Genomic DNA, 70412 nt, shown 5'->3' on the forward strand with positions numbered 1-70412 from the left:
TACCATGATCCATCGGTTCCTTGGTCAAGGCAACCGCTCCTTCATTATCACAGAAAATCTCCAAGGTCACCAATGAAGTTCTTCAGCCATATTGCCTCCTTCGACGCTTCGCTCGCTGCTATGTACTCTGATTCGCATGTTGAATCAGCTACTGTTTCCTGTTTGGAACTCTTCCAAGTCACTGCTCCTCCATTTAGGGTAAAGACCCAGCCCAATTGCGAACGATAGTTGTCCCTATCGGTTTGGAAGCTGGCATCACTGTACCCTCGCACCTTCAAGTCATCACTCCCTCCGAGGACTAAAAATCATTCCTTCGTCCTCCGAAGATACTTAAGGATATTCTTCACAGCACTCCAATGTGCTCTGCCAGGGTTCCCTTGATATCTACTAACCATGCTCAAAGCAAATGCTACATTAGGGCGAGTACAAGTCATAGCGTACATGATTGAGCCAACTACGGAAGCGTATGGAACTCGGCTCATTTCAGCTATCTCAGCTTCGGTACTCGGACTTTGAGTCTTACTCAATTTGGCATTGCTTTGTATCGGTAATTCTCCCTTCTTCGAGTTTTCCATACTAAAACGTTTTAGTACTTTCTCTAAGTAAGTGTTCTGACTAAGTCCAATTAGTCTCTTACTTCTTTCTCTTACTATCCTTATTCCCAAAATGTAAGAAGCTTCTCCGAGGTCCTTCATAGCGAAGCACTTCCCAAGCCAGGACTTAACCTTCTGCAAAGTCGGGATGTCGTTTCCTATGAGTAATATGTCATCGACATATAAAACTAGAAAGCTTACTATACTCCCATTGGCTTTGACATATACACACGACTCATCTTCGCTTCGTACAAATCCAAACTCTTTGACTTTCTCATCGAAGCAGAGATTCCATCTGCGAGATGCTTGCTTAAGTCCATAAATGGACTTCTCAAGCTTACACACTCTATTTGGATGCTTTGGATCCACAAACCCTTCTGGCTGAGCCATGTAAACATCCTCAGCCAACTTTCCATTAAGGAAAGCGGTCTTGACATCCATTTGCCAAATCTCATAATCATGAAATGTGGCAATCGCTAGCATCACTCTAATAGATTCTATCTTCGCAACTAGTGAGAAGGTCTCATCATAGTCAACTCCGGGAGTTTGAGTAAAGCCCTTCGCAACTAATCGCGCTTTATATGTGAGTACCTTTCCATCCACGTCGGTCTTCTTCTTGAAGATCCACTTACACCCAACGGTCTTACGTCCGGGCACATGATCAACCAAATTCCAAACTTGGTTATCATACATGGATTGGATCTCGCTATCCATTGCCTCTTTCCATTTCACAGACTCCGGGCCTGCCATGGCTTCCTTATAGCTATTAGGTTCATCAAGATTTATTAGTGTACCATCACTAATATACGTGTCCCCTTCGGTAGTAATATGAAAACCATAAAACTGGGGTTGAACTCTAACTCTATCGGAACGTCTAAGAGGTAAGGACTCGTCAATTGGTTCAACCGGAGTTTCCTCCTCGGGTTGAGTGCCAGCGGTAGAGGTTCCTTCATCTATCGACTCTTGAATCTCTTCAAGCTCGATTTGCCTCCCACTGTCCTCTTGGCCTATGAGTTCTCGCTCTCGGAAAAATCCTCTCCTCGCAACAAAGACAACATTGTCCTTCAATCTATAGAAGAGATATCCAAAGGATTTATGTGGGTAGCCGATGAAAATACATCACTCACTTCAAGGTTCAAGTTTGTCGTGAGTATCTCGTCTTACGAAAGCCTCGCAACCCCAAACCTTGATATGTGCCAACGAAGGAGCTTTCCCCGTCCACATCTCGTGAGGTGTTTTGGCAACCTTCTTAGTAGGGACTCGGTTAAGGATATGGGCGGCAGTCTCTAAGGCATACCCCCAAAAAGAGATTGGTAGTGAAGCACGACTCATCATAGAGCGAACCATATCCAATAAGGTTCGATTACGCCTTTCTGCCACACCATTCAACTGCGGTGTCCTAGGAGGCGTCAATTGTGAAACTATTCCACACTCCTTAAGATAATCGTGAAATTCAAGACTTAGGTACTCTCCTCCTCGATCGGATCGAAGCATCTTGATCTTCCTGCCCAATTGATTCTCCACTTCATTCTTAAACTCTTTGAACTTTTCAAAAGTTTCTGACTTTTGCTTGATTAAATAGATATACCCATATCTACTATAGTCATCGGTAAAAGTCACGTAGAAGTGGTTCCCATCCTTCGTGGTTGATCTAAACGGTCCACATACATCGGTATGTATTAGGTCCAATAAACCTTCACCCCTTTTGCACGTACCATCGAAGGGTGACTTAGTCATCTTTCCAAGCAAACAAGACTCGCACGTGTCATCTTCCCTAAGGTCGAATGACTCCAACACTCCATCCTTTTGGAGTTGGGCTATGCGTTTCTTGTTAACATGTCCAAGACGACTATGCCACAAGGATGCTTTATCCAAACTATTGGAAGAATCTATATTCAAAACATCATTTCCTAAGTTATCAACAATCATAACAGTTTCATAAATTCCATTACATGGCATAGCTTCAAAGTAAAAGACACCATTTAGATAAGCTAAAATAGAACCATTCTCATTATTAAAAGAAAATCTAAAACCTTGTCTATATAAACCATGAAATGAAATGATGTTTCTAGCCATTTCTGGCGAATAGCAACAATTGTTCAAATCTAAACATAAATTATTCCTAAGCACTAAAGAATACACTCCAATCTTGGTCACAGGTGACGATCTTCTATTCCCCATGATTAGATTGATTCTTCCTTGCTCCACATCCCTACTTCTTCTTAGTCCCTGCACATTAGAACAAATGTGGTAACCACAAACGGTATCAAGAACCCAAGAAATAGCATGACTAGAATTGTTAGATTTAATTGTGTATATACCTGCGAAAGATGGCTTGATCTTTCCTTCTTTGATGGCTTGCAGGTACTCTGGGCAGCTTCTCTTCCAATGTCCTATCTTGTGGCAGTGGTGGCACTCTGGCTCCTTAGGGTTAGGGCAGGGCTTAGCGGGATCAACTTTGGTCCCACTATAAGAGGCACCATCTCGGGCTTTCACCTTGCGTTGGTTCTTGGATGAAGCCTTCCTCTTCTTTCCCTTCCCTTGACCAATAGCCAAGACAGGAGCAGTGGGTGGATTGGGAGTTGTTACAACAGACTTGTCTTTGAAGTTGCTCTCAGCGACCCTCAAAAGACCTTGGAGCTTGCTTAGTGTGACCTCCTCTTTGTTCATGTGGTAGGCCATCCTAAATTGATTGTAGCTCGGAGGCAAAGAGTGAAGCACCATGTCGATTGCCAAGTCTTCCCCAAAGTCAACATTCAACTTGCGAAGACGATCGACATACCTTTGCATCTTTTGCAGGTGCACGGTAAGAGACTCTCCATGACCCATCTTAGCGGAAATCATGTTAGTGAAAATCTCATAACCCTCTTGTCTCGCGTTTTGGTGGTATCTCTCCAATAAGTCTTGGTGCATCTCGTATGGATACATGTCCTCATAGGACTTTTGGAATTCGGAGTTCATTGTGGCTATCATGATGCAGTGAACCTTCATTGCATCACGTTCATGAGTCTCAAAAGCACTCATTTCAGCCGGAGTAGCGATTTCTGGATTGATCTTCTCGAGCTTTTCATCAAGGACATACTCCTTGTCCTCGTAGCGAGCGATCGTGCGAATGTATCTTATCCATTCGCTAAAGTTCGTCCCATCGAAAGTGTCCTTTTGACAAAGGCTCATCAATGTGAAAGAACTATCAGCAGCGTTGTTTGTCTTAGACATCTACAAATAGAAAGGACAAAGATAGATTAGAATATGAATCCCTAATTATCACCCAATTAGAAAAATTAGGGCTAGGACCCAACAACAATATTTACATCTTAGAAAAGGGGTGTCGTAATCTAAATGCAAATAATTTGAAGGTAAGTGAATGACGATTCACTAATTCTCCATCATGAAAAACCTAACTCTAAGTTCTAAATGTATTAAGAATTCCTAGGTTCGGATGAGATTCATTGAAACTTTTCAATGGCATGTTTAAATCTCGATATGCCCCTCTCGTTTTTGACTGGGATACCGAGGATCACAAAGCGGGTGTGAATTACCATGCAAATTCACATGGTGCCTTCGTTGTAACGATCACCTATTCGATGTGCCGGTAAACCACACATGCTCCATCGAACTATGATAAACAACGAATCACCCTTTGCCACCTTCTCTTAGAACCAATTAGTGTGCCGGTAAACCACGCACGCTCCACTAACTTCTTAGCAAGGTGCAAAGTGTAATTTCATGGGATTGCATCAAATTCACTTTTCCTAAAGTAACTAAGATTGGGAAATTTTAGAAAACATGTAGTTACTTTGTATTTCTTATTATACTTTTAATGAGAGAATGAGGTTGCCCTATCCTACCCGTTCGGCTAACGACCCTCCACCGATCAAGCAAGCGGTGGGTGTGAGTGTACGCCCATTAAGCGCCATTTTATAGGCCACAACCTTATATCCACCTTATAGACCGGCTTCGTGAATGAGGCCTACTAACGGTAAGACTAGCATTTTAATTATACATATATATATATTTATTAAGCTTGTAATAATATAATAGTATAGGGTGTATTTTAAACATTTTAAAAATACTAGGGTTTTAATCTTCAATTAAAATTTTCGAAATTTAATGTCACTTAAATTAAAATTTTAATTATTAAAACTCTTGATTTAATAATTATCTTAAATTAAACTATTAATTTAAATTATCAAATCATAAGGGATTATCTAAATCTAAAAGATAATTACCATTTAAACATTTAAGTTATCCTAATCCCTTAAATCCCTCTATAAATTTCGAAAATAGGGATGGGATAATTCATGATCTTTAATTACCATATTTAACTATTAAAGGATAATTACAAGATATGGGATTATCCAAAACCCTAAAATTTAGGATCTTATCTTGGGGAAAGAGGCAAATCTCGAAATCTAAGGGTTTGCAAACCCTAGATTTCGAAATCTTGGATTGAAAGGAAAGGATTCAAAAACCCTTTCAAGATTTTCGCAAATTAGGGTTAGGAAACCCTAATCTCGAAATCTATGGCCTCCTAGGGTTTATTGGCTATAAACCCTAATTTGTCAAGTTCATACAATTGAATAAACTAATTGAAAACAAGTTAACCAAAGGCTCTGATACCACTGAGGGGTTTTATACAAACAATCCTAAGTGTGCATGCAACCCTAGTTTGGATCTATGTTTGCACTATTAGATACACAACCTTATGAACACAAGAATAAAACCCTAATGTGCATTGCTATTTTCGAAATTAACATACAAGATTGGATTACATAACTCTTGTTGTTATATTGCAATAACAACTTAAATCTTCAAATCCTAAGTCTTGAAAGCAAGCACCACAAGTGTAGTGCCTCTAATGGCTCACAAACACCACAAGCAATTGGAGAGGCTTAAGATAGAGGAGGGAGGAGATGGAATTCGTCCTTGGGACCTCTTAGGAGCATGTACACGAATTCTAAAGGCCTAGGGGTCTTTATATAGGGTTTAGATTAGAGTTTCAGTCATTATCCTTATCCAGTTGCTTGCCCACCAAGCAACCACAAGATAAGCCTTGAAAAACCCTTATCTACTTATCCTTGGACGATTTTAAGGATATCCCTATCCTTGAAATCGTCCATCCTTTAACAAGGATAAATATTTCCCTATCTTGCAACTATCTTATAATTACAATCCAGCCCCTCTAGTTTAATTAATTACACTTGATCACAAAATTAATTCCTAATTAATTATTGACCAATATTAATTAAACAAATATGATTTTTCCTTTAATATATTATTCTTATAACATATTAATAAATCACAATAACCTCTCTCTCTATTTAATTTCTCCAGTCAAGTTGCTTTGGTGAAGGCAACCCAAAAGGACCATGCACAACCGGGTCAAGTACTTACCAAATATGGTTACGGGCTTAGACACTAATCCAACATATATTAATCTTGTAATATTATATTAGTATAGGGTTGTATTTTAAACCTTTTAAAATCTAGGGTTTGACATTTAAATTGTCTAAATTAAAACTTTTAATCACAAAATATAAATTTCAAAACTTGAGGACAAGTTTTAAACATTTAAAACATGAAGGATCAAATAACAAATAATTTTAATTAACAATTAATTTCCTAATTATCTATATTTGATTTATTTAAGATTTCTTTCAAGATAATTACCAAAATAATCAAAATAATTAATTAATTATCATATAAGGAAATTAAATATTTTATTAGTTAATAAATATCTTTAATTAGATCAAGATTATAGTCATATATATCAAAAAATCGGATTAGGGTTGATCTAATATGATTAAGGTAAGTTTCCATAAGATAATCATGAAGAAATCCCGAATCTGGCAATTCCTGATGCTTGGACTCGCCGAGTGCACCAAGTGACTCGCCGAGTCCATGACTCAGAAACACAAAAATCGGATTTTTTCAGTTTAGTTTCAGAAAATTAAGCAACAATTTAATGAAAACCAAGCTAGGCTCTGATACCACTGATGGGTTTTTAGCCATAAGAACTTTCCTATGTGCGCATGCAAAACCCTAATGCTTGGATCTAGGCTTTCTAATCAAACATGCTTTGAATCCAAGACTTCTAATGACTATTTAGGTGTAATAACAATATTGAAACAGATCTAGAATCATACCTTTGAATTCCTTGTTGATATTGTTGTCTTGGAGCTTCTAGAGTCACAATTGTCACTCCTCTAATGGCTTACAAACACCAAATAACAAGGAGGATGATTTGGGAGAGAGGAGAGGGAAGGAAATCGGCCAGGGTTTCTATACTTTAGATGAAGTGTCGATTTCCCTTTGCCATAGGGTCTATTTATACTTGTAGACTCCTTAAGGGTTACAACCTAAACCCTAATTGGATAATCTTCTCTTAAGGCTATCCAAATCCATTCCTTAGATAAGCAATGGACGATTTAAGCTATCCTTTAGCTTCTAGAATCCATCCAATCCATATCTATATGGATTTACAATCTAAAGTTTAACTATCAAACAATTGACAGTTTATACCCTCTTATTTAATTAATCTCTTTAAGTCACCAAATTAATTCCAATTAATTCTATGACTTATATTAATCAAATAATAATGTATTATTCTTTATATTATTCTCATAATATACTAATAATATTTACTCTCTCTTAATAAATCATCCTATCAATTTGCTATGGTGAAGGCAACCCAAAAGGACCATGCACAACCGGGTCAAATACTTGCCTAATATAGTTGTAGCCTTAGACACTATTCCAACAGTACCGAACTCCCATTTGTTGGTGAGAGGTAGGGCAGAGAGTAATGGGGAGCACTGAGATAGTGCTTAAGACGACAGAGCAAATCAAGCAGGTTAGACAGAGATTGCTGACGGCCCAGAGTCGTCAGAAGAGTTAAGCATACCGGAGACGTTCCGAGCTAGAGTTCCAGGTCGGCAAACTTGTCCTCCTAAAGGTATCCCCATGGAAAGGGGTGATCTGATTCAGGAAGCAGAGCAAGTTGGGCCCAAGATACGTTGGTCCTTTCAGAGTGATTGCTCGAGTAGGTAAGGTAGCCTATCGGTTAGAGCTACCTGCATAGTTGAACCAGATTTATAACACCTTCCATGTATCCCAACTGAGGAAGTGCGTAGCCAACGAGATGAAAGTGGTCCCTTTAGAGAACATTCAGGTTGATGATCACCTGAACTACATTGAGAAGTCAGTGGCGATTTTGGATACGAAGGTGAAGGTCTTGAGGAATAAGGAGGTGCCCTTGGTTAAGGTTCAAGGGCAGCATCAGAAGGGATCTGAGTGGACTTTGGAGCCGGAATCCGGGATGCGTGAGCAGTACCCAAAGCTGTTTCCGAAGAATGACTTCGAGGGCGAAGTGTGATTCTAGTGGGGGAAAATTTTAACATCCCAAATCCCAGGTATAAATTTGAATTGTTTTATATTCATTTTGTCAGGGAAAATCGACGAGTTGGAGGCCTCAACTCGTTGAGTAGAGATCGAGATGGTCGCGTGGATTTTAGAATCAACTCGACAAGTTGGAGGACCCTAACTCAATGATTTGGAGCTGAGTGAGAAAACCCTAATTTTCAGCGTTTGCACCCTATTTAAAGGACCTTAAGCCCTTTATCCTGCCTCCCTCATCACCTTATCACCTTGAGACAAACCCTAATCGAGCTATCTTCCACTGTGTGAGAGAGAGTGAGGCTAAGAGGGTGTTTTGGTGCATTCTTTGAAGGAACTTAAGGAGTAAAAGGTTTGGAACAAGGAGTACTTAGATCCGACATCTATTCTGTTGTAGCACCCAACTAGAGGTAAAAGGCCATTACCTTGATCACTTGGTTGTTATATCTCTTCATTAGGGAGTTTATGGCCCTTTTAGCATTTCTTGAGTCATTAATGGTTTTGAGCTTACCATTGAAGCTAAGACTTCAGATTTGGAAATTTTTAGGTCAATTAGGCCTAAAGACTCAAGATTTATCAAGTTTTGGCCAACGTCCATGTCTTAAACCCTTTGTTGAGCTTTGTTTTGGCAAACTTAGCCCTAGATGTCATGCATGGACATAAAGCCTGCAGCTTTACGTGGTATTTCAACCTTAGGAGACTAGATCTAGAGTTTGAGGCTTTAGTCTCGCTTAAAAACGTCTTAATAAGAGAAAAGGATGAAGGAACTTGACAATTTGGTTAACCAACCCGATGAGTTGGTTATAGTTTTCCCTGATACCCTGGATGCTGAACGAACTCAAAGAGTTGGTGAGACAACTCGACGAGATGAGTTGGATTTTCCCAATTTTCTGAGAATCGGAGGAAATTGACGAGTCACATAGATGCACTCGACGAGTTGGCTTAAGATTAACTGTTGACTTGAGCTTTGACTTCCGTTGACTTTTAGGGTTTGGTCAAGTTGTGGATTCTGGAGACCATGGAGGGGTAAAATGGTCTTTCACCCTGTTCAAGAACTAGTAAAGGAGTTAGCTTAACATCTTTAGAGTTGTTATTATAAATTGTTAATCAGAGATGATCACCATATATGTAGACGGAGTCTAGACCGACCGTTGAGTACGAGACATACTTGTTTTACCTATGAGGTGAGTCTTCTCACTATACTTACGTGAGTGGTAACACTGTGTGATCGGAGGGTCTTGCCTGAGTTATTAACCGGAGGGTCTTATATGCTTATACTGAGTTATGTGATATATTATGCATTCTATCTTTGTAATTTATGTTGTATATTATTTTGTGCCTTATCGAGTAAGGACCAGAGCGTCCAAACCGAACTGTGAGACCGGAGGGTCCTCACTGAGATACAGGACTGGAGGGTCCAACCCGAGCTGTGAGCCCGGATGGTCCTCACTGAGACACATGACCGGAGGGTCCTTATTGAGATATAGCCATGAGAGACTAATTATTTGTGCATGGTATTTTGGGGAACTCACTAAGCTTTGTGCTTACAATGTTGTGTGACATGTGTTTCAGGTACATCTCAGGATAACGGGAAAGCGCCGCCTTGATTTTACACACCAGCTAGTCGATTGTATTTTTGACGATTCTGGGATAATGTCAAACAATTTAAGGTTTTGTGTTTGGAACAACTTATAATTTGGGTTTGAGAAATGTTAAACGATGTTTCCGTGTGGATTTAAAAATGAAAATTTTATTTGAAAATTTAGAACGTTACATAACTTTATGTTTTCATTGTCAATAATAGCATCCTACTTTATTTATTTTTATTTTTGTTATTTTACAATTTACATTGCTTTTTTACAAAAAATAACATTCTCAATAATAACATCCTACTTTATTTGTTTTTTTTACAATCCACATTGTTTTTTTTTTTTACAAAAATAGCATTCTCAATAATAACATCCTATTTTATTTGTTTTTTCAACAATAACACCATACTTATAGCAAATTCATAAATATACATAATAGCATTCTACTTATACCAAATACATATATTTTCATATATATATATATATATATATATATATATATATACATAATAGCATCCTACTTATACCAAATACACATACTTATATATATATATATATATATATATATATATATATATATATATATATATACATACATACATATACACACCACATATACAACAAATACACATGTACATAATAACATCCTATTTATACCAAATACACATACTTTCACGTATTACATAATTGTGTCAAATACACATACATTCTCAATATATATGTCAAATACACATTAGTATCCTACTTATAACAAAAATATATACTTTCACATACATAAATAATAGCATCCTACTTATACCAAATGCACAAATTTCACATAAAACACCAAATTCACATACATATATCAAATACACCCATATACCACATATACACAAAATACATATACATTCACATACATATTATACACACACACACACCAAATACATATTTTCATATATATCACCAAATTGAAATACATATATCAAATACACATATATTTTGCAATTAATCTTCAAAATCACAGTAAATAGAACCTGTGGTGGCCATAAATCAACAATTTGTGCAGTTGTGGTGGTAATCATCACCGGTGACAGCCATACCTGATGGTAGCGTCGGTGACAGTGGAGGAAAAATCAATTCTTAAACAATTTTTTTGCAATTAATCACGAATTCAAGTGGAAATCAACAATAAGAGGGAAATAAAATGAGAAATAAGGAAGGAAAACACGAACCTCGAGGGAAATCGACAACAATAGTGCTGGAATATTGTCAAAGTGGAATCGGAGATGTCAAAGTGGGGAGTTTTCGGTGTGTCTTCTAAACCCTAAAGGCATCGCCGGTATGTGTTCTAACCTTCATGAATAGTTGATTGAGCAAAAATCGTCGGAGAAAAAGATATTGAAATCAAACAGAAATGAAAGATAAAAGCAGAAAGACAAAGTGTTATCTACGTCAACCAATAGCGGCGATAATAAATAGTAGCGACAATAAGCAATAGTGGCAACTTCTATGGAAGGGACTTATGTTGCGTCTTTTTTTAGACTTGTAGTGGCGACTTTTTATCGTCGGTATTCAGTTTGTGCGAAAACAAGGCCCTAACCATTGGATTAGATACTCGATCCGTCGGTTGGGGTTACCAGAAGAGGATAACACGGATTCGGTTTTACATCAACAAAGGCTTTAGCAGCAACAAAGGCTTCTAGCAGCGACAAAGTATTGAGTCGCCACTAAAAACGTTGCCCTGCATTGATTTCTTGTAGTGTTAGTTTTAATTTAAAAAAAATAATAATTTTTAATTATTGAATATAAGCATGTCAAAGGTCTCCACGTCTAACCACTAATATCGCATTTTACACTCTTCGAAGTTGTTGCTTTCGAACAAAACTGTTAAAATAATCCTTTGACAGTCGACAGGCAACGACAATGACTGCTGACGGTTACATTCTCCCCTCCTTACGCACGGCTACGGCTCTTAGCTATCGGAGGTTGCAACTGTTATTGGAAGACGGATCAGAATTTATCTTGTTTCACTGTGATGTGCGTCTTTCTTTTTCCCTAGATTAGATTACTTGTGATTTTATTCCATAATCTCGTTATTTTTCGAAAATTTTCAATTCTAGTTTTTTAGTTTCAGATTTCTTAGTTCGACTTACTCTGATTCTCCTTCCATGCAATTTTATGTTTATCGAAACTCACCTACATATTTTTTAACTCTTCATTTCGTGTTTGTTTTGCTATTGTGTCTATGTTTGCATTACATATCTAGCATAAAGATGCTTTCCGTTTCTATTTTAAGTCAAACCTATGTTTTTAGCATATTGCATGTGTAGCCTGCAATATCGACTTTGATTTTCAGAATACGAAAAACCATTTAGGTTGATTTGGTATATCTATTACTTGGTATGTATTCATTAAAAGGTATGTTGATACGATGCATTTGTAGTTGTATGATTTGGATTCATTTACATTAAAACTAATTCTACAAAAACCCTACCAGTTTTTGTCTTATTTCATCGACCATTTCTGCAATTTATTATTCTCAGAAATGGCAGAAGTTGCAGAAATTGGAACTCCCATCCGATGTAACAGCGAATATTCTACACAGAATTGGTTTTGTTGACATACTTGAGAATGCCCAAAAAGTTTGCACTACTTGGCATAAAATCTGCAAAGACCCTGCAATGTGGAGAATCATTTTGCCAATGATGAGCTTCTTCAGTTTGTTGCTAATAGGTATGTAAGCATATTATTGTTATGTGGTGATCACTAGATGAAAATCCTTATCTTTTTATTGTTTTTGTTTCTTTAACAGATCAAGTCAACTTAGACGCCTTGAAATTGTATGTTGTAATCATGGAAGCTGGAGATGGAATGAAGCTTTGAAGAAATTTTCATTCTTGGAGGAACTTAATATCTACAGACAAAAAATTCCAAAAGAAGCTATTGAAACGGTTGGGCTTTGTTGCCCTATGTTAAGAACACTGAGAGTGAATCAAGAAGCGTGTAGGTTTTGGCCTTGGGATAGTGTTGAAAAGTCTCACACGATACGTAATGAGACAGCCATAGCTATTGGAGAAAACTTACCTGAGTTAAGGCACCTTGAACTTATTGAAAACTACATGTCGAATACTGGGTTGCAAGTCATTTTGGATGGTTGTTGTCATCTTCAATTTCTTGACTTGCGTCAGTGCTGGTATATTAATCTCAAAGGAGATTTTTTTCCTTTACAATGTTTAAGATTATTGTTATATTATTAATTACCTGTTAGCAAAGAATTGTCTTAAGTTAATAATAGTGTAAATGTTACATTAGAAGGTACTAACTGCGGTTGATGTGTTTTTTGAAGGTGTGGCTGTTGCGACCAAGAAATTTTCTTTCGTCTTTAATTAATAGTGGTGAATCATTTTTGTTTTATGCTCAAACTAGAGTATATCTAGTTTAAAGATGTTATGTTGGTTTCTGGAATTGTTATCTTTAATGGTGTTTCTAGTTGTTATCTTGAATTATGTTTCAAAATTCCGTATTTTTATTTGACTGGGAGTTTTTATGCATGGGACAAATAAAATAACATTCATCTTTGAAGGAATGGAATCATTGAAATCATTAACTGACGATGACAAAATACCCATCTACACAAAATACATATGTTAACGATTTGTTAAAACAATTATCCGGTTAAAACTTATATTTTACATTGTGGCAAATAGATACTGAGAAAAAAAAAAATTAAAAAAAAAAAACAATAATTATCAAATTAACATAAACAAATTAAACATCAATGCTTTTAAATTAATATCATAATAACCGAACCCAAGCATCTCTTTTCAAATTTCTCAAACGAAACCCAATATCCAAACTGATGGATTTGGATTTTGGATTTCCAATTACTACCGGTTTGGTTTTGTTTTATACCATGAAATCATTCTCAGACAAACTTAATCCTTGAGAACTCATTATATAGATGTTAAGATGGGTTGATCTTTGATCTTATATACATTGCCTAAGGATTAGGGATGAGAATTTGGTCCGAAAATCCGAACCGAACCGAATTAGACCGGAATAAGCAATTTGATTCAAGTTTTGGGGAATAAGCAATTTGATCCAAGTTTTGGGTATCTATATTATGCTTATTCAGTACACGGATTATTCGGTCAAGGTTATCCAAATAAAAGCTTATTCGGTTCTAAATATTCGAACCGAATAAGCATTTCTCGTCCCCCTTCTCTGATTGACAGAAACCGAAATCATGATCCACACGTTTGTCCTTGTCGTTCACAACAGGAAAAAAAACATGCGCTTGTTCTCGTCGTTTCAAAATCGACCAATCTTTTCAAATATTTCCAAAGTCAAAATCACTTCTGTCGATTATTCCTCTTGTTTTAGACTTTCAATAATCGATCTTCCTATTGTCTCTAATGATTCACGAATTCTTACGTTGTCTAGTAATGGAAAATTTGGCTCCAACTCAATAAACCCAAGTAAGAAATTAATTCTCATCATGTTAATATACTATGTAAATGCTATTATTTCAATGTGTTATTTTGTAATGTTAGTCTTTGAATGTTCTATGTCGATGTATAAAAGTATATTGTTATTCTATTATTCGGGTTATAGAATACTAATACGATTTATTCGGTTCTTTTCGATTATATTAAGTCCTTAATCATCTCATACATATTATTCGGGTAATAACCGAACCGAAAAGATTAATACTCAAACCGAACGCGTATTGGTTAATTGGTCCGGTTTTCGGTTCATGCAATTACCCTTATTCGGTTTTCGGGTTATTCAGATTCGGGTCGGCTCGGTCCGGTTCCGACCCGAATAACATACCTACTAAGAATGATGTGGGATATATATATATATATATATATATATATATATATATATATATATATATATATATATATATATATATATATATAACATCAAGGATAGGGAAGAATGTCCATTACTCATCCAAATCTGTGTTAATTAAATGTGAAGTTCCACTCTATTGCTTTCCGTTCCAAAAACTTAAATCCCTAAAAAAACAGCACCTGAAATTTGCAATGAGAAAAAGAAATGATTTGAATAAAAATAAATCGCCCACCGTGGGGCTCGAACCCACGACCACAAGGTTAAGAGCCTTGCGCTCTACCAACTGAGCTAGACGGGCTGATGTTTCTTTTGTTGTGATATTGCTACTTCACTAGATGACTTTGATCAGCTCGTTGGGTTTTGGGGTTGAAGCAAAATCTTCTTTTGGTATGTTTCAATTTGGTGGTGACGCATCGGAGCCGGAGGAAGATATGGAACTATGGGGATGGAGATGGACGATGTTCCTTGAATTGTCGGTCATCGTTGCCTTCGTTATTGGAGTAGGTTTAGTTCTAGCAATTGTTGTTGAAACCTTCAAAAGACGATTCAACCATGCGTATGTTCTTCTGTAACCCTAACTTTACCATGATATTCAAGTATGTTATGTGTCTATAGCCTTCTGATGTTTAATTTTCTTACTACAGTCATCTCGAAGCTCACCCGATCTTTGAAGATCCAAATTCTCTCAAACCGGTATCTTCTGTTCCATCTTTCATCTTGTATCATCATCTTATCTCTTATCATTATACGCACACTCTCCATCTTCTCAGAAATTAAATGTCGTGATACAGCTTATCCAGTTGATATTGTTGCGAAGAGTCAATTAACAATTCACCATAGTATGTGATTTTCAGAAGTAGGTAGTGTGTACCAACACTGTTACGACCATTTGTTGCAGGTGCGATGCCCTTATATTAACGATCCTGCAGAAAAGTATATTTCGTTAATCATTCCTGCCTTTAATGAAGAACATAGATTACCTGCAGCTCTTGATGAGACTATGAAGTGAGTAAATTCAAATCAATTTTGACATTTGTAGCATGATTCTTCATCTCTGATTACACGTATAACCATTGAGATCATAGCTGATAGTAAAAGACATACATTGCAATCTAGCTAAGTGGTTGTGACTTGTGAATATGGAACTGATTATAGTCTTGCATCTTTCATGTGTAGTTATCTTCAGCAACGTTCAAGAAAGGATCAGTCATTTTCATATGAGGTATTTTCTAACTCTTCTGGTGATTAACTTACACATTCAATAAAGTTCTCAACTTCCATGCATCATTTTGTGTGAATTTCACTCTGAACTGAAGTCAGCATTTGGTATTTTGAATTGAATGGATATCTTGAACAGGTAATAGTTGTTGATGATGGAAGTAAAGATGGAACAAAGAAAGTGGCATTTGATTTTGTGAGGAAATATAAAGTAGACAATGTAAGAGTTATTCTCCAAAGAAAGAATCAGGGCAAAGGAGAAGCTATAAGAAAAGTGAGTCAGATTTCTCATCACATTAAAGACCTCTTTATCCATCATGGCTCATAAGTCATATCCTTATAAACTGATCTAACCTCTTGGCTTATGCGAAAGCATTGTAAAAACAGGGAATGCTACATTCAAGGGGACAACTACTTCTCATGCTGGATGCTGATGGAGCAACCAAAGTTGATGACTTAGAAAAGCTTGAAACACAGGTTGGTGTCATTCTTTCTCTACTAAGTAAAAAAGAAACAACCATAAACATAAAAAACAACAACACATTAAAGATTTTCCATTTAGATTCTTGCAGTTGCAAAAATGAAAGGTGTGGAAGCTAATGGTTTAAGTGAAGGAATTGGAGATATCCCAATTGTGGCATTTGGTTCACGTGCTCATCTAGAGAAAAAAGCTTTAGCCACAGTTACTACTTCTTCATTATTCTTTTAATTTGATTATTTATCTTTCTTTTTCACTAATTAAATCACTTTATGTTATAGAGGAAGTGGTATCGTAACTTTTTGATGAAAGGTTTTCATCTTGTGGTCCTCTTAGCTGCGGGTCCCGGAGTTCGTGATACACAGGTGATTTTTCTAATTCATAATTTCCAATTAATAGGTTAACTAAGGGTCTGTTTGATATGCCTCTTACTGGGTCAGTCAGAATGTGGTCTGACTCTGACTGTGATTCAGACAGTTTGATACCACAACCAGAAGCCTCTGATTTGGTCTTAGACATAACCCATGCTGACTCAGTCAGACTCTGACTACTTTGACTCAGTCAGACTCTGACTACTTTGACTCAGACCTCTACTCAGTCAGAAGGACCTTCACTCAGTCACATATGACTCAATCAACAACTATTTATGATATGAACCTTTCAATATATGGCAGTGTGGCTTTAAGATGTTCACTAGAGCTGCCGCAAGGAAGCTTTTCACCAATATCCGTTTAAAAAGGTAACAAAAAAAGGCCATTACTATTTATGTTATTTTTTAATGCAATATTTTTCCATTTTGTAACATGGTTTTATAAATTAACATTGGTTTATAATTTTTATATAGATGGTGCTTCGATGTGGAATTGGTGTACTTATGTAAATCTTTCAAAATCCCCATAAGTGAAATATCAGTAAATTGGTCTGAAATCCCGGGGTCAAAGATCACTCCATTGAGCATTCTTAACATGTTGTGGGAGCTTATTCTTATGTCTTTGGGGTATAGAATTGGTATATGGAAAATATAAGCACCCGAACATCTTGATCCGAAAAAGATGTTTATCTTAACAGTAAGGATGTCAAAATTCATCTGTCTCCACATTTTGGGGATACTGTAATTTACCTCTCTCATGTTGGTTGTGGGACCCGTATGACTGTATGGTAGTTGTTGTGGGAGAGTTTTGAAAATGAGGTGGAAGAGTTATATCATATATGCATGACTTGTGCATAAAGTATGCATTTTTTACTAGATAATGAATTTTCTTTTATGTAATTGTTTATTAACAAACCGATAAATGTCGCGGTGTCAATATGAAAATATTATAGTTGTAAAAAGTTTATTTTAGGAAACATAAAAATTGACCAAAAACATACACTTGTACCTAAAAGACAAGTACAAATAGCCAAAAATCTAACATCATCATGTATGCTTTTTGAATGTTGAATGCCTCAAAACCTAACATTAATTCGTAGTTTCTTTGGTTTAAACTTGATATTTGTCGTTCTCATTAGATGACCCAAATCCACTTTGGGTTTGTGATAATGGAGTGGTTACAAGTTCTTGTTAATTTAGTCATATTCAACTCAAGTAATTGTTTATTAACTAAATAATTAGTTATAATCCATATAGAAAATGGTATTTATGCAAACAATACAAGACTAACAAGCATGAAAAAGAAATCGGAAAAAACGAATATGGCTTCTTCTTCTTCTTCTTTCCATGAACTCAAAAAACAAGCTTCTGTTTTCTTGAAAGAGAAGATCAAAACTGCAAGATTGGTGCTAACAGATGTTACACCTGCACAACTGTAAGCATGTTTTGTTTATATGAACAAACAATTTTTTTTTTTTGGTTTTCATTTTGAGTGGAAATTTTTTATGTTTGAACATGAAGATTGACCGAAGAAGCAACAGATGAAGATTCATGGCCATCGGACACGCGCACCATGGGATTGATATCGCGTGCGGCTTTTGAAGTCGATGAATATTGGAGAATTGTTGATGTTCTCCATAAAAGGTGTTAAATTTATAGGTTTTATTGAGTTAAAATGATTGATTTTTTTCTTTAAAATTTGGAAATATTGATGCGTGTTTTAGGTTGTGGAAGTTTGATAAAGAGAATTGGAGAGGGTCTTACAAGGCTCTTGTTTTATTGGAGCACTTGCTAACTCATGGTCCAGAGAGAGTTTCAGAAGAATTTCAATGTGATAAAGAGGTTATTAAGGAGATGAGTATTTTTCAACATGTTGATGAAAAAAGGTATGCAAATTAATTAGTTTTCAACCATTGGATTTGCGTTTTTGTTGGAAACATATTAAAGACGTCTTAGTCTATTAAGTTCATAGAGCTTGATCTAATACATTATCATGGGACAAAATTATAGATTCAATTGGGGATTAAGGGTAAGAGAGAAATCAGGAAGGATTTTGAAACTACTTGAAGAAGATCGGTCTTTTTTGAAACAAGAGAGGAGTAAAGCCCGCGAGCTTACAAGTGGGATCAAAGGTTTTGGTAGTTTTACTCAAAGAAGTATCGAGAAAAGATTGGGAGAATCAAGATCACAAATATATTTTAGATGTAATTTCAACAATGATGGAGATGAAGGAAACAAGGATTTAAACTATCGAAATCGTGATGTGGGTGATGATGATGAACATCAAGATAGAGCCTCTCTACTTTCTACTTATGTATAAAAATAAAAAAGGATTAAGGATCGATGAAGTGAGGATAAAAAATAGTTTAATAGATAGAAAAAGTTGCATATTTAGCATACTCTTTGTAAAAATACCAATAGAATAGTAAATAATAAACGAACATCTTTGTTTTTTAATATTTATACGATTACTTCACACGAAAAACTAAAATACATGTTTTAAAGTCATTATCCTTGTGCTTCTAATGTTTGTATGAAGGTTTAAGAAGTGAAGAAACAATATAAGAGAAATTTCAAGATTCACATAAACGTTGATGTTAAGAGTTTAAGATGTTTGATTTTAGAATGTCAAAGAAGCATGATAAAGGCATCCACCATCTCCCTTCAAATTCCAACATATAGGATTGGATCTGTTGAGAGCAGTTGTAAAGATTAAATAATAAATAATTAAGCAAACTACACGTTGACATATCTTCTAAGTTACAAGGCTACACAACAATATATAAAAAAAATGCCATCATCTCATTAAATCTTAAAGCAAAATCCAACACTTAATTCATTAAATCACCCGGAATATTACCATTTCATCATCGAATCCTATATCCATGTCACAATCATGGTATCTTACTGATGTGGATATTCAAGATCTTTTAGAAGCATTCATGGAGAAATGGGAGCATGACAAACAAGGCGGAATGAAGCGCAACTTAAAATGTGCATAACTTTTAATCGGTTAGAAGTTTAGAGACCCACAAGGGCTCTCAACAAACAACCGAATGTAGTTTGCCCAAGGTCTTCGGCAAAAACAGGCCTCCTTAATATTAGTTTTTCAATTTCCTATTTTGTTTTATTCATTTTTATGACAAAATATTTTTTTTCCGTAATTTCATGTTTTTCCATGTTTATTTAGGAAGTTAAATAGCAGAAATTGATGTCATATTTAATTTTTAGAACTTTGACCAAACCTGCTAAATTTAGCCTCCCTACATATTGGAAGTGATCCGTATACAATGATTTTTCTCCGTACACAACAATGTATCCTTTGTAAAGTTATACGATACAACATTTTAAAACATTTTAAAAGCACACATTATAGGGTTCTTATAAGCTTTTATAGGTATTGTGGACATTAATAAATTATTTTCCTTTTGAGATTTTCTTGTTCTTGCTTTCATTGCAGTCACTTATTGTCATTTTGCAAAATAGCCTTGAACTACATAACTTATTTTTAGATTTTCAATTCCTTGGCTCCTTGCTCGAACGTCCCATATTAACAATATGTTGGATATAAGGATTTCGGAATAACAATCATTCTTTGATATTTCTTGCATAGTGGCTATTATACTTTTCGCAATCAATAATTCGCCCTTTATAGCCTGGTGTACATAAAAAGTGGGATAATCCAAAAAATATGATTTGGATTACAGGCCTAATAAAAAATCATAAACACATAATGCATTGTGATGTTATGTGCTCTTAAGAGACATAAAGATTGTTAATTATCAATTTCGTATATCTGAATTATCAACCCTTTCCCTAGAACATTTATATTTCATTTATATAATGAAGAAAAGTGGTTAAAATCAGTTGCAGCCAAAATTGGCGCCAAAAAAGATAGTGTATATAACCGATGTCTACATCACCATAATGTTATCAGTAGGTTTTTGTTGGGAAAATACATGTCCGGAGTCATTCCTGATATATAAATTTGTTTAGGTTTTGGAGCGTTTCCCCTTAGAACCCTGGACTTAGGGGAGCTACCTTCAGACCCCCGTATCTCCGACTTCAAATTTAACATTCTGGATGCACCCCCGCACCTCCAATCTCAGATAGTAAATTGAACTCGGTTTGTTTCGACAATAATAATAATTATACTAAAGTATGTTGATAACACTAAAATTACCAACACAATATGATATAGATTGTAAAATGAGATTAAAATAAAAGAAATTGATAAAATATGCAAACAAACATAAAGGAACAACCAAACCCACAAATATATTCCATGAATACTGATCCTGCTACTATTATCATATATGGTTATAGTAAAAAAATCTAGCTCTTATAGAGTTACTGAGCAAGAAATTAGTTGATATGCGATTTTAAATTATATAATTTGTCGACTTTTCATTTTAAGACTTTGATTTTTCGAAGTGGATGACTGATAGAACTATTTATTCTTGATTGATGTGAGGATTAGGGTGTTCAAAAGTATATGGTATCTGTTCCGAAATTTGATTCAAAATTATCTAGATTTTTTTATTCGGATTTTAATATTGATTTTAGACATTTTCGGATATTTTAGATATCTCCTATCCGAATTTTTTTATTTATTAAATCTATCAATAATAATTAGAGGTGGCAAAAATTGACACGGCGCACGAACCCGACATAAAATAAACGGGTTTGGGTAAGATATTTCAACCCGTTTAAATAAACGGGTTGACACGACATGACACGAAAATTAAATGGGTAAGGTTAGGGTTGAGAATTTCAACTCGAATATGACTCGAAAATGACCCGTTTATTTATATGCAAGTATTTTGAATTATTTAAATAAACTAGAGAGATACAAAATCAAAACCATAAGTAAAAGAAAACATTCGAATTAAAATGTTTTGTAATGTTGAAATGACTTAGCCATCTAGATCAAGACTTCATTTCAATTTTTCATTCTCTCTCAAACTACCCAGTCTCTTTCACCACTCTCGCATCCTCATGACCTTTGTCATCCGCCTCTCCAATTCTCACTCTTTTAATTTTGTCATCTGAACTTGCTATGACTTCAACTATTCTGCCTCCAAAGTTTTAGCTTTTCCTTTCTGCCTACCTAACTCCTACTCTTTCAACATGCTTAATCTTTTAACCTCACATGACACGACATATTTCGAGCTATAGCCCTAACCCGAAACCCGACACGAACTCGACACGAAAATAAATAGGTTGACACGACACGACACGTTAATTAAATGGGTCGGGTTAGGGTCAAGCACTTTCAACCCGTTTAATGTTTCGACACGATACGAACCCTACACGGCACGACATGATTGCCGCATCTAATAATAACCATTGCTTTATGTGTTTCATTTTACACTTCCTCGATAATCGATACCTATAATCATTGTCGTATAAGACTTTTTGTTGCATTGTCTAAATGATTTTTTTCTGGGCATCTTTTCTTTTCATCTTATATAAGATATGAAAGCATCGTAATATTAATTTGTTCCCAGCTAATTTTTTGATAATTTATTTGCAAAGTTAATCATGATGTTAATTTCACAAATGATCATTTGGTTTTTATTTTTTTTTCCATAAAATAGTCCTTATGAAACATTCTATGCCTGAATGATCCCTTTGGACGAAACCTTACATTCAAATAGTCCTTAGATGTCCATTTGATAGATCAATTAACATGGCCCATATACCTTGCAGACGAGGAATTTTCGTTATTTCTGTAACACCCGCACTTTTCGTTAGATATTTCATGAATATACCCTCATTTACGTTATCGAATTAATGTAAACTAGTAAAAATCTATGCACTATGTTGTAGGTTTGAAACAGTTTAGTGTGTCGGGAAACTATAACATGCAAGTTTATTATTGATGATTTGTTTTTTTTTTTTTTTGCTAATTGTTGGTTGTTTTGTAAAATTTTGGGGCTAAAACGACAAAAAAAAAAAAAGGAGAATTTATTAATTTAGGGACTAAAATTGTCAAAACGGGAAAAGAAATATGATCAAAAGCGGATGACTAAGCAAATTGAGGTAAAAAAAAAACGGAAAAGACGGATGAGTCAGCCACGTAGTCAAAAGTTGTCCTTACCATGCAAAAAATTAAAAAAAAAAACATGTTTTTAGACATCTCCTAAGAATAATAGCAATCTATTAAATTATCCCAACTCTGTAGTAGTAGCTCTAAATTCTGATCTTCAAACCATGTCTCCAAAGTCCATTTCTCATGATCAGATTTAACTCACCTTGCTCAAACTTCCTTCTTTCTCTTAGCTCCTTTAATAATATCAAAATGTGATCATCACAACATGTATTAAGAGTCTACGAATAGGAACTTATAAAACACTGGAGTTAGATAATGGATGTACCTGAAGTCGAGTCATTCAAATCGACTTCACTATCTCTGAAATCCTTTAGGTGTTTTCGGCAGCTTCACAATCAATGTCCTTTCAATCGGCAATAGAAATAAATGGACTCTTTGGGGTTAACACATGGAATGATCCCAGAACTAGTCTTTCTCTTTACCATTCGATCAAGCAATTTGATCTTGGACGACCCATTTCCAATGGAAAGAGAAATCTTTTCTGGATCACTATTGTCACCACTGTCAATATCCATGGAAACCTTAGGAATAGGCCCAATAATAATTTTTACTCTAGATGTACTCTTAAGCATTTCTGCTTCAGGAACAATCAACATTCGGGTCATATTAATTAGGGTCACATCGAGATTCCTCATATGGAAGCTTTTAACAAACTAACCACATGAATTAAGAAGCAAGAGGAAAACAAATCAATAGCTTTCTTGTCACACCCCCAAACCAGAACGGCGAAAACGTCCAGGGGTGGATGACGTCATGTGTAGTATCACAACAGTTGTATTATAACAAGCATAGTAAACACAACCAAACATTGAATACATATAGGAAGAAGGTTTACATTGTCTTAGTACAGAGTTTTGATTCTTAGCAAAAAGTAAAGTAGATAGGTGTGACTCTGCGCGCCGACTTCTCCAAAAGTCCTGGAAGTACCTGTCTACTAATTCCTTAGGAATACAAGCAGTTTTTGAAAGAATATCAGCATAAAGCTGGTGAGTTCATAAGCATTTAGTTTTGGTGGAGAAATGTTTCTTTAATCCTTTTGAAAAGTGTTCCTCAAGAAAATCCTATATTTTCTTATGAAAAGTGTGTTTGAAAAACCCATTCATTCCATGATTTCTTGGTTCATACTAGTTATGTATAAGCCAATGCCAGATAGACAGTTAATTATGTGGATTTGCCCTAAAACCCACAACCAAACAAGGAACAGGGAACAATGCAGAAACCACACATTCCACAGTCTATCATGTATTCTTCATATATGACTCAGATGTATAAACTAAGGAATCATGGAAATCAATAATGCAAGCTTGTTAGTTACATGTAAAAACAATCTGTTTATGAGGAGCCGAGTTATCCTGGGAAAATCCTATATTTTCCCTGAAAGTTGATGGTTGGTTATGTTGGATTAGTGTCTAAGTCCATAACTATTTTGGTATGTACTTGACCAGATGGTGCATGGTCCTTTTGGGTTGCCTTCACCAAAGCAACTTGATTGGAGAAATAAATAGAGAGAGAGAGAGGTTATTATGATTTATTAATATGTTATAAGAATAATATATTAAAGGAGAAATCATATTTGTTTAATTAATATTGGTCAATAATTAATTAAGAATTAATTTTGTGATCAAGTGTAATTAATTAAACTAGAGGGGCTGAATTGTAATTATGTGATAGCTACAAAATAAGGTAAGGATTATCTTAAATATAGGGTGAACGAATTTAAGGAGATAATGCCTTAGAATTCGAATAGGATAAGGGTTTCTAAGACTTATCTTATGGTTGCTTGGTGGGCAAGCAACTAAATAAGGATAAGGACTAAAACCCTAATCTTTACACCTATATAAACCCCCTAAGGCTCATGAATTCGTCCAAGCCTTCCCAAGAAGTCCTAAGGACGAATTCCTATCTCTCTCCTCTCTCTTTATACCTTCTCCATTTGCCCTTGGTGTTTGTAAGCCATTAGAGGAGTGACACTTGTGACTCTAAGCCTTCCAAAGTCAATTCAAGGAGGAATTGGATTGTTATTGCTATATAACAATCAAGGTAATATCTTAAACCTAATTATATGTTAATATTGATTTCCATATGCTAGAATTAGGGTTTATAGTCTTGGATTCAAAGCATGTACAATAGAGAAACCTAGATCCAAGCATTAGGGTTTGTATGAGCACATAAGATGTCTTATGACCAAAACCCATCAGTAGTATCAGAGCCTTGATTGGTTTCTATTGTATTGATGCTTGATGTAACTGAAAAACGTGTTTTGGCCTCATTGTTCGACCTGACTCGGCGAGTCACTCTTGGACTCGGCGAGTCAGCCCTACTCGGTGAGTTCCAGAGGGTGACTCGGCAAGTCGGTGCGTCAGACAGAGGTATATTCGGGATTTCTTGCTGTTTTTGCTTATGGATAGTTACCTTATCATGTTAGATCAATATTAATCTGATTATATGATATATTTGACTATAATTTTGATCAAATTGAAGATATTTATCAATTAATAAGATAATTGTTTCCTTATGTGATAATTGATTAATTATTTTGAATAAATTGATAAATTGTTTTGCAAGAAATCATTAAATAAATCAAATATGGATAATTATATGGTTAAATGTTAATTTGAATTATTTTTTATTTGATCCTTGTTGTTATGAAATGTTTCATATTTTTCCCCTTTAGGTTTTATAGTTTAAATTTGAACCCAAAAGTTTTGTTGTTTTGAAATTTAAATAGTTGAAACCCTAATGTTTTGAAAAAGGTTTCAAAACTTGCCCTCAATTTTTGGAATTTAAATTTTGATTAAATGGTTTAATTTTGATGTATATTTAAATTCTAAACCCTAATGTGTTGAAATGTTTCAAAACTTGCCCTCAAGTTTTGGAATTTAAAAGTTGATTAAAAGTTTAATTAGGAATGTTAAATTCTAAAACTCTAGTATAGTTTTGAAAAAGTTCAAATCACACCCTTATGGTTTTCTTAATTAATTAAGGTGTATAATTAAAAGAAGTTTAATAAATCCATAAAAGTTTAGGTTTACAATTTAATTGAATTAAAAGTATAATTGTTAAATTAGACCACCTAGTATTTTGAAAGTATAAAATACACCCTATACTATATATAACATTAAAAGTCTAACATTATATATATGCATGAGTAAAAGTCAGTCTTACCGTTAGTAGGACTCATTCACGAAGCTAGTCTATAAGGGGTGTTTAAGGAAATTGCCTATAAAATGGCGATTGAATGGGTATCCACTCTTACCCACCGCACTCTTGACTGGTGGAGGGTCGTTAGCCGAACGGGTAGGATAGGACGAAACCTTCCATTATAAGTATAATAAAGTAACTAAATGTTTTCATAAAATTCCCAATCTTAGTTACTTAGGCAAAAGTGAATTGATGCAATTCCATGAAATTACACTTTGTGCCCTTGCGAAGACGTTAGTGGAGCGTGTGTGGTTTACCGGCACACTAATTGGTTCTAAGCAAAGGTAGCAAAGGGTGACTTAATGTTTGTCATAGTTTGGTGGAGCGTGTGTGGTTTACCGGCACATCGAATAGGTGACTGTAACATGTGAGGGCACCATGTAAGTTTTCATGGTTATTCACACCCACTTTGTGATCCTCGACATCCCAGTCACAAACAAGAGGGGCATATCGAGATTTAAACATGCCATTGAAAGTTCAATAAATCTCAAAGGATCTAGGAGTTTTCATAGATTTAAAACTTAAATTTCTTTTTCGTTTTTCGTGGTGGAAATTAGTGAATCGTCATTCACTTACCTTCAAATATTCTTCAATTAGGGTTACGGCATCCCTCTCCCGAGTTGTAGAATATTGTGTTGGGTCCTAGCCTTAGTATCTCATTTGGGTGATTTACTAAGGACTCAATCAATCAACTAACTTGAATTCGTTTTCTCCCGTTTTGTAGATGTCAAAGTTTGACAACTATGATCTTCTCAAATCCCGTGGAACAAGCATTCCACATGAAGATGATATTCCACGATTCGATCGAGGAACAAGAGATCATGCTTCACTTCCTCCTCCTCCTCCAATTATTCTCCCTAACCCACAAGTTCAAAGGCTTGAAAATTTCAAGATCACTCAAGCCCTTTTGTCAAGTAAACATAAAGAAGGAAAGCCGGTGTGTGCCCACGTTCTAGGAATGAAATCACACATTGATAGGTTGATAATGTTGGGTGTGTCATTCCCAGATGAGTTGGATGTAAATTGGGTTTTGCAGTCACTTCCTAAATCATATAATGAGTTCAAAAGAAAGTATTATATGATGGATCATGACGACAACCTCATTGACCTAACTTACATGCTCATTGCTGCTGAATCAGAAATGATTTGGCAAAGCAATGGAGCGTATTTGTTGGGAAAGTCAACCGACCATGCTTCCGAGGACGTTCTAGGAGAACCGACCTGCGTTTGTTGCCAAAAGAAAGGGCGTTGGATACAAGTCTGCCCAAAGAGCCTGAAGAGTCCAGAAGATGGGAGAGTCAAGGTGTATGGCTGCGCTTCAGGTAAAATCCACTATCTAACTCCGTTAAGTTCCTATTCATTGATTCTTAATACATAATGTGATAAGATTGCATTTGAATGTTTTGCAGGATCGGTGAAAAGAAAGGAAGTTTGGTGAAAGAGCAAGATGAATCTAATCACAAGGAATGGATCTTGATCACATGGACTTGAAGATTAGATTTTGAGCTTAGATAGTTATGATAGAGTTGTTAGAAATTTTCCTTTTGAAATACATAGTTTTCAATGGATTTTGCAAGGACAAATGTTTTTCCACTGCTTTTATAAATAAAATAAATTTTCGTTTGACTGATTTATTTGTTTATTTCCTTGCAATGAAATCGTTATGAAAATTGGTGTTTGCATATTTCTACAACGAATGGATAAGATTCTTAATTATGTTAATAGTGGAAATGTCAAGAATCTACCAGATAGGGAACATTTCTCATCGCCCAAGTTTTAATTGGAGAGAAACTTGGAATCATGCAACGTGGATGCACGATGAATGAGAAATTTCGTATTTGGAAATTAGACTAATTCATTGACAAAGAGTCAAGTGAAGGACTAGGAGATCGAGTACACAAAGTTATGTGTTGATCAAAGTCCACCATAAGAGTAACAAAGATATTCGTCATGATTTACTAAAAGTGTAACAACGCAAATTTTCAAACAAATTTTTTTTTTTCATTTTAAAAATATATTTATTTCCATTCAAAACAAGGCATAAATAGTTTAAGTATTTTGTCAAATACAAATAGTCAAAATCCCAAGATCATAAAAGCATTCTTCAGTGTGTATCGATCACGCCGGCGCCTTCCCACGGTCCTCGCTAGTACCTGAAATACATGCACAACAACTGTAAGCATAAATGCTTAGTGAGTTCCCCAATATACAACTTACGCACATACACCTTTCCAGGCCCTGACCTTCCGATCCATGTGTCTCAGGGGACTTCCGTCCCTGCTGGGTAAACCTTCCGGTCCTACCCACGCCGACCTTCCGGTCCATCACACAATATATTGCCTTCCGGCCCATAACATATTGCCTTCCGGCCCATAATATAATCGCCTTCCGGCCCATAACATACATAGCACATATAACAAGCAGCTTACCACATATAGCATACATATCACATATCATAGCTGACCTTCCGGTCATACAGTCAAACCCTTCCGGGTACAGTATAGTGAGAAGACTCACCTCGCGAATGCTGAAAGCTAGCAAATCCTGAATCACTCGTGCACAATCCGACGAGCTACAACCTCCCTATAACATCACATATCCCTCATTAACACTTATATCTTCTAAGTGTGACTATCCCTAAGAAGTCAGACTTAGGTCAACTCTGGTCAACGGTCAACGGTCAACGGTCAACGGTCAACTCGACCGGACTCGGCGAGTGCCATGGCGACTCGGCGAGTCTAGACGTCCTCCCCAACTTCCCTTGATCTTCCCTTTCTACTCGTCGAGTATCCCTCTTGGCTCGACGAGATCCTTGTGGAAGAATCGCGGGGCCACCCCGACTCCACTCGTCGAGTCTGAAGAACAGCTCGACGAGGTCCAGTCAATCTCCAATCTACTCGCCGAGTCTATTCATCGGACTCGGCGAGTCCATGCCATGCAGTCGATCAAACCGCTTCCTGAGATAAGTTTTGTCCTGAATACACAAGCATGGGACCTTCTGGGCCTCTAAAGGTCCTAATACAAGGTCATATTCGATTGGGTAACAAGGTAATAATCCATCTAATCATCAAATGGGTTCCATAAACCCTAGATCCATGCACACATCAAAATAACAGAAATGATCCGAAATGTTACCTGGATAACGCACCCTCTGTGCCCCCAAACCTCAGAACCCGAATCCCTTGCAGTTCCTTTAGCCAAACTCTTCTCCCCTTGCACCACAACTTCTTCAAGTCACCAATGGTCTTCAATTTTGCTCTAGATGCCCACAGCCGCTTAGGGTTCTTCTCAATCGACTAAAAGACGAACAATGACGGCATATAATGCGTTATATACGACCCAAACCTGAACGGTTAGGATTTTCGCTAAACAGCGTAGACTCGCCGAGTCCATATCCGGACTCGTCGAGTCCAGTCGCGACCCGCGACCAAGTCTGCGGTCCTACTCGACGAGTCTAGGCTCCAACTCGCCGAGTCCCCTCTTAACTCACCCCAAAAACATAATTTAACAATACCTGAGATTCCGGGCTGTTACAACTCTCCCCCACTTGGATTAGACTTCGCCCTCGAAGTCTCACTCTGAAAATAGTTCCGGATGCTGCTCCCGCATCTCACGTTCCGGCTCCCAAGTCATTTCCGACCCCTTACGGTGTTGCCACTAAACCAACACCAGAGGTACTTCCTTGTTCCTCAGCACCTTGATCTTCTGATCCCTGATGGCCACCGGTCTCTCGGCATAATTCAGGCTCGCATCCACCTGAATATCCTCCAATGGAACCACTGCCGACTCATCGGCTATGCACTTCCTCAATTGCGACACATGAAAAGTGTCGTGAATCTGACCCAACTCCGCTGGCAACTCCAACCGATAGGCTACCCGGCCTATCCTTGCAATCACACGAAATGGCCCAATATACCGGGGTCCCAACTTTCCCCTCTTCCTGAATCGAATCACTCCTTTCCAGGGAGAGACCTTCAGGAGAACGAAGTCGTCGACCTGAAATTCAAGCTCGGATCGGCGCCTGTCTGCATAACTCTTCTGTCGGCTTTGGGCAATCAATAACCTCTGTCTAACTTGCTGAATCTGTTCTGACGTCTGGAGCACGATCTCCGTGCTGCCCATCACTCTCTGACCCACCTCTCCCCAGCAAATGGGGGTCCGACACCTCCTACCATACAACAGCTCAAACGGTGGCATACCAATGCTCGAATGATGGCTGTTGTTGTAGGAAAACTCTGCTAAGGGTAAATATGCATCCCAGCTACCCCCGAAGTCTAACACACACGCTCGAAGCATGTCCTCCAGTGTCTGAATCGTCCGCTCGCTCTGACCGTCTGTTTGGGGATGGTATGCGGTACTAAAATGCAATTTAGTACCCAACTCCTCATGAAATTTCTTCCAGAACCTGGAAGTGAAACGCACATCACGGTCTGAAACAATCGAGATCGGTACCCCATGCCGAGATATCACCTCTCTCACATATATCTCCGCCAACTTCTCCGCTGAAGAACTCTCACTGATGGCAAGGAAGTGTGCACTCTTCGTCAACCTATCCACAATCACCCAAATTGCATCAACTCCCCTGGCAGTCCTCGGCAATTTGGTGATGAAATCCATAGTGATTTGTTCCCACTTCCACTCGGGAATCTCCAATGGCTGTAACTTGCCATGCGGTCTCTGGTGCTCGGTCTTAACCCTACGACAGGTCAAGCACCTCTCAACGAACCATGCGACGTCCCTCTTCATACAGGGCCACCAATACTCCTTCCTCAAATCCAAATACATCTTCGTAGCACCGGGATGGATCGAGAATTTCGATCTATGAGCCTCTTCCATCAAAGTAATACGCGTACCGCCCACGAACGGTACCCAAATCCGACCCTGAAACGTCATAAGCCCTCGTCCATCCTTAACGAACTCTGAAATTAACCCCACGACCCGCTCTTTCTTCTGCATTTCTGATCGCACCACTTCGGCATGTGCCCCACGAATAACATCCAATACTGGAGTCATCACAGTTAGTCTCAAACATACATCTCGCAATGGAGTGCTCTCCGCCCTACGGCTCAATGCATCGGCTACCACATTCGCCTTGCCTGGGTGGTACAGGATCTCACAATCATAATCCTTGACCACATCCAACCACCTCCTCTGACGCATATTTAGGTTGGGCTGATCCATCAAATACTTCAAACTCTTATGGTCCGTGTATATCGTACATCGAACCCCATACAAGTAGTGACGCCAAATCTTGAGAGCGAACACTACTGCCCCCAACTCTAAATCATGCGTGGGGTATCTCGCCTCATGAGGCTTCAGCTGCCTCGACGCATAAGCTATCACATGACCCCTCTGCATCAACACTGCACCCAGTCCCGAAATCGATGCGTCGCAATATACCACAAAATCTTCCATCCCTTCAGGGAGAGCTAATACCGGGGCTTCGCACAACCTCTGGCGAAGTGTCTCAAAGGAGGTCTGCTGCTCGGGCCCCCATGAGAATGCAACACCCTTCCGGGTCAATCTGGTGAGTGGCACTGCGATCTTGGAGAAATCCTTGATGAATCTCCGATAATACCCTGCCAACCCAAGGAAGCTCCTGATCTCAGAAGGTGACTTCGGCACCTCCCAACTCATCACCGCCTCAACCTTGGCCGGATCGACTAATATCCCTTTCTGATTGACAACATGTCCTAGAAATTGGACCTCCCGCAGCCAGAAGTCACATTTGGAGAACTTTGCATAAAGCTTCTCCGACCTCAATACCTCGAGGACCTCCCTCAAATGCTCCTCATGCTGCTCTCTAGATCTAGAATACACCAGAATGTCGTCGATAAATACAATCACTGACCGATCCAACATCGGTCTGCATACCCTATTCATGAGATCCATGAACACAGCCGGGGCATTGGTGAGCCCGAAAGGCATCACCACAAACTCATAATGCCCATAACGCGTCCTAAACGCTGTCTTCTGGACATCCCCATCCCGTACTCTCACCTGATGGTACCCTGACCTCAGATCGATCTTGGAAAACCAAGACGCTCCCTGCAACTGATCGAATAAATCATCGATCCTCGATAACGGGTAACGGTTCTTGACCGTCAACTTGTTCAACTCCCGGTAATCAATACACATCCGGTGTGAACCATCCTTCTTCTTGACGAACAGAATAGGTGCTCCCCACGGCGAGCTGCTCGGCCGAATGAATCCCTTCCCCAGCAACTCCTGGAGCTGCGAGGACAACTCTTGCATCTCTGGAGGTGCAAGAAGATAAGGCACCTTAGCAATAGGCGCGGCCCCCGGAACCAGATCGATACCAAACTCTACTTGCCTCACAGGAGGTACTCCCGGCAGCTCCTCGGGGAAAACATCTGGAAACTCGCGCACCACAGGGACCTCCTCAACTGATTTCGGTCTCTCGGAAACCTCCCGCGTATCCATCACATACGCCACAAAACCCTTACAGCCCTGCTGTAGACACTGCCTCGCCCTAGCGGCCGAACAAAAAGCTGATCCCGAACGGGTACCCTCGCCGTACACCGAAAGAACTCCCCCACTATGGTCTCGTATAGTCACCAACTGACGCTCACAGTCGATGACAGCGCCGAATCGGCTCAACCAGTCCATGCCCACGATGACACAGACATCACCCATCGCAATAGGAATCAGGTCAATCGGGAATTCAACCCCGAAAATCTCTAGTACACATCCCCGAAGAACCTCCGTGGCACAAATCACTTTCTCGTCAGCTATAGAAACTCTCAAAGGTCAACTCAACGACTCACGACTAACGCTGATATGCTGACTAAAGGCTAAGGACACAAAGGACCTACTCGCACCCGAGTCAAATAACACTAAGGCAGGCACAGAGTTCACAAGGAAAGTACCTACGCATATAATAACATAAGCATAACATCTCGACATTTAAAATAAATACATGAATTACAACATACCTGCCACGACATCGGGCGCAGCGCGAACCTCCTCCGCAGTCAGCTGAAAGGCTCTTCCCCGAGCCCTCGGGGCCTCGGCCTTCACCGGTCGAGTCGCAGTAGCTCCGGCAGCAGGTGCAGATCCCTGAAGAAGCTGAGGGCACTCGGCCTTCCTATGGCCTGTCTGGTTGCAATGAAAGCAAACCGTAAATCCCTTGGGACACTCCCTAGCAATGTGCCCCTCCTTGCCACACTTGTAGCAAGCACCAGATCGACACGCCCCCTCATGACCCTTGCCGCACTTTCCGCAAGTGCGGCCCTTCGAACCTCCTTTGCTCGCATCGGCGGACTTTATCCGCTTGGCTGTCGGCTGGAACTGAGCCGGTCGCCGGTTCACCCGCTGAGACTCGGCCTCCTCCCTGGCCTGGGTCTCCAACTCGATCTCGCGCTTCCTGGCATTCGCCTGAAGCTCAGCAAAAGTATGGTAAGTGGAGTTTGACACAAACTCCCAGATATCTCTCCTCAACACTCCCAAGTACCGGCTCATCCGAGCCTGATCAGTGGATACCAGCTCGGGGCAGAACATCGCCCTCTCATGAAACTTCCGCGTGATCACAGCAACAGAATCAGTACCCTGCTTGAGGGTTAAGAACTCCTGTACCAATCGTTCCCTCTCCACCGGAGGAACGTACTCATCCCTGAACATGGCAGTAAACCCCTCCCATGTCACTGATGTAGTCTCTGCTAAAGTGAAGTTCGCCGTCACGAACTTCCACCAGTCTTTCGCTCCCAGACGGAGCTGGTTCAATGCGAACCGTACCCTCAAGTGCTCCGGGCATGAACAAGTGTAGAAGCACCCCTCTATATCCGCGATCCACCTCATCGCAGCAATCGGATCCTGCGTCCATTCGAACTCCGGTGGCTTCGTGTTGCTGAACTCTCGGAACAGCAACGAGTCACCCCCCTGTGGCCTAGCAGCGACCACAGCTGCGGTAGCTGCAGCGGTTGCAGCCTCAGTCAATGCGGCGTACCGCTCATCAAACGTCTCCATCAGGGTGGTCTTAATAGACCCAAACATCTCCAGGATCTCAGCCCGGATCGCCGCCGCTACCTCCTCGTGAATCATCTGACGAATCTCCTCGTCACTCACACCGCTCGAACTCGCTCCGTGGCGTGGTCTAACCATGATGTCTCTGAAATACAACATAAATCTATCAGAGACTCCATCGAGTATAATCGTACTCGATAACGCAACCCTACTCAGTCTCCGATATCCAAGGATTCTTACTTGGGCCTCCCACTGACCCGGTGTCTTCGGTAGTACGGGCCCAATACTACCGACCACACCGCATCAGCAGTCATCCCAAATCTTCCTCCCCAAACTCCGGATAGTGAGTACTCTACTTCTGATATGCACTATCTACTCGCGTACTAGCAACGCATCTCATATAGGCAAACTTCCTTAGACTAAGGCATCACAAATCAGGCCACTCTAGTCCTATCATGAATACCTAGTCTTCTAGCATGCATAACAATTCATATCATATAATATTGTAAGGTATTTTGGGGATCTTTACCGTTCGGGCGCTGACTGATCGTACACACTGCTTCTTTCTTGCTTACCACAAAACCATTTACAAAAGTTTATGCCTTTATTTAAAAAGTTTTCCTCAAATCCTCGGTTTGAGTTCAGCTACTCCCGAAGGTGCACCCGAATCTCTCAAACCAAGGCTCTGATACCAATTGTAACAACGCAAATTTTCAAACAATTTTTTTTTTCATTTTAAAAATATATTTATTTCCATTCAAAACAAGGCATAAATAGTTTAAGTATTCTGTCAAATACAAATAGTCAAAATCCCAAGATCATAAAAGCATTCTTCAGTGTGTATCGATCACGCCGGCGCCTTCCCACGGTCCTCGCTAGTACCTGAAATACATGCACAACAACTGTAAGCATAAATGCTTAGTGAGTTCCCCAATATACAACTTACGCACATACGCCTTTCCAGGCCCTGACCTTCCGGTCCATGTGTCTCAGGGGACTTCCGTCCCTGCTGGGTAAACCTTCCGGTCCTACCCACGCCGACCTTCCGGTCCATCACACAATATATTGCCTTCCGGCCCATAACATATTGCCTTCCGGCCCATAATATAATCGCCTTCCGGCCCATAACATACATAGCACATATAACAAGCAGCTTACCACATATAGCATACATATCACATATCATAGCTGACCTTCCGGTCATACAGTCAAACCCTTCCGGGTACAGTATAGTGAGAAGACTCACCTCGCGAATGCTGAAAGCTAGCAAATCCTGAATCACTCGTGCACAATCCGACGAGCTACAACCTCCCTATAACATCACATATCCCTCATTAACACTTATATCTTCTAAGTGTGACTATCCCTAAGAAGTCAGACTTAGGTCAACTCTGGTCAACGGTCAACGGTCAACAGTCAACGGTCAACTCGACCGGACTCGGCGAGTGCCATGGCGACTCGGCGAGTCTAGACGTCCTCCCCAACTTCCCTTGATGTTCCCTTTCTACTCGTCGAGTATCCCTCTTGGCTCGACGAGATCCTTGTGGAAGAATCACGGGGCCACCCCGACTCCACTCGTCGAGTCTGAAGAACAGCTCGACGAGTTCCAGTCAATCTCCAATCTACTCGCCGAGTTTGTTCATCGGACTCGGCGAGTCCATGCCATGCAGTCGATCAAACCGCTTCCTGAGATAAGTTTTGTCCTGAATACACAAGCATGGGACCTTCTGGGCCTCTAAAGGTCCTAATACAAGGTCATATTCGATTGGGTAACAAGGTAATAATCCATCTAATCATCAAATGGGTTCCATAAACCCTAGATCCATGCACACATCAAAATAACAGAAATGATCCGAAATGTTACCTGGATAACGCACCCTCTGTGCCCCCAAACCTCAGAACCCGAATCCCTTGCAGTTCCTTTAGCCAAACTCTTCTCCCCTTGCACCACAACTTCTTCAAGTCACCAATGGTCTTCAATTTTGCTCTAGATGCCCACAGCCGCTTAGGGTTCTTCTCAATCGACTAAAAGACGAACAATGACGGCATATAATGCGTTATATACGACCCAAACCTGAACGGTTGGGGTTTTCGCTAAACAGCGTAGACTCGCCGAGTCCATATCCGGACTCGTCGAGTCCAGTCGCGAACCCGCGACCAAGTCTGCAGTCCTACTCGGCGAGTCTAGGCTCCAACTCGCCGAGTCCCCTCTTAACTCACCCCAAAAACATAATTTAACAATACCTGAGATTCCGGGCTGTTACAAAAAGTCTGGTAAATATGATTATATTTATAAGATTAAGTGTAATTCTGAATTGATTAAAGGGTTTAGATCAATAGCAGAACGAGTAACAAGAATCAAGTAGGCAGAAAGATAAAAGTTTCTCCGTTCTAAGAAGAAGGGAGAGTAGCTTTTATGCTTTATGATAGGTCTTAATGATTAAGAACCATATCTCAATTGATCCTCTAAGTGAGTCTTGGTACAATTGTATGTCCAAGAAGAGGAATCAAGAATTGAAGAAATGGTTAAATCAAAAAGTCAATCATACTTCGTTCCAAAACAAGTCTTAAAGTTAAGATTGTGACATTGAGTGAAAAAGTATTAAGAAGGTTTATAACATTCATTAAATGTGGAAATTTGTGATGTCTTGGATAAGACAAAGACCAACTAGGACCAATTTATGAAGTGTTTTGGTAAAAGCTACACTAACTCTTGAATATTTGTTTGTCAAGAAATGTTTTGACAAGAGAATCGTATATGTCAAGGAGTCAGTGGGAGTCTTAATGGTCTTGAAAGGTTTCAAGAACAAATAAAATAAACCTTATTGATCATCACTAGCACACGAGTTAAGGTTTACAACCTATCGTGATGACATTATTTTGATTCTGTGCCAATCCAATCGAGTTAATTATGCATGAGAGTTCTATGACTTCTCATTTTGAACGCATAAAAGGCAAAGCACCTTAATCAATGAAAGGTACATTGATAGGAAATGGTGAGCTGCTTAACTACTTGGAAGACATGGTGGGCAGCTGTGCTACCATAAGGCAAGAAATCAAGATTGAGAAAGTTCGGTCCATATGAGTTTGAATTTGTTGTAAACTTTGGTTTTAACAAATTCACATGGATAGGAACAAATACACCGCTCAAATCTAAGTGTCATAAGATTTCCTCCTTCATGAAAATGATTGTGAGGAAATGCTTTCACTAAGAAAGATTTTAAGAAGATAGTGATTGTAAAATTGCATTCTCGAATTCAATTATGGTTACGGTATCCCTTTCCATAATTTGAATTGTGAGGTTTGGCAATTAGTCTTAAGTGTTTAGAAACACATATGAACTATCGAAGGCAAAGGTGTATAAGTTCAAGAAGCCTTGATAAAAGATTATCAAAGCACTAAGTATTAGAAACATGGACTTAAGAAATTCAATAGGTATTGTTTTTTCTGAAAGTTAAAATGTTTATGAATACATGTCAAAGCTAGTGGGAGCATAAGTGTTATGTTTTATAATAATCATCATGATAGTGGGAGCATAAATGTTATGATTGTATGATTATTAAGGCACGTATTGCAAGTTGGCAATATTAATTATAGAAAACAAAAGTTATACCTTGCAGAGTAGTAAGGGTTGTAAGGTTGTTTTCCTATAATTAAGGGAGAGAATATTATGCTTCATTTCAAATCTAAAGGATTAGGTAGAGAAATGTTAATAAATTTAGTCAAAGGTACATAGCGGGTTCTTAGAATTTCGATTATGATTACGGCATTCCTCTTCACAATTCGAATTTTGAGAACATAGCAAATAAAACATTATGCGTCGTGTCCCATACGCTTCGGGTATAGGATCGATTGCAAATGCTTTAATGTTTGATCATTCTAAAATTTTCCAAATGTCTAGCGCATTTAGAGGGAAAAAGGGACAAGAATTGGTTTTGACTAAGATAATTAAACAACTATCAAAGGACAATCCAAAGTTCGACAAGGATTGGTCGCTTGTGAGTAGTTGGAAGTATAGTATTGGAAATTATGGAAATGTTTCCATATTGGATGGACCATATCGACATCATTACAAATAGAAAAGATTCTATTAAGAATGAGTTGTCATGAGGAAAATATGGAAGCGTGTTCATATTAGGAAGTAAATATTGAAAATCTATGCTTAGATTAGAAACTATTATGCAAAAGGATGTTCAAAGGAATGTACTTTGAGTGAGAGACATCATATCTAAGGAATTGTCTTGTAACAATCTCCGATAGAGGACTTTGTAATATCATTGGCAATAGTCTCTGTGACTTTGGTGCAGTGACATTACGAAAGGATCATTGCATAAAGTGTTAGAATCTAGCATATTCTATAAGTAGCAAGAATTGATATTCTTACACTTATGGAAAAAGGATTTGGAGTTGTAAAATGAGAAAGATTGGAAATATGTTCAATTGATCTATTTCACAAAGTAAGAACCATAGGTAAACATTGTGTGCATGCTAGGTGCATGGGACAAGTGTAATAATTCAAGTAAGAAGTTGATTACCCGAAACGACAAATAATGAGTAATCAATATGGTGATAAATAAAAGGTGTTTTATTTATGCTCAAAGGTTTGAGGTCATATGGGATTAGTATTATTCTTGTGTTTCACCTTTGCATGTTTTGACTTCCAGAATAATTGAGTTTATTAAGAATAATCGAATTATTCGAACGAGCCACAGTCATTCATATGTTGGAAGTAGATATGAATGAAGACTGTCGTGAATTGGTGTGTGGATTGTCTAGAAGAGTATTAGACATAAGCAAATGTTTGCTGCAACGTTCATGAGTGCTTATGAATATGATTTGAGCATTGGATTAAACCCACGCTCACTTGGATCACTCCATGAATTGTATTACGAGTGATTGGTGAGACGATAACATCTTATATTCTTGAAACTGAGATGTGTGAGTTGTATCTTGCAAATCGGTTGCACATTGATAATATGTAAACACACCAGTAACTTGGTGTTATAAAACATATTGTTGTGTGTAATTCGGTGCGTGAGTGCAAGCGAGCATTGTATCAAAGTTTATCCGTTCCTTTTATTCAAAGTCGGATAAAAGCGATATCTTTGGGCCCCTCGATGGTTTAGTGATGACAAACGTAAATGCTCGGCCGGGCTAGGGCTAATTTGATTTGTTCAATTAGTCAGTCGTCATAAATCGGAAATCGAGATATAGTACAAAGAGAATGATTTGAAATCATATCTCATACGATATCTAGAATGGAGGAATATATGATCCCTTATCTAAGGACACGCGTATTTGATATGATCAGAGTTGACAGCAGCTTTGGAAAGCTACGATTGCGGATCGGGATCCGAAGTCATGCGCAGAATAGTTGTTAGACTTATCCAAGTGGGAGACTATTGGATTAGTGTCTAAGTCCATAACTATTTTGGTATGTACTTGACCGGATGGTGCATGGTCTTTTTGGGTTGCCTTCACCAAAGCAACTTGATTGGAGAAATAAATAGAGAGAGAGAGGTTATTATGATTTATTAATATGTTATAAGAATAATATATTAAAGGAGAAATCATATTTGTTTAATTAATATTGGTCAATAATTAATTAAGAATTAATTTTGTGATCAAGTGTAATTAATTAAACTAGAGGGGCTGAATTGTAATTATGTGATAGCTACAAAATAAGGTAAGGATTATCTTAAATATAGGGTGAACGAATTTAAGGAGATAATGCCTTAGAATTCGAATAGGATAAGGGTTTCTAAGACTTATCTTATGGTTGCTTGGTGGGCAAGCAACTAAATAAGGATAAGGACTAAAACCCTAATCTTTACACCTATATAAACCCCCTAAGGCTCATGAATTCGTCCAAGCCTTCCCAAGAAGTCCTAAGGACGAATTCCTATCTCTCTCCTCTCTCTTTATACCTTCTCCATTTGCCCTTGGTGTTTGTAAGCCATTAGAGGAGTGACACTTGTGACTCTAAGCCTTCCAAAGTCAATTCAAGGAGGAATTGGATTGTTATTGCTATATAACAATCAAGGTAATATCTTAAACCTAATTATATGTTAATATTGATTTCCATATGCTAGAATTAGGGTTTATAGTCTTGGATTCAAAGCATGTACAATAGAGAAACCTAGATCCAAGCATTAGGGTTTGTATGAGCACATAAGATGTCTTATGACCAAAACCCATCGGGTTATTCGTTCTGAACTGAGGTGTACACATATCTATCATACTTATATCGATAAACGTAGTTTTCTTTTAAAAACACTGGTTACTCCCAGTGAGGTAAGTTAGCCTTATTATATAAATAAAACGGGTAAAAGAAAATGTATTGAACTAAATCATGAAGGTACTATTAATACCCTCTAGTAATCAAATCGGTATTTACTTTGAGGTTAGTTCACTTGATTCGTTATTGCAAAAGTAAATCTCTTTTATCTAGGTTGTGAGTTTTATAACCATACAATAACTTGATATGGCACGTAAGGGGGCCAGTATCTTATGACTTTTGTCACCCCAGGCATGTCTGCCTAACTGTAGCTAGCAGTCCAGGTGCGGGATAGTCAGTCGCATCTAGATTTATACACAACAGTCACACTCTCCCTACAAGAGATTCTGGTTACAAGAGGTGGTCCTACACTCTCGAATACGGTGGGAGTGTTACCAAGGATGCGTCTCAAACTTAGACTAGCAAATTTACAAGTAATAATATAGAAAACCCTTTTTTTGATTAACATGAATCCTTTATAAAAGATACATTTTTCTACATGATTCATAAGTTCATTACTCTAGTTTTGGAAACTGTTTCTATGAGTTGATTTGTTAATCATTTGGTAAAACTGTTTTCCGTGTTAAAAGCATTCTGAAAATATAATTATCTTAAGCAAAATAATATATTTTGAGCACAAGTTTCCCTGTACTTTTGCTTGTATTCCCCCCTTGAAAAACATGAAAAACTTGGAAAAACATAGGGTTATGAACTCACCTTGAGTGAATGGTTTGAACGAAGATCGGTATGAGATGTTGAGTGCCTAGTGAAGCCTTGAACACAATTAGATCCTATTTAACATGTAATAAGACATATAGGAGTAAAAATTAGGGTATTTCACGACTAGACATAACGGAAGCCAATCTAGGAGCTTGGAAACACTTAAACTAAGTGTAAAAATCACATGTGATTGAGTGAGGGAGGTGTATGGCCACCTTGAGGGTGTGTGCGGCCCATGAGTCTACGGTCGTACACTCATGAAGAGGGGTGCTTTTGTGGCGTTTTCAAGGCTATATCTACCATCCAAGGGATGTTCTAGGTCCCATACTGAGTGTTACTGCAAGTCTTTTAATTCCTATAACGATTTGGTAATTAAAACTTGATCCTTCACTAATCCTAATGAATACCAAGTGTTCACTCTAATAAGGATCAACCAGGCAATACAGGTAGGAGGCATGACCATTTTAGCATATAGCCTTTCTGAAATCCAAAAAACAAGCCAACACGACCATTCTAGACATCTCTCCCGTAAGTAGAACAATTAACATTATTACTAGAATTATTAGCGAATCTAGTATTTATAGGTTCATAATAATGACTATAATTATGAATATGATTTGAGGCCAAATATGAGCATCAAAGTGGGTGTACGGTCATGAGGATGTGTGTGCAGCCGTATAGAGGGGTGTGCGGCCGTACATAGGGGTGTGTGGTCGTACAGAGGGGTGTGCGACCGTACAAAGGGGTGTGAGGCCGTACATTCTTCATCTATGCCCAAAATGTCAATTTTGAGGTGCTTCAAGGCTAATACCAAGTCCAACTAGCAGATAGAGGCCAAACTCTCACTTTAGAGAGCCTTTAAGGTGTTTACGGCCACCTTATGAAGGTGTGCGGCCGTACACCTTCAAAGGATGAAGAACATGATGAAACTTGATGAATTAAGGCTTAGATCAAGAAGTATTACAAGTATAACAAGCTAGATGATGGAATACTTACGTTTTTGAAGCCTTTGGAGGGTCCTTATATGAAGATTCTAGAGAGAGAAAGTAGTGTGCAGCCAAAAGGGGAAAATAATGAATGAAGGGGTCTCTTCCTATATATAGAGGTGGGTGTACAGTTGAGGGGTGGGTGTGCGGTTGAGGGGTAGGTGTGCGGCCGCACACCCCATGTGTACGGCCGTACACTCCTCCTAAGAGGGTGTATGGCCTGATTTTGCTACTTTACGACTTTATAGTTCATCCCTAATCTCAACCTTCGTTGTACTCAAGCTTAGAACACTTAAACGAACCCTTAAACGGTGTTAAAAGGTGCTGGAGTCGAGTTCAACATTGATAGAAGTTCCGGGTTGTCACATTTCTCCTTTGGGAAAACGACACCCACTCTATCCAACTTGTCAATGTACGATTCTTTTCAGAACATGAATACATACAAAGTTTCCATCTTGATGTCTACATGCCAATAGGGATTGTGTAGTCTCGTATCTTTCAACTTGAGGAAAACATGACGTTGGGAGGGTCACAGGAGAAGGAGGTGGAAGAGAGATGATTTCTAGTTCCAGCATTTCCAAAGGAAGGGAAAACAATCTCACCTTGACTTGAAATTGGAAGACCATCTCTAGAAGTTTGAGGAAAACTATTTTCTTAAGAATGAGGAAGACCATTTTTACCTTCATAAGATATTTTAAAATAAGAGAAAGGGAGAATTCAAGTTAGTTGATTTTAATCTTTAATTATTAACCTATAAATTTTAAATTAAGGCTAGGATCCATATTTTCAATTCAAACTTTGAAGAGGGATGTCGTAGTCAAATTCGAATCTATTTTAGGTAGGTTTAACGCCTGTTCCAGGTATCGTTTAATTTTCTAAGTTTTTAGAGTTTTGTGCTAGGAATCGACGAGTTGGGGAGCCCAAATCTATGAGTTGGGGAGCCCGACTCGATGAGTGGAGATCAATTTTGGATGCGGGATTTAGGTTCTACTCGATGAGTTGAAAGGCCACAACTCGACGAAAAGACGTTGTAAAGAGAAACCCTAATTTTCAGGGATTTGTACCATATTTAAAGAACTTATGGCTCATTTGTAGCCTCTTTCATCGTTCTTACAGCCCAGAGAAACCCTAGTTTGAGTCTTATACCTTCGTAAGTGTGAGAGAGAGAGAGCTTTTGAGAGTGATTTTGGTGTGGTTGTGAAGGATTTTGAAGCTTGAAGAAGGAGTAAAGAGAGAAGCAGTAGATCTGACATCTACTCTGTATTGGCGACCATCTTGAGGTATAAAGTCGCTATGTTGACCTTTAATTGATTACATCTCATTTCATGGATGTAAATGGTCACCTTTGATTCATAATGGTGTCACTTTTGGATTGGACCTTGTTATGAGGATAAGGTTCAGATCTGGACATCCATAGGCCACTATGTACATAAAGTTCCTCACTTTATCTAGCCTTAGCCTTTCGCCATGCCTTAAACTTTGAATAAACCTTAGTTTTTAGTGTTTTAGCATCTTAAGGCCTTGCATGCATGTAAAGTTGGCAACTTTACGTGGAAACTATACCTTAGGGGTTGGATCTGTAGTTTGGGGTCTTGAATCCCACCGGAAAAGACTGAACATGAAAATGACTGAAGGGACTCGACGAGTTGCTTAGCCAACTCGTTGAGTCGGGCAAGGTTCACCATTTTCGAGATACTAAGTAATCTCGGCGAGCTGATTAGGGGTTTCAGACTAGAGATTTCGGCTTAGAGTTTTCGTCCCTTGGACACTGAAGAACTCGACGAGTTACTCGGGTAACTCGGCGAGTCGAGTTGGGATTTCAGTTTTAGGGACCATGAAGGAACTCAACGAGTTGCTAGATGCACTCGACGAGTTGGGTCAACATGGGTTGTTGACCTTGACTTTGAACAGGGTTGACCAAGTTTTTAACTGTGAGGGAATTTATGGTATTCCGGGATTTGACAAGTTAATCACATGTTGGTTATAGGTAGTTGAGTTGGAGTTGCGCGTTGGGACTTATCTGATCTTAGCAGTTCAGCATTCTTGAGAGGTGAGTCTCCTCACCATACCTATGGGTCGAAGGCACCAAGGCCAACCCATTTTGTGATATGTGGTACAGTGATACGTGGTATGATAATTAGTTATGCTAAGTGGTATGCTATTTATATATGTGATACTTGCTGGAAAGACCATGGGGGAGCCCATGTCACTTGGATGTAAGACCATGTAGGGGAGCCCATGCCACGGTGGGAGCCCATGACACCTGGATGTAAGACCATGTGGGGGAGCCCATGGCTTTCCAGCTAAAGAGCATGGGGGAGCCCATGGCACTTAGGTGTAAGACCATGTAGGGGAGCCCATGACATCCTGGAGTAAGACCTTGGGAGGAGCCCATGACATCCTTATATGTTTGTATCCATGACTTATATGGTTTATGTAGCTTTTATAGTTAATATGGATTACGTGATTATGTGGATTGTGTGGGGTATGCTATGGGGAACTCACTAAGCATTAGCTTACGGTTTGTTGATTTGTTTTAGGTACTTCTGAGCCTAAGAGCAAGGGCAAGGCATGATGGCGCGGCATGCACTCTTCGACATTTGATTTGAGGGGACACTCTGATGTATTAAATAAAATGTTAATGATATGAATTTTGAAAACAATGGTCAATGTCACTTCATATTTTATAGAAATGTTTGGTTAATCAAAAATGAAAACTTTATTTGAAAATTTGGGTCGTTACAGTAGGTAAGGCTTTTACCAATTTTAGTCTTATGAAACTCCTAGATCTTTTGAGATTCATTGATTCTTATTAATGACATATTTAATCTCGGATTATGTTCTCACTTTTGTGACTGAGATGATGAGGATCACAAACGAGATGTAAATAACCATGCATACCCGCTTGACAACCTCGATGTCATTTATCATCTCACATTAATATGTCGGTTAACCACACACGCTCCATCAACAACGATAATTCTCGAGATGCCCATCATATCTCTTTATAGTCCCTATTAGTGTGTCGGTTAACCACACACGCTCCACTAACAACATATAAAGCATGATGTGAGTTTTCATGGATTAGCATACTTTTCACATTTTTCCTAAAGTAACTAGAGTGAGATTTTATAAAAGGATTCTAGAACTTTAATAGCATTATACTTTTAATGAGGTTATGTCATATTGAACACGTTCTGCTAACGAACCTTCACCAAACAATGGAGCGGTGGGTGAGAGTGGACACTCATTCAACGACCATTTTATAGGTCGTTGAAACAGATAATTACCAATTAACAACCACATAAATCATACTAGGAAATAAAATCTAAAAAAAACTGAATCTAACAGATCTCACGTCGTGAGAAACAGATGTTCACGGCGTGAGAAACAGTTTTTGTCAAAAACGATTTTGTTCAAGTTCATCCTATGTATAAACATTGTTAGACACACCAAGGTTCTGATACCACTGATGGGTTTTATAGATTACATTAACTATGTGCTTGCGGAATTTCATTTAACATTTAAGGGCACATGCAACCTAAAGGATCTATGTATTTAACACTTTGAATGTGATACGCTATGAAGAACAAAATTAACTTGAACCCAAATGAATCCCTAGTATAATCAAATTACAAGAATTAGGGTTAAATACCTTTGATTTTTTGTAGTAAACAAATCACTTCAATGTCCTTCTGGAAATCATTAGAAAGCAAGCACTAGAAATCTCGTGCCTCTATTGGCTCACACCCAAAACCCTAGAAACCCTAGAATGAAGAGGAGAGAGATAAAAGAAGCATAATTTATGTTCCTAAGCCTTATAGAAAGAGCATGAACGAAATTGAGGTTATAAGGGGTCCTATTTATAGTTTAGGTAACTTAGAGACAAAACAAGATTTGAATAATTAAATAATAGATTTAATCCACATTCAAATCCTTTCCTTATCTACATCTAGGAGGCTTCTGGAAACCCTAAGGAGACTCCCAAAACCGTTCACCCCTTGGATGGTTCTATAATTGCTTCTTTTGTTCAACTATTGAATAATTATAATTCACCTCTTGCACCTTTAATTAATTTCAATTAATCTCAAATTAATTCCAGATTAATTCTGATTATTAATTAATTAATTCTAATTGATTTCGTATTAATTTATTAATCATATAAATTAATAAATCAATTGATCTCATGTTAATTTATTAATTACGTAATAAATTAACATATCATTTATCTATTTCCAGTTAATATAATAATCACATAATATATTAACAGATTATTTATCTCTCTTTCTCCTAATATCATTTCTAGCTATTTATGGTTATAAGGATTACCCAAAATGAACTTTTCTAATAATTCAAGATTATACAAATTTAGTTATTGGCTTAGACAACTAATCAAACACTTCTTGGGGCTCACGACGTGAGGAAAGGTTGCCCACGTCGTGAGGTCAGCTCAGGTGTCATTCCTTAACTGAGATGGCTAGATTGAGTCGTGATGAGTTAGAATCGGATCAAGTAAGCTCTCACAACGTGACCAAGGGCTGGTCACGACGTGAGGATGGATAGTTGACATTATGGGTTGTTGACTTTGACTTTGACCATTGACTTTTGGCTTGGGTTGACTTGTGGTTAAATTCTATTTTTAGAAGGTAGACTTAGGGTTTACCTTGTGTGGATTAATTAGAGGTATTAAGTACCATAATTTCGTTGGGTAGCAATTAGTTGTGGTCGGCGGTTGTAAGTTGAGCGTTAGTCGGCTTGGTGGCTCAGGTGAGTCTTCTTATAATACTTGTAGGTCAAAGGCACCAATGCCGACCCATTGTATTATGTTATAGTATGCTAGTTGTCTTTGTGAATCGTGCATGTATTGTATGTGTATGTATGTATATCGGGCGGGGCCCGATGCCAAATAGGGCCTAATGAGTGTGTTGGGTGGGGCCCATCGCATGATTACTGATAGATCCGTTTTGGGCGGGGCCCGATGGATGTCGGGCGAGACTCGATGTATTTATGTATAGTATAAGGTAGTTTGGGGAACTCACCAATCTTTGTGCTTACAATTTTATGTTTATGGATTCAAGTATTTCCGGTACGAAAGGGAAGGGCCCAGATTAACTACACAACATCCCCCAGAGTTTTCTGCATTGGCAAATTATGATATTTACTATGATGTTTAAATAATATACTCACTTTAATAAGGTTTTGAACAATTCTTTTGTATGATTTACTGTTTTTTCTTTAAATACTATGACTTTTTTGAACGTTACAACCATTTCCAACGAATTGAATAGAAAAAGAGAGTATAGATCAATCACTAACCTTTAAACAAGTGTAAGATTTCTAGTAGCAAGAAGGAGGGCAGAGAATTCGATCACCATACAAGAATTCTTTACCCGAAACACCTACAAATACTTCATCACTTTGAGCCACACCAATGCTCCAAGGATAGAACCTCATTATGAACTCTCTATCTCTCTATCTCTCTCTCTCTCTCTCTCTCAACTCTCAAAATGATTGTTGGCTACCAATAGGGTTAGATTCCTAGATTTTAGGGTTATCATTGTTTACATACTCCATAAGTTACAATCTAGGCCTTCAAAGTATATGACAAAATAACTCGCTAATCTATGTACATGATCAAGAATCATTTATTACAATTTGATTATGATCACTTAACTTTCAACCAAGGAAAATGTTAATTTAATAAAGGAACTTTACAAAACACTAACCTTGATGACAAAAGGAAATTCAGGTCATTTTGAGGGTCTATAAAGTTGCCTATATGTGATTATCAAATAACATTTGATTTGATTTTTAATGCTTATATATAGGCAACCTTATAGACCCTTAAAATGACAAAGAACTCGTTTTTCTTTATAGCTTAAGTGATGTGATTTTGTTATTAAAAAGGTAAATGTTTTGAAGATTTTTTGATGCGTTTGTATTCATCTGAAACAATATTTTATTTTGGTATTATATTGTAAGTGTGTGTGTATGTGTTCGGATTGATGTATACATGTATGCATGAAAAAAAAAATTCTAAAAGTTAGGTTGATCCAACGCTTGAACCAGTTGAACAAAGAATCGGTCATGAGACCGCATCTAATTAAAAAACCGATTTTATAACATTGCTTATAGGTGTATGATAAAAAGTTAATTTCTAAAGTTTGGGACCAAAAACTAAATAATTGAAAATATTGTGGACCATTTGAGTAATTTTGTGATGGTCAATTGTTCAAACAAAGGACTCGGATCACTTGGATCCAATTATTCCGTTTCACAGTTCTAATTAATATTTGGAACAATCCAGAAACGTCTGTGCTCATTACCCGAACCTATAAATACGTCCCCACCTTCTTTCATTACATATCAGCGAAGTTTCTGTTTTCAACTGTGTATTCGTTTTCTCTCTCTATTTTCTAATCCGACTTAGTTTTGTGAGATTTGAGTCTGAGAATGACCGGAAAAAGTGAAGGTCCGGCGATTGGAATCGATCTCGGAACCACGTACTCATGCGTTGGGGTATGGCAACACGACCGCGTTGAGATCATCGCGAATGATCAGGGTAATAGGACGACGCCGTCTTATGTTGCTTTTACTGATAGCGAGCGTCTCATTGGCGATGCTGCTAAGAACCAGGTCGCCATGAACCCGATGAACACCGTCTTCGGTAAGTTTAACGACTCCTTAATGTTTCTCATATATTTTTCTGTTAATCCGATCAACATTAGGTTGAGTGATCAATGCTTTTACGTAAGCGATGCCAGATTTTGTTCCAAATTCAGAATTTGTTTATTATAGTTTAGCTTCATAATTCATCGATGAATCTATTTGCAACTGAAAGTCGTTCAGAATTGGGCGTTTTATGTGACTTGAAAGTTGTTCAGAATTTGTTTGTTATTTTAGCTAGGAACAGGATAAGTCGTAGATCTGATTTTTGATTACTTGAATGTTATCTCATAATTGTTTTCGATGACAAAAACAGACGCCAAACGACTAATTGGTAGGAGATTCAGTGATGCATCTGTGCAAGACGACATGAAACTATGGCCATTCAAAATCACACCAGGACCCGGATAGAAACCAATGATCGGGGTAGATTACAAAGGTGAAAATAAGCAATTTGCAGCTGAAGAGATCTCTTCCATGGTGCTCATCAAAATGCACGAAATTTCCGAAGCTTTCGTCGGTTCATCTGTCAAAAACGCAGTAATCACCGTTCCTGCTTACTTCAACGATTCCCAACGCCAGGCCACCAAAGACGCCGGAGCTATCGCTGGTTTAAACGTGATGCGTATCATCAACGAACCCACTGCTGCAGCCATCGCTTACGGATTAGATAAGAAAGCCAGTAGCGTCGGAGAAAAGAATGTGCTCATTTTCGACCTCGGTGGTGGAACTTTTGACGTCTCGCTCCTCACAATCGAAGAGGGGATTTTCGAAGTAAAGTCCACCGCCGGCGACACACATCTCGGCGGCGAGGATTTTGACAACAGAATGGTCAACCATTTCGTTCAGGAATTCAAAAGGAAACACAAAAAGGACATCACCGGAAACCCTAGAGCTCTCAGAAGGCTAAGAACATCTTGCGAAAGAGCAAAAAGAACTCTCTCATCCACAGCTCAAACCACCATTGAAATCGATTCGTTATACGAAGGTGTTGACTTCTACTCCACCATCACACGTGCCAGATTCGAAGAGCTTAACATGGATCTCTTCCGAAAATGTATGGATCCCGTCGAGAAATGCTTACGAGACGCTAAAATGGATAAACGAAGCGTCGATGACATCGTTCTCGTCGGTGGGTCAACACGAATCCCAAAAGTCCAACAGTTGTTACAAGATTTCTTCAGCGGGAAGGAGCTTTGCAAGAGTATAAATCCCGATGAAGCGGTGGCGTACGGCGCTGCAGTTCAGGCGGCGATTTTGAGCGGCGAAGGTAACGAAAAGGTACAAGATCTTCTACTTCTCGACGTCACTCCTCTCTCACTCGGTTTAGAAACCGCCGGCGGCGTCATGACAGTTTTGATTCCGAGAAACACGACGATTCCGACGAAGAAAGAACAGGTTTTCTCAACTTACTCCGATAACCAACCCGGCGTTTTGATTCAAGTTTACGAAGGAGAAAGAACAAGAACGAGGGATAACAATCTGTTAGGGAAATTTGAACTTTCCGGCATCCCTCCGGCGCCACGAGGTGTCCCTCAGATTTCCGTTTGTTTCGATATTGATGCAAACGGGATCTTAAACGTTTCTGCTGAAGATAAAGTCGGGGGGAAGAAGAACAAGATTACAATTACAAATGATAAAGGGAGATTATCGAAAGATGAGATTGAAAAAATGGTGCAGGAAGCTGAGAAATATAAAGCTGAAGATGAAGAGCATAAGAAGAAAGTTGAAGCTAAAAACGCTTTGGAAAACTATTCGTATAATATGAGGAACACCATTAATGACGAGAAGGTTGCTTCAAAGATTCCGGCGAGTGATAAGAAGAAGATAGAGGATGCAATCGATCAAACGATTAGTTGGTTGGATGCTAATCAGTTGGCGGAGGTAGATGAATTTGAGGATAAAATGAAGGAGTTGGAGGGTATTTGTAACCCGATTATTGCTAAGATGTATCAGGGCGGCGGCGGCGGTGGTCCTGAGACGGCGACGGCGGCTAACTCTGGCACAGCTCCGGCTGGTGGGCCGAAGATTGAAGAAGTTGATTAAATCTGGTATGTGCAACTCTTAATAAACGCGTTTACAACTATGGAAGCGAAAGGTACTTATGTTAATGCATCATCATCTTAGAGCAATGTTTTTAGCTTTAAACTTCACATATCAATTTTTAGGAGTTAGATGAGGCAATGTTATCTAATTCTGCTTATTTTTATATATTTTTTTTTTGTTGTGTACCGGAGATAAGGATAAAAGAAGTCATTGGCTATACATTTTAAGTAAAACTAGTAAAAAAACTTAGGGTTTCTATCCGCGTCGGTTTTTTTACAAGCGGCAGGGATTAAACTTTTCAAACTGTAGAAAATATTGTGGCTAAATTTTGAAAACCACAAACTTTTGTAATAAGGGACCAAAAGTGTAAGAATCGAAAAGTTTAGTGACAACCGTCTAAAACAAAGAAACTTAAGCTTTTGAGAATTAAGGTACTAAAATTGCCAAATTGTGGAAAATATTGTGGCTAAATTTTGAAGACCACAAACTTTTGTAATAAGAAACCAAAAGTGTAAGAATCGAAAAGTTTAGTGACAAGTGTCTAAAACAAAGAAACTTAAGCTTTTGAGAATTAAGTTACTAAACTTGCCAAATTGTGGAAAATATTGTGGCTAAATTTTGAAGACCACAAATTTTTATAATAAGGGACCAAAAGTGTAAGAATGAAAATTTTTAGTGACAAATGTCTAAAATAAAGGAATGCTGAATTTTGAAGAACACAAACTTTTGTAATAAGGGACCAAAAGTGTAAGAATTGAAAAGTTTAGTGACAAATATCTAAAACCAAGGAAGACAAAATTTTGAAGATCACAAACTTTTATAATAAATGACCAAAAGTGTAAGAATCGAAAAGTTAAGTGACAAATGTCTAAAGTAAATGAAGTTTACTATTCCTTAAGCTTTTGAGAGTTAAAGGACTAAACTTGCCAAATTGTGGAAAATATTGTATCTAAATTTTGAAGACCACAAAATTTTGTTATAAGGGTCCAGAAGTGTAAAAATCGAAAAGTTTAGCGGCAAATGTCTAAAACGAATGAACTTTACTATTCCTTAAGCTATTGAGAATTAAGGGACTAAACTTGCCAAACTATGCAAACTATTGTGGCTAAATTTTGAAGAACAAAAACTTTTGTAATAAGAGATCAAAAGTGTAAGAAAGAAAAAGTTTAGTGGCAAATGTCTAAAACAACTGAACTTTATTGTTCAATGGTCGTTCACCACACGGATTTGCAGTGAACACTTCCATTACAAAACTGTTTTTTCATTCCAAATACCATAGAGATGTGAATCTGATTACAATTAAAAAAAAATACACTTTTGAGTTGACATCCCGGATATTGGACCTCCTAGTTAACATTTGAACTGTTAGAATGTTCTTTGTCATACTTAGAATTTTGAAAGAATTTCAGCTTTTTGGGTGTAAGGTAACATCCAAAACTATTAGAATCGGATTTGAAGAAGAAAACCCAAGATAATTAGTAATTTTTAATCATTCTTTTTTTTTTTTTTTTTTTTTTTTTTTTTTTTTTTTTTTTTTGAAATATAACCTGTCCAAACTTTGTTCTAGATTTTCGGACTTGTTAGTGAAATCAAACATGTTATAATTTGGCTTAAGAATGGAAATACTGGAAGTTATTTTTGGCTTAATCTTGAATGTAGCATAATATTTTTGCCTTAAAATCGAAAGTATAATGCTATTTTTGGTGAAAAAGTAAAAAGTCACATGCTACTTTTGGCTTAAAGTGAAAGTAGCATGCCATGTTTCGTTTTAAAAAGAAAGCAACATGCTATTTTTAGCATAAATCACGAAAATTATAACCATGAATCGAAACAAAGTTGAGAATTACTAAGCAACGACTTTAAAAGTCAAAATTGTACCACTTTTTTAAATAGTGAATAGAAGCTTGAACTCGAAACACATGTTGAGATTATCAATATATTTTAGAATAACTCCAGAAAAATGGTCGTTTGAGACTGTTGTCGCATCTCTCCACAGTCATTTAATTAAAACAATGAAATCTAGAGGTTAGTCTTAAAACTTTATAACAACCAACACACTAATACAATTATACATCAATTATATACAAAAAAATAAATTTCAAAATCAGCTTATTCATTAAGTATGCTATTAATTTACTAAACGACAACATTGAGATCCTTCAACTGCACCTTTTGTTGACCACCATTCATAAAAACCTATGTTTTGTCCATTTTTAATCAAGAAGTGAGCCAAAAACCCCAAAATTGAGTATTTTCGAATGCAGAAAATGAACTTATTGGAATTGTTGTGTTCAAAAGTATAAAACTATTATTGTGAATGTAGGTACCTATAGTTAAGAAATATGTACGACAAAATGAAGAAACATTTTGTAGTTAGATATAAGAAAAAAGTACCAAAACGGAGGTTGGAAACTGGAAAGAAAACCTTAAGGGCATTTTTTTTATATTTTCCACTAAACAAAGTGTGCACCCGTGACTTATGGGTTACGCTCATGGTTTCATAAAATACAAAAAGCCGAATTTAATAAAATTTAGTACATACCACTACCAGAATACACCTCACACCTTGACAACAAATGATTTTAAATATCTAAAAATTGCTAAACTTGTATAAAGGTAGCACAAGATGAGAAAGATAGATGATAAATTGATACAAAAGTCCATCTCATAAAGGCTTATATCAAATGAAATTTTCCTTGAAATTTCCTATTAATTTTACAAATTTTAACATAAGTGTTAAATTACTAATACAAAAAACAAAAAAAAAAAAAATAGGGTCTAAGAAAAAAGTCTACCAAAATATAACATTTGACTTTCAAAGTTTAATGGTTTATAAAAAAAAACAAAATAAAAGTAAATGTTATTTCTTGCTATATCTTTCTTAGACCTTAAAGTGCATCGCTATTTCTCGACTTACCAAGCAATAAGATAAGATCATACATGCGCAACACTCTTCATCAGCAGTAATAAAATCAAACACAGCGCATATTTCTTAGATGGTGGTTTAATTACACCATTATAAAGGATGCACCTGTTTCACAAGTAATGTTTAATTATACATAAAGGAGTATAATTAAACATTACTTGTGAAACAGGTGCATCCTTTATAATGGTGTAATTAAACCTACAAAAAAATAAAAAACCAATCATAAAATTTGAAATATAACATAAAATTGAAAGAGTGGGAGCCACATAAGAATGAATCATTTAGATGTTACCTTGTATTCTTTAAATATGGGAAATCTAGATGTTACCTTGTAGTATTCTTTAAATATGGGAAATCTAGATGTGTGTATTAAAGATCATCGCAAATGCTACAGGAAGAATCGAGTATGTGTTAAAAAAAATTATATGTTACAAACTAATTAGTTCTTCAAAAAGAAATAAGTTTGACTATAAAAATCAAAAATCAACTTTTCTTTCTTGAAACTTTAGAAAAGAGGAAAATGTAGCAGCAACACGTGAGACATGCTTATCAATTGGATAACTAATTAAAGAGATCCATATATAAGGGTTTTTGTTAACCCACATTATACCCCTAACATTGTTCATAAAGACTTGATAATGAAAGGATATAATTGTCATTTCAAACACATAAAGTCGCATAAAACACACTATTTCCTGCTAACTCGGTTTTTAAACTTTAAAAAAATGTTTTGTTAAATAAAGAGACTCTGACCCTGTTTATTTTTACTTAATGAACATAATCGACTAAAATTTCAACTTATTATAACATCATACTGTTTCAATCTGTTGTTTAAAAACATAAAAGAGTACATGATTTCTTTTATTATTAAAAACATTGACAATATTTTTTCCCAAAAAACTGTTAACATGTACTCATGTAGTGCCTTCAAGTTTTTTTTAGTTGGTTATACTGAAATGTCGAGGAAAAAATCCATGTGTTATCAATTCCTAAACTTCTTTTGAAGTACGATTCTTAAAATTATAGCATTAAGATTTTTGTAAAGTTAAAATACCTAATGATATGAACCTGGAAACCTCAATATGAGGTTCAAGTGTTTATTCTCCTACATAATGAAGTTGAATAGAGATCCATGACAAAAGAAGCTTCAAACATTCTTTCACACATTTTGTCGAGCACCTGAGGTGCATTGATATTTGTAAGTAATATGACAGGGAAAAACCAAATATATGGTGTTCAAAAGTATAAAATAACCAATATAAAATAAGTAATCTGACATAATTTGTTTCAATGTCTAAAAAACTCTCAGATACCTTGATCTAGTTAAATTAGTGGACGACTCATAAAGCGAAGTCATAAAGGGATTGTTTAATCGACTACTTGATAATGCACCGAAGGATTATCCAAAAAATGGACTCGACTTACTCACCATGAATGCACCTTAAAGGGGAGTTCCTGGTCACGAGTCTAGTAAGGAGAGAATTGTCAAACAAAACAAACACAACCAATATCTTTAACTCAATATAAGAGTCTTGTTATTGCAAATGAGAATCTCACAATCTTCAAGCATGATAGGCAATGTGCAGTCTTCTCTCGACTTCAGAACAAAAATCAAAGAAGTTAGTCTTTCTTCTTTCTTTGGCAAAGGCCCTAACTACAACTATTAGTAACTCTTTGTCTTACTGATTTGAGTCATCAAGGAAAGAGAGTGACGATCGGTATGAAAGGAAGGCACACTAGCAGGGGATTCGTAATAATAATTGTTATTCTGCTACAGGTGTCGTTATGTAGCATCTGAGAATAACAAAGCACACGAAAAGAATTGCAAGAGTAAGGTAAGGCTTGGCTTTACAAGTCCTATCGCTACGACCCTGACTCGGTTTCACATGCCTTTTTTCAAGTTTTAATGTAATGCCAAAGGTTTCTAATCCATTTATAGTACTGAGAGGAGCGAGAGAACAATGAAAGGATCCAACATAGCTTCTTGAAGCGACCTTTCTTTCAATTTCAAGCCATCCAGCTTCAAAAATTATCTTTCCTTAATTCTGACTCGAGAAGACGACACTAATTTCAATGATCTTATTTACTTTATTATAGTACCTTGACTAAGTTAGAATAGAAAGGAGAAAGTGATCTTTATCCATAGGCTTCTACCACGGAAGATTCTAATGTCACATCTTCCTTTAGATGTCAACAACTTAACCAATCGGGAATCATCTATGTGAATCTGATTTGACGAGAAAGACCTGACATTGGCCTTTATGATCTTGCTTCCTTTACTTTTACTTTAATAGAATATCCTTCCTTCTTGAACTCCAATCACTGCATAAACATCTCCTTCCAAACCTCTAGAGATGAAGATTAGGTTGTTTATAGGCTTTCTTCCTCGTGTTAGAATTAATGGAATGTTAAGGTTACAAAATTCATTGTACTTGCATAATTTCTTTTAACACTTAAGGGTACATGCAACCTATGGATATATGTCTTTACAATTAATAGCAACATATTATGAAACTTCTAGAACCCTAGGTTATCATTGAAAATCATAAGATTAGGTTTACATACCTTTGTATTGGTATATCAGACAATACTTTTGAATCCTTCCTTGAACTTCAGAAAGCAAACAACAAAAATATGATGCCTCTAATGGCTCACACCCAAAACCTAGAAACCCTAGAATGAAGAGGATAGAGAGGATGGGGGAAGAAATTTCATTTATATGCCTCTTAGGAATGTTATGAACGAAAATTACAAGCCAGAGAGTCCTATTATAGTTTATGTAACTTGCAGATGAATCCAAATTTGAAGTAATTAAATAATATATTTAATCCCAGTTCAAATTATTTCCTTATCTACAACCAGTAGGCTTCCAAAAATCTTAGAACCTCCTCCAAAACCGTCCATACCATAGATGGTTCTAGAAATGATTCTTTTCTCAACTATTAAACAATTATAATTCACCCCTTGCACCTTTAATTAATTCCAGTTAATCCAAAAATTAATTCCAATTAAGTTTGATTAATTCTTATTGATTTCATATTAATTTATCAAAAATATAAATTAACAAATCAATTATTTAACTATTAATCCCATATTAATGTATTAATCACATAATAAATTAATAAATCAATTATCTATTTCTAATTAATATATTAATCATATAATATATTAATAAAACATTTTTCTCTCTCTCTTAATATCATTTCTAGCTATTTCTGGTTATGAGGGTAACCCAAAAGGATTTTGCTTATAATTATCTATTGCTCAAGAACTCATCCATGGATGGATGAGAGTAACCTAGCTCTCATTTTTATGACTTAACAACCCCAAAAAATCTGGAAATGATACTTCAATGGTCTGGAGTAGCTCATACTCATAAAGACCAAGGTTATAGGGACAAAAGCATAGAAATCTCAAGAGTAACTAGATCTAACATGAAAGATCATCAAGGTAGAAACTTTATATTGTAACATCCTAATTTCAAGACCAGATTTCATTTTGATATAACGATTTAGAAAAAACATTTATAAGAAAACATCATCAAGTCACATCATTTCATAAGAACCATAATCACATGTCTCAAAACCATATCATAAAATAGTAACAATGTCAGAGTATAATCCCAAGAATCTCATAATGCGGAAATTTTGTGTGTGTGTGTGTGTGTGACGCGCTGCTACCGTGCAGGCTCCTTCCCCTTCGATGAAGAGGTACTTGAAAAAAAACTGAAAACTATAAGCACAAAGCTTAGTGAGTTCCCCCATCATACCTCACACCATATAACATATATACTATCTGTCATAGCTAAGTATTGATCTACCTGTTGAGAGAAAAACTTGGAGACACACTTGAACAAACGTTAGAATAAGTAAGTTGCGGAATAGTTAATCTCTAAGGATCTAAAAGCTCAACAATAATAAAGTTAGATAGTTAGATAGTTAGTTGCGGAAAGTAAAGAAATATAAATGACAATAGTTATATCAAGAATACACTTAAACTAATTCATAACAAGGAATGCAATCACTCCAAGTTAGTAAGCGAGATCAAGTTTAGTGATTAAGTCTAGAAGATTTGCTCCGAAGAGAGGTTATGTTCCAGTAGCAGTTTGAGTGTGAAGAGTAATAAGATAGAGAACTGGTGAAGATAAGTAAGATGATTGAAGGAGAAATCTTGTGTATTGAGAAGTTAAGAATGTTCACACTCACATATATCACAAGTACATAATACACAAGAAAGAGTCTCTATTTATAGAGTTAAGAAATAAACTACTCTATAAGCAGCCGTGCAAGGCATGCTGGACAATAGAGTACATTACATAGTAAAGGAAATAACTAAGACTGCGGATAGCAAATAAACTTGAAGACTCCGGATGCTGATATGGTTGCTGATGGAGAATGGTTGCGGTTACAGTTGTAGAAATTGACTCCGGGTGTTGAATTGGCTGCGGGTACTGAACCGTTGCGGTAGTTAAGTTCAAGAGGGTCACTTTTATGATTCAACAATTTCCCCTTAAGTGACCTCTTTAACTTTGGTTCAGTTATCAAGTTTGAGGAACTTGATCAAAATCCACTAAAAATTTCTAACATTTTCCAGCCATGTAATTCTTCTAGAGATCTCAAACTTGACTTCAGCAGTAGTGTGCTTTGATATTTCTACTGCGGTCTTGCAGATGTCAAGTTGCTTCTTAGGCAGGCGGTGCATGGCATTCATCGGAATGAAATATTTGACATTGTCTGTCTTCCGTTTGAATATGATGCCAAGTTCTGGGAAGTTGGTTGCGCCTAGAGATCTTTCTTCATAACCTTCTGTAAGCATTGGCACTTGTTCGAGAGGTGGAAGGTCAAATTTCTTGAGGATGGTGGGGTGGATGTCCGCATCAATCTTCGCAAAGTCATAGACAGTGTCCTTAAGGAAGGATTTGGCTTTGTCGAGAGTTATCTGCATCTTAGGATGTTTCTCTGCCTTGTTCTGAAAAACTCTGGCAATGAGAAATATTTCTTCAGGGTTCATGCAGGGGAAGTCTGCCTGGGTGCGGATGTAATCATGCTCTCTTCTGGTAAGAGTGAATTAAGCAAAATCAGCTTTCATAAACTTTAGCATCTTGTAGTTCTTCACTGCGGATGGTCTATCGTTAGACCAAATGTTTTCAACTGAAGAGTCATGCTTCGCATAGAAGCGATTCAGTCTTTCGAATTCCATTGGCAGACGCTTGTGATCAAGAAGACTGCGGTCGAAGGAGTCAAAAACAACAAAATACTTGGCATTGGGAGAGATTGGAATATCCCAATAACCATCTGATGGTGGTTCATCATATGTGAGGTGGGGATTGTAGTCTTCATCAAACAGACTGCAGAGAGGATTGACCCATGAGTTGATCAGCGATTCATCAATCATAGTATCAAAACCGCATTCTCTCCATATAATTTCGGCTAACTTGGCTGCTTTCCAGTCATGTTTCCTTTGAGTAGTAGCAGGAGAGTCTGTAGAACTTTATGAAGACATGTTCCTCAAGGTTCTTTAAGTGAGGAGGAGTCTCAGGTCTATTGAGGGTGTTTTTGGGGGATGAGTGGGGAGATGGAATATTTTGAGATGGTGGAGGCTGCTATGTGGGAATTTTGTTTGTGGTGATTGGAGGGCTTTGACGAATTGATGTATCTAAGCGATCGTCTTCTTTATCACTTCCCCCTCTTAAGGAATGCATCCCCGGTGCTTCCTCAAGCCATTGTTTGAGGCCATCAACTTTGGCACATACTTCAGCAAAGTGTGCTTTCATCGATTCGACCAGCTGGGAGTTGTTTGGAATGGCAGAGTTGAAGAGCAGCTTGTTAATATCCTTTGTGAGCTGCAGTATCTATGGGCCATGAAAGTTTGATGTAAGAGATTTCTGCATCCGGGCGATTGTCGCATGAAGGACAGAAAGAGTGGACTCATAGGCAATATGAGTTTCCTCTATCACCCTTTGAGATTGGGCAGCTTGATCCGCAATGGCTGTTTGTAAGCCTTGTTTGATTGCGGTTACCTCAGTGATGAGGCGCTCCACTGCGGCCATGAAATCTTGATGGTCGTCCCTGCGGTTGTTGTCAAGAGATCGAATCCCCATTTCGACTTTGAGAGAGATGCGCTCAGCGGCCATACGCTCTCTTGTCTCAAGTCGTTCGATGCGCTCAATCAGGGATTGCGGACCTGGGGTATCTTCTGGCGGAGGTTGGGTAGGCTTGACCGCAGCCAAAATTTGATCAACTTTGGCTTGAAGGTTGAGAAATTCTTTGCGGGTGACAACATCTTTCTTCTTTTTCTTCTTCTTTTCTTTGGGCTTTGAGGTTGAGTGCTGAGAACCGTTGGATTCTTCTTCTTCCTCGAACATCATTAGGTCATCATCGGAAGGATTCGGTTTGTTGACCTCTTGGATGTCTTCATCGTCAAAACCGAAGGTTGGGGCCGAGCTGAGTTCAATAGCTGGCTCTTCGTCTTGAGATGCATTGACTGGTGTAGGTGGAACAGGAGTTGAAGTAACAGGAACATTAGATGTACATGCGGCTGTGGTTGCGGCTCGAGCTTTCAGCACAGTTTCAGCCATTTGGTCCATCCAAGTTTGAACCTTTTGGATTGTGGCAGCAGTGTGAGCGTTGCTGATGACATTTGCCCAGTACCTGGCCACTGACATAATTTCTTGTTCCTTCCTATGTTGTTGTTTGACCTGCTGCTCCTTGCGGGCTTGGAATGCTCTTTTGAAAGCAACATACTTCTTGATTTCAGCATCAGTAGTTGACTGATACCGACTCCAAGAGTCATTTGAGTCTTCGTTGTCAATTCCTTGTGTTCGCACCAAGGTGTCCCTTGGGTTCGCGGATCCTTGCACATTAGTGCTCACCATGCCTAAACCACCTGATACAGATGTAAGCATAGTAAGATTTCCTGGTCTTCCTTGGTCTCCTTGACCCGTGGTCAAGTTTGGCCTCGGCCCAGTTTTGGCATGGGCGAAAGAGATGCCCTGCGGGTGGAGTGATGTTTGTAGTGTTTGGGATACTTGCAATAGGATGGAGTCTAACTCCTCAGAAGAAAAGATGTGCAGTCGGGAAGCCCTGGAGACCTTAGGGCGATTACCAATTCTATCTTCTTGAGATACAACTGGGGGGCTGTCTCCACGTTCAGATGAAGATGATGATGAAACAATCTCACAAGATGAGGTTGAGTGGTATTCGATAGTGATATTGAATGGATGTGCGGCCATCCCAAGGACTACCGGAGCCTGTTGAGAGGCTTCAGTATCAGTCCGGTCTTGCATATAGCTAGTGGTTTCGATTGTTTTTCTTTTCTTGAGGATAGATATGAGTTGTCTATCTTCCTCAGAGTCACTACTCGATAGAGTGGTGGTTTTGGTTTTTCTTTTCTTGGAGGGTGTGGTTTGTTTTGGGGCTTTCTTTTTGGGTGTTGTAGCTTTCTTTTTAGAAGCTACAGATTTTCTCCGTTGAGAAATGTTAGAAAGTGTAGTGGTAGAGGGTGCTGCGGTACCCTCAGGTAAAATAGTTGAAGAAGGTAGAGGTGGGGTAGAAGGGTATGGGATAATACCCTCCGTAGCCTCAATATGATCTGAGACATCAGCAGTCTCAAGACCAAGCAGAGAAAGAATGTGTGTGGGGAGCCTGCGGATAGGTCCAAAGAGAGTTTGATCGGAGGAAGGAGTATACCTTTTGAGATCCTTGGTGACAAAGAAATTGATGTCACTTCCCATGTCGACACCAGCATCCGCATGCAAATCAGAAATACACAGAGACCAAAAGCGATCAAAAGTGAGCTCGGTTGGGTTTTCCTTTGGTTGCTCTTTGGGAATGTACTGGAGAAAATCATCCCAAAGAATTTGACCGTAGTTGATATCATGGCCTGTGAAGATGCTCCATACAAGTTCCAGGAGCTTGAGTCCCATGTTGTCGATGCCTCCGGTCCTGCCATACAGACAACGGATGACAAAGTGGCATACAAACTGCCAAACCGCAGGCAGTTGATTCTTCTTAAACTCACCAATCCCTCGGATCGATTTCTGGTAACCCACTTGGTAGAGTGCGGTAGTGATATTGGATAAGGATGGAGTGAAGATTTTGATGGAGGGTTGGATTAACAGGTTGATGGAGGTCAAGAATTTTTCTTTGGTCAAGATGACCAAGGAATCGTTAATGAGGTTAAGATGCACTTCTTGGGGATTTTCCAATGGTCTGTATGCAGACAGAGCACATTTAAAGAGTATAGAAACAGGAACAACATCAGTGAATGCGTCGAACGGGCCAAATAGGATGTGGTTCTTGAGATGCTTGATCATCAGTTTTGTTGGAGCATTGTAAGATTAATGATCTTCAAACACAGCTCTGAAGTTGCTTGAAGTGATTGTTGGTGATGTGGAACCGGTTTGATTCATCGAGCCTGAAGCCTTGGATTGCTTCTTGGATGCACCAGATTTCGCCATTGAGAGATGTGAGATTGAAGTTCTTGAGAGCTTTTGTGAGTTCTTGGAGAGTTGACAGAATAATCGATTAACAGAGAGCGTAAACGATTATAGAGAAGAAGGTGGGTTTATAAAGGGGGTAAAAGGATTTTAACCCTAGGTAAAAGATAAAAGGGGGTAAGAAGTTAAATGGGGTTTTAGGGGGAATCAATGATTCTGGGATTGAATCACAGCCACACAAATATGAAACGGGTTTAGAAGAGATTTAGTGAAATCTTAAAAAAGGAGTTTGCATTTAATGGCGGATTGGACGCATGGTAATACGTCAGGTAATCGTGGGTTGATGAGAGAGAATGTTGTAACTGATTAGACGTGGTTGGGAGAGGAAAGGACAAGTTGAGAAAGGATTTATTTGGGAATCGTTCTTTTTGTCATCATCCCTAAAATAGGTCTGATACGAGGTTTATCAAGAAACGTAAAGTGACAGTTTCTAAAGGGAATGTTTGTATTTTATTTAATGAAGGATCATTAAATAGCACACAAAGATTCAAGAGTTAATGAATCTGTTGGAACTTATTAGAGGTGATTGCGGATGAATTCATCAATGCAGTTGAAAACTCCATTGCAGATGAGTAAGAAGAGATTTCAGAGAATCTGTGAGACAAAAACTGGTACAAAAATTAGAAACAAAGGAACATTAAGACCCATGAGAGGTACGTATGACATATGGTTGTGGTACCTAGATTGCGGTATCAAAACCATCTATCATATGTAATTCTCAGTTAGAACCGCAAAGGAGACCAATGCTTGTCTGCGGTAGCTAACACTTTGTTAAGAACTGCGGGTCCGGATTCATCATTCCCAACATTTGTAAGAATGAATTGAGTTTTGTAGAGTCAAGAGCTTTTTTAAAAACATCAGCAATCTCTTTATGTGTAGGAACAAAGATGAGTTCAATATTACCTTTCAGAATATGATCTTTGATGAAATAATACCGTAACTCAATGTGTTTTGTCTTCGAGTGCTGAATAGGATTATGAGAGATAGCTATAGCACTTTCAGAGTCACAGTAAATTGGTATCCGCAGCACTCTGTACCCGTAGTCTAGCAATTGTGTCTTTATCCAAAGAACTTGGGAACAACAGCTGGCTGCAGCCACATATTCTGCTTTTGCGGTAGATAGAGATACACATGTTTGTTTTCTTGAAGACTAGAAATTGACATCCACCTGAAGTACTTTTTCTATCGAGCTTACAACCTGCATGATCCGCATCGGTGAAGGCTTGAAGACTGAAGTCGTTGCCTGCAGGATACCATAAACCCATAGATTTGCTTCCTTTAAGATACCGAAGAATTTTTTTGGCTGCGGTCATGTGAGACACTTTTGGATCAGCCTGGTATCTTGCACATACACCAGTTGCAAAGACAATGTCAGGTCTGCTTGCGGTAAGGTACATCAGCAAACCAATGATGCTCTATAAGTCTTGTGATCCACAGATTCACCAGAGGGGTCAGCAGAGATCTTATATCCAAAGGCCATAGGGACCTTAGCAGAAGAGCAGTTGTCCATTAAGTATTTCTTCAGAAGTTCTGTGGTGTATTTTTCTTGATGAATGAAAATTCTTTGCTGAATTTGTTTAAATTGAAGACCTAGAAAGAAGTTGATCTCTCTATTCATGCTCATTTTGAATTTGTTGGTCATGAGCTTTGCAAATTCATCTACCATGCCTTGATCAGTAGATCCGAAAATGATATCACCCACATATATTTGTACCATCATAAGGTGGTCACCATTTGCTTTTCTAAATAATGTGGGATCAATCACTCCTCTTTTGTATCCGGATGAGACAAGAAAATCAGATAGTGTCTCATACCATGCCCTTGGAGCTTGTTTCAGGCCATAGACTGCTTTTTCGAGCTTATAGCAGTGGTTTGGAAATTCATCATTTTCAAATCCTGGAGGTTGCTGAAGATAAACTTCTTTTAGTTCACCATTGAGGAAAGCACTCTTAACGTCCATTTGGTGTACCTTGACATTTTTGTGGGCTTCGTATGCTAGAAAGATCCGGATGGCTTCCATGCGTGCTACCGGAGCATACGTTTCATCGTAGTCAATTCCTTCTAATTGACTGTAGCCCTTGGCAACAAGTCTTGCCTTGTTTCAGATGACTGAGCCAGATTCGTCTAGTTTGTTCTTAAAAACCTATCTTGTACCAACAATAGTATGACCTTGTGGAAGAGGAACAAGTTGCCATACTTTTTTTCTTTCAAATTCTTCTAATTCTTCTTGTATTGCAACTATCCAGTCTGGTTCAAGCAATGCTTCTTTGATCGTTCTAGGTTCAACTGAAGACATAAATGCTGCATAATGGCAGTGATCAGATAAGTCCTTGGAAGACCGAGTTTGGATACCTGCAGATGGGTTGCCAACAATTTGACCTGGTGGATGGTCTCTTGTCCATACATGAAGACGTGGCATTAGATGATCAGCAGCTGCAGTAGAAGGAACATCTTGGATGTCATAGGAATCTGTGGTTGGAGATGGCAGTTCCTCCTGGATTTGAGAGCATCTTGCTAAAACATCTTGATCTATTGGAGCAGAGTTTTCTTGAGGAATTGGCAGAGGTTGAGGTTCCCCCTGGATTGCGGATGGGAGTTCCTCTGGAACCTGAGAAGGTTCCCACTGGAATGCGGATGAAAGAGTGATAATTCTAGGATCAGATCTAGTGTCAATATTCTCTATGAGTTCGTCATCTGGGTCGTCCGAAGGTTCGTTTGATGGAGAAGCTTCACTTCGGGCAGGAATGTAAGCAACATCAGGTACTGGAACCTCAACGGTTGCAACAATATCCGGAGTAGAGCTTTCCCCCTCAACCGGAGAGGTGGAAGTATTGAGCGACATTACTTCAAATTGAGACGGTCCGGATACGTCGGCATTTTGTTGTTGAGCTGCGGATGACACTAGGACTTCAGATAGTTTCGTCGTTTCAATGGGATCAAACAGATCATCATAGTTGATTTCAACTAGATTCAGAGGACCGTAAGTGGCTGGAATGTCACTTTCCATGATTGCAGTTGTTTCGGTAGATGGAGGTGCACTACGGATGTGAGAGTCATCAAATTTCACATCAAAGCTTTCAATGATCAACCTGGTTCTTCTGATGAGCACTCGATATGCAACCTTGTTAGTGGAATAACCAAGGAAGATACCTTCGTCAGGCTTCGGTGCAAACTTGTTGAGTTGATCTCTATTGTTGATCACGAAGCATCTACATCCAAAGATATGAAAGAAACGAACATTAGGTTTGCGATTCTTGAGCCCTTCATATGGTGTTTTATTGAGACGCTTGCACACAATACTTCGGTTTTGAACAAAGCATGCGGTTGTTACTGCTTCATCCCAGAAATAGAGAAGAAGTTGGGTGAAGTTAAGCATGGATATGGCTGCTTCAACGAGTGTGCGATTCCTTCTCTCTACTACACCATTTTGTTGCGGTGTATAGGGTGCTGAAAAATTGTGAGAGATGCCTTTGGAAACTAGGAAACTGTTCAGAAGATGATTAGTGAACTCAGTTCCATTGTCACTTCGGATGCGTCTGACTGGAAGCTTGATTTGAAGTTTGATTTTTTTGATGAAGTTAATGAAGATTTGCGGTGTCTCTGATTTGAGTCTGAGAAAGAAGACCCATGTGAAGCGTGTATAGTCATCAACAATAACCAGTATATACTTTTTGTGGTGAAGACTGGCTACGGTTGAAGGACCACAGAGATCGATGTGCAACAGCTCCAGTGGTTCAGAGATAGAAGAATCCGTTATCAGAGGATGACTTGCTTTTGATTGTTTACCGCATTCGCACGCTGGACAAAGAGTATCGTTGCTGAATTTGAGGATGGGGAGACCACAGACTAGTTCTCTTGTGACGAGATTGTTGATGTAGCGAAAGTTGAGATGAGCTAGCTTGTGGTGCCATAGCCAGCAGACTTCGGATACAGCTTTAGACAGAAAGCACAGCTGCGGTTTACCAATGATGAGAGAAACATCTAGAGGATACATCGTGCCTTCGGAGCGTGACTTGATTAAGCAGGTGCTGCGATCACTCGTCATTATGTAACAGAATTGATTATCAAATTCAACTCGATGTCCTGCTTTACATAGTTGGCCAACACTGATAAGATTGTGTTTAAGACCTTCTACATAAGCAACCTTCTGAATGGAAAAGTTCCCCGTAGTGAGAACACCGTAACCTCTGACGACACCGTTCGCATTGTTGCCAAACGTGACATTTCCACCATTGCATATAGACCTGAAATCCCAAAGGTACTCTAACCTTCCGGTCATGTGCAAGGAGCAGACACTATCAATTAACCATTCTTCTTCTTGTTCTTCCTTGCACAAAGCCTGAGAATTAAACGGTTAGTTTAGGCATCCAAACAAGTTTGGAGCCAGGGACGATTGATGTATTCTTAAATGATGCATGGTCCAAGGTTGCATGGACAGGTCTTTTGTCATCTTTCAGACCGGGTCCTGGGTGTTTGTTCAGATTTGGATTGCTACGAGTTTTTTGAAAAGTACGAGATTTCTGACTTTGATTTGACTTGACATGAGATAAAAACTTTTGACAGTTGCACTGACATTTGCAAAAAGAAGGTTTGTCATTGAATCTGACATTGTGCTTGGCCAGCGGTTTATGGGGTGAGTTGGACATGAAATTGGTCCGAGGTGGGTAACTTTTGAAAGATTTGATGTTTGAGTTCTGAAAATTTTGTTTTGAACGAGGTTTCGCACGTGTAGATCTTTGAGTTGCTCTAGGTGGATTTGATAAAATTCCTTTCCATTTGTTTTGATTTGAGTTTAAAAGTGTTGGAGTGGGTAAAATTCCTTTCCACTTCGGGTCATTTGAAGAGTAGACCTGAAAAAGATAGTTTCTAACAAGCTTGACACCTTTTTGGGTTGTGTCAAAGTAGCAAGAGTGGCTTGTGAAACTGAACTTTCCTTTTTGTTTGTTTTCATAAAAGAAGAATTTTTGAAATGTAATTTGTGAAAACAAATTTTTCTGGACTTTTGGATTTTGGAATTCTCATAGGTTTCTTATTTTTTGAAAAACTTGGCCTACTTTTGTTTCGAGATCTAATTTCTTCTTTGAAAGCTCTTTTTGCCAAAAATTTTGGTGAACCGCAGTCATTGTTATTCAACTGCGGTTTCCTGGAACCTTTTGAATGATTTTGAAAACGTGGGCTAGAATCATCAGAACTTGAAGATTCTGGAATTTGAGAGCATTGGCCTACTTCAAAATTTTCTATTGGTAATTCGTGAAAAATCGGTTGAAGAGTTGCAGTCATTGTTATTTAACTGCAGTGAAGATGATTTGACTACAACAAAGTAGGTTTTAGATGAGACTGCGGTGTGACACTTCTGGGACAATTGACTATAGTCTGAGGACAAAGATGGAAAGCCCTCTGAGACTTCGGGGCCTTCAACAACAATTTCTTCATCAACTTCGGATGAAGCTTGAGAATTTGAGTGAGTTGTGCCACTGATGGGAGTTTGATCACATGTGTGACTAGAATCCTCGGGCACAATTTCCTCAATGACACAATTATTGCTCAAATTGTGTAATCTACCGAAGTGAGTTTTGATATCTTCGGGAAAAGTCTTGTCATTGACAGGGAAATGAAATTCTCTATCAGGAGGGACGTACACTCTGTCTTTGTTGAACCGGGGTGAGGAATCCATTGTGGTAGGATACCCATATGACCAACCCCATTTATATGTATTGTCTATGGTTCCATTGTTTACCAAATTTTCAATAGCCTCACTTTCATTAAACAGTTTTTCAATTAAAAGATTCAAGCGTACAATTTCTCTCTGAGCTAAATCTCTTTGATTCAAGGCTATTTCTAATTGGGTTTCACTTAACATTCTAACATCTTTCTCTAACTCTAGATCCTTCTCTAACATTTCCATCTTAAGTCTTTTGTGATCCAGTCTTCCTCTCACGTGGGACATCTCTTGGGACGCAATGTTCTTTTCATCTAAGGCTTTGTTATAGTCTGAAAGGATGGCAGCACAAGTGTCATTAAGATCATCTATGTAGGGTTGAAAATCATGCATGCTATAATTTAAAGTTTGGATCATGAGTTTTACCTGTTCAACGATGCTTAGAGTCTCATCTTTTGCCATGTAGCAGTAGTTTTTGTTCAGCATTGCTGACCCATCATCATCTGCAGTGGCCAGCATGCAGATTTTCCCTTTTCCTTTAGCACTGCTGATGGTCTCTTCTTCATCTCCTGATGACCAAACTTGATGGTCTCTTTTAACTTGAGCCACATATGCCCTTGCCTTTTCTTTTTCTTCCAATTCTTGAGCTATTCGAAGATAGAATGCTCTGTCCTTGACTACATTGGCCTTCAGTCTTTTGCGAAGTGATTCTCTTTATTGCATTTGTGACAAATCACAACATCAGTCTTGTCTTCTGATTGAGTACCGGAGTCATTGTTCTGGGGAGACTGCGGTACCTCTTTGGGTTGATTGTTATGAGAGACTTTAGGATATCGAGAGTTGTTGTTCTGAGGACCAAAGTTACGGTTGAATGGAGGTTTGTTGAATTGTTGATTCTTGCGGAAAGAAGAAGGTGGTATGCGGTTGAACTGTTGGCTAACTAGAGCAATAGCCTTCTGAAATTCTTCTTCATCATCATACTCAGAATCTGCTTCGTATGACTGTGGTGGGGTGTCATACGAGGAAGAGTAGGGTAACTGCGGTGGAGCTTGTGCTATGAGAGCAAGCGGTCCTCCGAAGTCAGCACAGTCTTTAAGTACAGTGGATTCTTGTGCTTGAAGTTCTCCATAGAGTTTGTAGAGTGATAAAGAGTGAATCTTTCTGTCACCTTGGACTATCATTTTGGCCGTAGTCCAATGTCTTCCTAGACCATTAAGGAACTGGAGATTGGTTTCATGGTTGCTGCGGATGGTACCAGCATTTGATAACTTTGTGACTATCAGGTTGAATCTCTTGAAGGAGTTTTCCAAACTCTCACCAGCATGAGCTTTGAAGTTGTTGAAGTCGTTAAGTGCGGTAGGGAGCTTCTTATCTTGTGCTTGTTCTGAGCCTTCGTACAGGTTTTTGAGTACATCCCAGATCTCTTTTGCTGACTTGTAATTTATGATAATATCAAAGTTGTCAGGAGCGACACCACAAGAAATTTCATAAAAAGCAACAACATCATTTTCCATTTTATCGAGATCATCTTTGGTAGGACGGCTCATAGTTGGTTGACCTCCTCCTAGTCTGGTTGCAGCGCCGTCAGTTTGGATTGGTGTGAGGACTGGAACATGTGGTCCTTCTTCCACTGATCTCCATACATCTCTACCCAATCTTCTTAAGTACCTCTCCATTCTTTGTGACCAGTGATGATATTCATTTGCTACTAGTATTGGGGCTCTGTTAGAACCACCAACACTATTGGAGACATTCAGAGATAACGATTGTGCCATTTTGTTTTCTTTTTTGTTTTTTCTTTTTAGAATTGAGCTTTAGTGGTATAGAAGGCTTAATGAGAAAATCAGAGTTCCGATATCCAAAAAGCAACCACTTTGGCTCTGATACCAATTGTTGAGAGAAAAACTTGTAGACACGCTTGAACAAACGTTAGAACAAGTAAGTTGCGGAATAGTTAATCTCTAAGGATCTAAAAGCTCAACAATAATAAAGTTAGATAGTTAGTTGCGGAAAGTAAAGAAATATAAATGACAATAGTTATATCAAGAATACACTTAAACTGATTCATAAAAAGGAATGCAATCACTCCAAGTTAGTAAGCGAGATCAAGTTTAGTGATTAAGTCTAAAAGACTTGCTCCGAAGAGAGGTTATGTTCCAGTAGCAGTTTGAGTGTGAAGAGTAATAAGATAGAGAACTGCTGAAGATAAGTAAGATGATTGAAGGAGAAATCTTGTGTATTGAGAAGTTAAGAGTTTTCACACTCACATATATCACAAGTACATAATACACAAGAAAGAGTCTCTATTTATAGAGTTAAGAAATAAACTACTCTATAAGCAGCCGTGCAAGGCATGCTGGACAATAGAGTACATTACATAGTAAAGGAAATAACTAAGACTGCGGATAGAAGATAAACTTGAAGACTCCGGATGCTGATATGGTTGCTGATGGAGAATGGTTGCGGTTACAGTTGTAGAAATTGACTCCGGGTGTTGAATTGGTTGTCGGTACTGAACCGTTGCGGTAGTTAAGTTCAAGAGGGTCGCTTTTATGATTCAACACTACCCCTTCGGTCTCTTTCAACTGGTAACTGCCTAACATATTAGGGTGCTGGCCTACCCCTTCGGTCCTATTGATCGGTACCTAGCCTAGCATATCAGGGTGCTAGCTACCCCTTCGGCCCTTTCGACCGGTATCTTGTGTAGCATATCATGGTGCTGGCCTACCCCTTCGGTCCTTTCGACTGGTACCGGGGACTATTTAACCCCCTATTCTACTGTGACATCCCCAATTTCACGGCCAGAAAAGACCGATTTATTTATGCTTTGTTTTTATAAAATCAGAGTAATCCT

At 38.2% G+C, this 70412-nt stretch overlaps 4 protein-coding genes, 1 non-coding gene and 1 pseudogene across 6 annotated transcripts; 5 read left to right on the forward strand and 1 right to left on the reverse strand.

The window, feature by feature from the left end:
- Window positions 1–11479: 11479 nt before the first annotated feature.
- On the forward strand, window positions 11480–12840 carry LOC145075953 (putative F-box/LRR-repeat protein 9). The gene is made up of 4 exons (XM_079022006.1): window positions 11480–11593; window positions 12100–12293; window positions 12369–12749; window positions 12825–12840. Exons 1-4 carry the CDS (start codon window positions 11480–11482, stop codon window positions 12838–12840), a joined length of 705 nt encoding a protein of 234 aa, XP_078878132.1.
- Window positions 12841–14641: 1801 nt separating this feature from the next.
- TRNAK-CUU (transfer RNA lysine (anticodon CUU)) lies at window positions 14642–14714 on the reverse strand. Its single transcript has one exon. It is a non-coding gene; the product is annotated as a tRNA-Lys (tRNA).
- A 22-nt stretch (window positions 14715–14736) lies between these two features.
- LOC145073820 (uncharacterized) lies at window positions 14737–17382 on the forward strand. The gene is made up of 10 exons (XM_079020307.1): window positions 14737–14972; window positions 15061–15109; window positions 15315–15421; window positions 15593–15638; window positions 15774–15908; window positions 16022–16111; window positions 16197–16316; window positions 16394–16477; window positions 16787–16851; window positions 16957–17382. Exons 1-10 carry the CDS (start codon window positions 14752–14754, stop codon window positions 17135–17137), a joined length of 1098 nt encoding a protein of 365 aa, XP_078876433.1. The 5' UTR covers window positions 14737–14751; the 3' UTR covers window positions 17138–17382.
- A 256-nt stretch (window positions 17383–17638) lies between these two features.
- Window positions 17639–18941, forward strand: LOC145073821 (ENTH domain-containing protein C794.11c-like). Its single transcript, XM_079020308.1, has 4 exons — window positions 17639–17917; window positions 18004–18126; window positions 18207–18368; window positions 18493–18941. The coding sequence occupies exons 1-4, from the start codon at window positions 17778–17780 to the stop codon at window positions 18800–18802; spliced, it is 735 nt and encodes a 244-aa protein (XP_078876434.1). The 5' UTR covers window positions 17639–17777; the 3' UTR covers window positions 18803–18941.
- Window positions 18942–48144: 29203 nt separating this feature from the next.
- LOC145075236 (heat shock 70 kDa protein 4 pseudogene) lies at window positions 48145–50687 on the forward strand (annotated as a pseudogene). The gene is made up of 2 exons (XR_013692388.1): window positions 48145–48431; window positions 48747–50687. The product of XR_013692388.1 is annotated as a heat shock 70 kDa protein 4 pseudogene (transcript).
- On the forward strand, window positions 48218–48841 carry LOC145075954 (heat shock cognate 70 kDa protein 2-like). The gene is made up of 2 exons (XM_079022007.1): window positions 48218–48431; window positions 48747–48841. Exons 1-2 carry the CDS (start codon window positions 48218–48220, stop codon window positions 48839–48841), a joined length of 309 nt encoding a protein of 102 aa, XP_078878133.1.
- Window positions 50688–70412: the final 19725 nt, after the last annotated feature.

Source organism: Lactuca serriola, chromosome 9 (genome assembly GCF_051521515.1).
Source record: "Lactuca serriola cultivar US96UC23 chromosome 9, Lser_US96UC23_V15, whole genome shotgun sequence".
Lineage (NCBI taxonomy): Eukaryota > Viridiplantae > Streptophyta > Magnoliopsida > Asterales > Asteraceae > Lactuca > Lactuca serriola.

Bases quoted from the DNA above. Each gene is read 5' to 3' on its own strand.
- LOC145075953 (XM_079022006.1), top strand. From the start codon at position 11,480: ATGACTGCTGACGGTTACATTCTCCCCTCCTTACGCACGGCTACGGCT. The intron at 11,594-12,099 runs GTGCGTCTTTCT...TATTATTCTCAG, and splicing joins TTATCTTGTTTCACTGTGAT to AAATGGCAGAAGTTGCAGAA. The intron at 12,294-12,368 runs GTAAGCATATTA...TTTCTTTAACAG, and splicing joins AGTTTGTTGCTAATAGGTAT to ATCAAGTCAACTTAGACGCC.
- LOC145075954 (XM_079022007.1), top strand. From the start codon at position 48,218: ATGACCGGAAAAAGTGAAGGTCCGGCGATTGGAATCGATCTCGGAACC. The intron at 48,432-48,746 runs GTAAGTTTAACG...TGACAAAAACAG, and splicing joins CCCGATGAACACCGTCTTCG to ACGCCAAACGACTAATTGGT.
- LOC145073820 (XM_079020307.1), top strand. From the start codon at position 14,752: ATGACTTTGATCAGCTCGTTGGGTTTTGGGGTTGAAGCAAAATCTTCT. The intron at 15,110-15,314 runs GTATCTTCTGTT...CATTTGTTGCAG, and splicing joins ATCCAAATTCTCTCAAACCG to GTGCGATGCCCTTATATTAA. The intron at 15,909-16,021 runs GTGAGTCAGATT...TTGTAAAAACAG, and splicing joins AAGGAGAAGCTATAAGAAAA to GGAATGCTACATTCAAGGGG.
- LOC145073821 (XM_079020308.1), top strand. From the start codon at position 17,778: ATGAAAAAGAAATCGGAAAAAACGAATATGGCTTCTTCTTCTTCTTCT. The intron at 17,918-18,003 runs GTAAGCATGTTT...TTGAACATGAAG, and splicing joins GATGTTACACCTGCACAACT to ATTGACCGAAGAAGCAACAG. The intron at 18,369-18,492 runs GTATGCAAATTA...ACAAAATTATAG, and splicing joins CAACATGTTGATGAAAAAAG to ATTCAATTGGGGATTAAGGG.